Raw genomic sequence first — 71,837 nt, 5'->3', positions numbered from 1 at the left:
TCCGAGCGGCCTAAGGCGGACGACGCACGAGCGAATCGGACGACGCCTGGCCGCAAGAGTTGCGCGCACGCGGGAAATCGCGGCCGCAGGAGTTGCGCATGCGCGGGAATCGCTACCGCGGGAGTTGCGCGCGCGGGAATCGCTACCGCGGAAGTTGCGCGCGGGGGGAAATCGCGGCGCGGGCCTACAGCTCCTGCAAGTCCCTATCTCATCTCTCCCGTGCGCAAAGCCACAAACTCACCTGTTCTTGGCACGCGCGCCCGCTTCGCCTCTTCTTCTCCATCGATTTGTGCCTCCCCTGCTTTGATTCGAGTCTTCCCTGCTTCGATTCGAGCCTCCCCTACTTCGATTCGAGTCTTCCTCCCTCTTCTCCGCTGATTTGTGCCTTGGATTCACGGCTCCTTGCGCTGCTCCGCCAGTTCCAGCCTCCGGCAGCTCGGGGGAAAGGATGATAGGTACGTGTGAGCATCTCTTCCTCTCCCTCTAGCTTCACTTCACCGGTGACGATCCGTACCGCTTCGCTTCAGCTCAAGCCTACCGGCGACGAGCCTCGCTTCGCTTCGTCCGAAGTTAGTCTTTATCTTGTATATAACTAAATTGGGATCATAACTCAACAATTTATTCATCTGTGTTGTCAACTGCCTAGGGATGTTGTATCTAAACGGAGTGGTATTGAGCTTTTTTCTCTTTTAGCTTGAGCATATGTTATGAGGTTATTCCACTTCTGAGAATAGTAGGATGTTTCATCGAGTCATATAGTTACAGCAAACTCTGTCTCTGATAAATCATATTTATGGAGAGTTCAATGTTGGTGTAGAAAGTTATAATACTCTAGGGATTCTAGGTGCCACTATGGTTGTTACTATTACTGAAATTTGAAACTTCATTGGCTTTATGATTTGTTTGTTACTATGCTCTCCCCTTCCATCTTTTAATTATACTCTTAACTCTTGGTCTTTGCATGTAACAGCTAGCAGCAAACAATGGCAAGTCCACCTTCTGTCAACAATGCCAATTATGATCCAAAGAATGATCCAGCAAGGAAGGCCAAGTCGAAGGACCCTGGTTGGAAGTATGGCTATTGGGCGAATCTTCAAACCCAAGATGAGGTGACATGTACCCTGTGTGGCACCATGGTTCATGGAGGGATCAAAAGGCTAAAGCAACATCTAGCTGGTGGCTATGGAGATGCCGTAATGTGTCAAAAAACCACTACTCCAATCAGAAAGCAGATGACAGATTACTTGGAATCCAACAGGAGGAAAAGGCCATTGTACCTAGATGATGATGATGATGATGATGATGAGCAGCAATAGCAAGAGCAGGAAGGAGAAGCAAATGTGGTAGTAGTGGAAGGAACTACACCTGAACCTGAATCCCAAACCTCCAAGGCGCACCCAAGTTCAAGGACTGCAACAAAACAAAGGCGTGCAGCCTATTCATACAAGGTTGCAGCAGCAAGCAAGGCCAAGGCAAAACCAAAGGGGAACAAAACAATTCTTGAGATGCTTCGAAAAACACCTGAAGAACTAGTTGATGAAAGGCGTAAAGGGTGTTTTTAGCCAACAATTCAGTCTAGCACAAAGACCAAAGAGCAGCAACATTATGTGGATATGCAATGGGCCTTGTGGTTTTATGAGTGTGGCATACCATTCAATACAGCAGCAGCAAGACAATTTCAGATTGCAATTGAGGCAACAGCGCAGTATGGTTCAGGGTACAAGCCTCCTTCTCCCTATCAGTTGGGGGATCCATTGCTTAAAGATGCTGTGAAGATGACAAGCACCATGAGGGAGGACCATGAGCGGGCATGGAAGCATTATGGCTGCACGCTTATGTCAGATGGATGGACCGATAAGAGAGGATGACATTTGATTAACTTCCTTGTGAATAGCTCGGAGGGGACTTACTTCTTGGAGTCCGTCGATGCATCAAGTGAGGTCCATGATGCATATATGCTTGCTGATTTGCTGGAGAAGAGAATTGAGGAGATTGGAAAAGACAAGGTTGTCCAAGTTGTCACTGATAATGGGGCTAACTACAAGGCAGCACACGGTGTTATGCATAAACAGGGACTCGTTTTGTTTTGGCGCGATTCGGTCGCTGTCGGAATCGAGAACCCACCACCACGTCATACACGGGGCCCGCCTCCTTGGTCTGTCGTTCTCGTACGGGTGGACCCGGGTGCGCGGGCCACTAAGCCCAGACACAGCGGCCACCATCAGACCGAGGCACTGTTTAGTTTCAAAAAATTTCATCTAAAGTGTCACATCGAATCTTGCGGCACATGTATGGAGTACTAAATATAGACGAAAAAAACTAATTGCACAGTTCTCGGTAAAATCGCGAGACGAATCTTTTAAGACTAATTAGTCCATGAAAAGCCTTAAGTGCTACAGTAACCCACATGTGCTAATGACCGATTAATTAGTATCATTAGATTCGTCTCGCAGTTTTCAGATAGGTTCTGTAATTTGTTTTTTTATTAGTATCCAAAAACCCCTCCCGACATCCTTCCGACACATCGATGTGACACCAAAAATTTTTTATTTCGCGAACTAACACACCCTGAGTCAGTTGATCAATCACTGTACCATGGCCCGCCATGAGTGAAATGAAACAGAAGAAGTGAAGAACCGAACCACTCCGTTCTCCACAAACCCGTGCCGGGTTGGCGCCGTCCGGCGCACGGCGTCTTGCCCCAGAACCGAACCAGTGGACGGTGGACCGTTGCTACATGAAGCAGCAGCTACGCCTGACCATTGAACAAGGAAGGTGAAAGTTAGGGTTCAGGCTTCCCAAGATGGGCGCGAATGGTTAACGTGAGGGCGCACGCCGATCTTTATCATCTTTCCCTGAGGAGGCGAAGGCGAGCCAGCAAAGGACTTGTTCGGCTGGCCGTAAAAACAACTGACACTGATGTTGATGTTGATATTGATTTGTTGTGAGAGAAAAATATTGTTATTTTTCTGAAATGGTATGGCTGATAAGTTCAAGCGAATAGGGCCAAAGATGAAAGAGGATTTGGTGTAAGACTGTCTCCAACAAGGAATCCATATGGACATCAAACCCAAAATAGTTAGCAAGAGACCCAATCAGCCTCCAACAGAGTACTTATATGGAAGTCCTATTTTGAGTTGCCTGAGAGACACAACACAAATATGGATATTCTCTCTCCTGGAAACCCATTTGCATAAAAGATTATCTTTTGGGCCTTGTTGGTGGAGAAGATGCCGAATAGGTATTGAATCTTTTGCCTGTAGCGCTATTTAAAGGATGAATGTGTCTTGTATTTTAAGTGTTGTTATTGAAGATAGCCTAAGAATGCTCATCACAGCTGTAGCTTGGTGCGGGGATGTAGTAAAAGAAAGAATCCAACGACCACAGGTCATACAGTGGAACTTCTTTTCTTTCAGTCTTGGTCAACTGATCGAGAGTAGCTCACTGTTCACTGTATTCAAATTCATTGACTAGAAACCATTATTTGAGTGTGGGGCTAATTGCGCGATCTTCCATCAAAGTGAAGGGAAATGGTCACTCCCATCCTACGTCAGATTCGTTAAACAACTCATTTCTATATATTTTTCTGTACGTCTGACTCCCATTTCTCATGGTCATAGCTGAGTCATTGGAGAGGCCCGCCACAAACAATCAACCGTGGACGTACGATCCAATACGTGTCCGATCACAGCCAGGTAGGGCGTGACAGCGCATGGCAGCAGCTCCTACTCCTAGGGTGCATGATCTTTTGATCACCGTCCATAGGTTCAGTAATAACCCCACACTTGGAGTATGCTGTATTGCTGTGTCCACCACTCTGCTGGCAACATCTGTGCGGTGGACCATGATTCCATGAATTTGGAGCGGAGCACGAGCATCCCAAAAAGTTTTTGACATGCCGTTGTCGTGCATCCATGCCTCCTCTATTGCTCTACGATTCTTTTGTCCGTTCGCATAGTCAATGAATCAGTCATCTCTGGACTCACTCACATACCGCGCGCGTATATGGAAAGAACGTAAACTATGGTTTGGAGCCATCTTTGAGCTCCAATTATCAATCGCAATGGCAATGCTTATCTGTTAAGCCACCATCTAAACAAATGCCCCAGCTCGGATCACAAGGACGACACTGCTCGATCCCCCGGCCGAAACCTGCCTGCCTGAGGAGTGGAAATGTGGAATCCTAAGCCTTGCACTAGCACTCTAGCAACAGACGGCACTAGCTCGGCACACGCAAGGTGCTTCCAGGTCTTGGTCTTCGCACGCACCAACTGCAAAGCATGCACAGTTGCCTAGTGAAAGTTGGCGGCCAGTAGTAAGCCGGTTAAACAAGTTTTATAGGCGGCATCTATGATTGTCGCCTGATCGCCTCACGACGAAGCCATAGGTGGCGTATGCTTATGTGCAACCAGCCTAGTAGTCCCGTGATCCCGTCCTTTTTTTTTGTGTGTGTGTTCACAGGGCTGGTGTGCACGCACCACAGCCCCAAGATTCCCGTAGGAAGATTAAAAAAAAAAACGTACTGATGATATGTATTGGGAGCGCAGTATAGCTCTGGGCCTTATCGTTTTTGTGCCTAACCATGTGGAGCCCTTGCCTCGTATGTTTGAGAAAAGGCCTCCGCCCTAATTATTGGCTCTAAGATCGTTTTCATTCGTTCAAACTGAGTTTAGGTTCATGTCAAAGCATCTCGAGCAAAGAAGCTACACGGATGGCCATCGCTACTCTTGGCTTTATTAGATCGGTAGGAAACACAAGCAATCGGTATCTTGTAGCAATAACTACATGAAGAGCAAAATTTGTCTGGTCGGATGGGCACTGAGTGTAGATCTACACGTTTGATATTATTGTCTCCTTTTGAGGCAGGCGCAACAGGAACCCTATTTGGTCGGAACAACCACTACTAGAGAACAGACTTTAGAACGATGTCCCAATTTGACATTAGCCTCGGCATTTTTTGCCCCCGGGACTAAAGGACCCTTTAGTCCCGGTTGGTAATACCAACCGGGACTAAAGGTCCCTGCCCAACGGTCGTCCGCGGGGCAGGGGCCTTTAGTCCCGGCTGGTATTACCAACCGGGACTAAAGCTTTTAGTTCCGGTTTGGGTGATGCCCCGGGAATAAAGATTAATCTTTAGTCCTGGTTTGGACCCCTAACCGGGACTAATAATCCCGGCCTATAATTCAGCTCATTTCTTCCTCCCCGAGCCCGAGCCATTCCATTCAAACTCACTGCCTCTGTTTTTCAGCTTGCTGTTGTTCTTGCTCTCTCCCCCTCCATTGGTGTTGCTCTTCGATTTTGGAGGTAATAAACTTAATCCTCTTATGTTTTATCAGTAGCTTATCTCATTTTGCGATGTAGATGCATGTGTAACTTTATATATTGGACTTTATTATGATTTTATATGTAAACTTAGAAAATTGTAGAAAATCCGTCCTAGTTGAACTTGCGGACCGTGTTCAAGTCGGCGAGCATGTTCTCTGCCGAGCGGTAACGGACGTCAAGGAGGAGCTTTGATTCTACGAGGGAGAGCGGCAACGGTCGTGGAAGACCGTGTTCCCTTTCTTGTAGAATCGGAGCTCTTCCTTGGCCTAGTACGGTGCCGTCCGGTGGAGAAATGCTCGCCGAGTTGATCACGTAAGCAAGGTCAACTAGTACGGATGGTTATTTATTGAAACATGTTTTTGAGCTATAATTTGATGGATATTTGATAACTTCAGACCTACAAATGTCATCTACAAATATTACTATCCTCGGCAACCTAAACGTCCGCGAGCTCGCCGATATCGAGCAGGTCACTTAGAATTATTTTTTCCATGAAATGAACTACTTAGAAATCATGCCTTTTTTTAGAATTAAATTTTCCATGAAATAAAAAACTTAGTAAATAGTTAGAAAATTATAGAAAATCCGTACTAGTTGAACTTGTGGACCGTGTTCAGCTCGGCCAACATGTTCTCTGCCGAGCGGTAACGGACGTCAAGGAGGAACTTTGATGCTACGAGGGAGAGCTGCAACGGTCGTGGAAGACCGTGTTCCCTTTCTCGTAGAATCGGAGCTCTTCCTTGGCCAAGTACGGTGCCGTCCGGTGGAGAAATGCTGGCCGAGATGATCACGTAAGCAAGATCAACTAGTACGGGTGGTTATTTATTGAAACATGTAAAATCCGTACTAGTTTTGTTTAAATATATCATTTTAGAAAATATGAAATTTATACTAGTTTGCAAAAATAAGTATAGAAAGCAGATGACAACTGGTACCGGATCATCGGCCTCTTGTTCGGTTGCGAAACGACTGAGGCCAGAACTCCCTCTCATTATCTGCGGCAAGTGTAAGCAGAAGATTGTGATGGAGTACCGAGTCAAGAGACAGGGACCCAACAAGGGCCGTGTTTTCTACAAGTGCCCGGATCGCGATGTGAGTTTCTTACGCATTTTATCTTTATGGCTAATTGACCTGCTTTTCTTGAATATTTTTGACTAAATATTTTTTGGCTTTAATTACAGTGGGAGGGCAATGGATGCGATGGTTGGTACTGGGAGGAAGATTATGCTACATACGTGCAGAATTTGGGTGCGCTTGAGGTAGCGGCTGCTGCTGATGAGGCAGTGAGCCAGCAGGAGAAGCTTATTGATATTCAACAGAAGAATGATTTGTCTGTTTTAGTTGCGTACGATCATGAAATAATTATGTTACTGAAGTGCATTGTAGTTTTAGTTTGTTTAGTGATAGTTGGGATTGCTTACGTTGTAGCCAGACTTAGTTAATTAATTAACCGTGTGTGTGTCATTTATGTTGTGTAATAAAATACTAAATTATGTTCAAGGTTTTCATAATTTGTCGTGTAATACAGATTATGTCACGCCATTGGATGTACAATGCCGATCGCTGCTCCCAAGACTTTATTGAGGGCTTGCACTATTTCTTAGGTGTGGTCGAGGCAAATAAGCGGGATGATTTCATGTGCTGTCCATGTGCCCTATGTAAGAATTTAAAAGAATATTCAAGCTCAATGAGTCTTCATTCACATTTGCTTAAGTCAGGTTTCATGTCAAACTATATATGTTGGGCTAAGCATGGAGAAAGCGGGGTCATGATGGAAGAAGGTGAAGGAGAAGATTTAGACATTGATGACATTATTGCTCAGTATAGTGCCTTTGATGATACTACAATGGGGGAGATGAAGAAGAGGTAGCGGTAGAAGATGATCTCGGTGATGCTCTTAGCGATGCCATTCGTGATGCACAACAAGAATGGGAAAGTAAAAAAGAGAAAGTTAAGTTCGAGCGCATGCTTGAGGATCATAGGAAGTTGCTATACCCGACGGCCGAAGAGGGGCAAAAAAAGCTGGGTACAACACTGGAATTGCTACAATGGAAGGCAAAGAATGGTATATCCGACAAGGCATTTGGGAATTTATTGAACCTCATAAAGAAGATGCTTCCAAAGCCAAATGAATTGCCCACCACTACGTACGAAGCAAAAAAGGTTGTCTGCCCATTGGGATTAAAAATCCAGAAGATACATGCATGTCCTAATGACTGCATCCTCTACCATGGCAATGAATACGAGAATTTGGATGAATGCCCGATATGTAAAGCATCGCGGTATAAGATCAGGCGCGATGATCCTGGTAACGTCGAGGGTGAACAACGTCCTAGAAAGAAAATCCCTGCTAAGGTTATGTGGTATGCTCCTATAATACCACGCTTAAAATGTTTGTTCAGAAATAAAGACCATGCAAAGTTGTTGCGGTGGTATAAAGAAGACCGTAAGGTAGACAATATGCTGAGACACCCAGCTGATGGGTCCCAGTAGAGAGCGATAGACAGGGAATTTCCAGAGTTTGCAAATGAGGCTAGAAACTTAAGGTTCGCCTTAAGTACAGATGGTATGAATCCTTTTGGAGAGCAGAGCACTAGTCATAGTACTTGGCCAGTTACTCTATGTATCTACAACCTTCCTCCATGGTTATGTATGAAGCGGAAGTTCATTATGATGCCGATCCTCATCCAAGGTCCGAGGCAACCTGGCAACGATATTGATGTCTATCTGAAGCCATTAGTTGAAGAACTTCTAGTTTTATGGAACAAACCAGGTGTACGTGTCTGGGATGAGTACAAACAAGAACACTTTGACCTACGAGCAATGTTGTTCGTAACAATCAATGATTGGCCTACTTTAAGTAATCTTTCAGGTCAGACAAACAAAGGATATAATGCATGCACACATTGTTTTGATGACCTTGACAGTATATATTTGAAAAGATGTCGAAAGGTCGTGTACCTTGGCCATTATCGATTTCTTCCGTTGAATCACCAAGTAAGAAAGAAAGGGAAGCATTTTAAAGGTAAGCCAGACCATCGGAAGAAGCCTTATAACCGAATCGGGGAAGATGTACTCGCAATGGTCAAGGATGTGAAAGTAGTATTTGGAAAAGGACAAGGCAGTGAATCTGTTCCCAAAGATGCTAAGGAACACGCACCCATGTGGAAGAAGAATTCCATCTTTTGGGAGCTACCCTATTGGCAAGTCCTAGAGGTCCGCCACGCAATCGACGTGATGCACCTAACAAAGAATCTTTGTGTGAACCTGTTAGGATTGATGGGTGTGTATGGGAAGCCAAATGATTCACTTAAAGCACGCCAGGACTTGCAGGGCATAAAAGAACGAGACAATCTTCATCCAGAGAAGACAGATGATGGACGTCAGTACTTAAGTCCTGCTAGCTACACGCTTAGCAAAGAAGAGAGGGACAACATGTTCGAATGTCTAAGCAGCATCAAGGTCCCATCGGGATTCTCCTCCAATATAAAGGGTATAATAAATGTGCCAGATAAGAAATTCCTAAACTTAAAGTCCCATGACTGCCACGTGCTTATGACGCAATTGCTTCTAGTTGCTTTAAGAGGAATTCTATCTCCACATGTACGTCTAGCCACCGTGAAGCTATGTGCATTCCTCAATGCAATTTCTCAGAAGGCAATCAATCCAGTGGAACTAGCTACTCTACAGAATGATGTGGTTCAATGTCTTGTCAGCTTTGAGTTGGTGTTCCCTCCATCCTTCTTTAATATCATGACACACATCCTAGTTCATTTGGTGAAGGAGATTAGTATTCTTAGACCTGTGTTCTTACATAACATGTTCTCCTTCGAGAGGTTTATGGGAGTCTTGAAGAAATATGTGAAAGTCCGTTCTAAGCCTAAAGGAAGCATCGCCTAGGGCTATGGAACAGAGGAGGTCATTGAGTTCTGTGTTGACTTTATTCCTGACCTTGCCCCAATTGGTGTTCCCGAATCACGACACGAGGGGCGACTCAGTGGTAAAGGAACTTTAGGGAAGAAAACATATATCGGCATGGAAGACGATTATTTCAATAAAGCACACTACACAGTTCTTCAGAACTCGTCATTGGTGCATCCGTACATTGAGATACATAAGGAGTTCTTACGATCCAAATTTTCAGGGAAGACTGAAGCTTGGATTAGGCGTCAGCACATGGAAAGTTTCAGTGGTTGGTTGCGAAAAGAATGTCAAGGCGATGACAATATTGATGAGCAACTGTATTTGTTGGCTAGGCAGCCATCGTGGCATATCCTCATGTACCAAGGGTACAAGATAAATGGGAATACATTTTACACAGTTGCCCAAGATAAAAGGAGCACCAATCAAAATAGTGGTGTTCGCATAGATGGAACAGATCCAAATGGAAATATACAAACATATTATGGCCGCATAGAAGAGATATGGGAACTAGACTACGCACCTAATTTTAAAGTCCCTTTGTTTTGGTGCCAATGGGTGAAGCTGACCGAAGGAGGGGTAACAGTCGACAAAGAGTATGGAATGACAACAGTGGACCTCAACATTATTGGGTACAAAGAGGAACCATTCGTCCTTGCTGCCGATGTGAGTCAGGTGTTCTATGTGAAAGACATGTCTACAAAATCAAAGAAAGAAAAAAACGAAGACATCAACTCAATGATCAATGAGCCAAAGCGCCACATAATTCTTTTTGGGAAAATAAATATAGTGGGAATTGAAGACAAGTCAGACATGTTAGAAGATTACGAAAGAAATGTCCGAATTCCACCCTTCATAGTGAAGAAAGATCCAAGCATTATGTTAAATGATGAAGACACTCCATGGTTACGACAAGATCATAACCAAGGGTCATACGTCAAGAAGAAATTTACTGTTGTGCCCGCATGGTACAACGATGCATGTTTAATATATTATGTTTTAGAGACGGATATTATGTAATATGTTATGACTTTGACTCTAGTATTATGAACTCTAAATGACTTCAAATTGAAAAGTTTTGAATACCAAGTTTGTTAAACTCAAAAAGATCTACAATTGTTGTTTTGGTCAACTTTCCATTTGAGAAAGTTTGGACGGTTCAAATTTGTGATTTTTAAATTTTGACGCCTACAAACTAGTTTTCGGGACCCTAGATTGTCTCAAATTGAAAAGTTTTAAATACTGAGTTTGTTAAGCTCATCAATATATACAATCCTTATATAGGCCATTTTTTCATTTGAGAAAGCTTGAACAAAATGTAGTTCAAATTTCACAAGTGTGTGACATAGTTTTAGAAAGTATATATGAGATTCAAGAAGTTGTGACTAGTGACAATTGTAGATCTTTCTGAGATGATCAAACTTGGTATTCAGAGTTTTTTCATCTAAGGTCATTTAGTGTCTCATTTGAGCAAGTTTGACCAAGTCAAATTTGGTCAAATAAAAAAACAACACTTTGACTCTAGTATTATGAACTCTAAATGACTTTAAATTGAAAAGTTTTGAATACCAAGTTTGTTAAACTCAAAAAGATCTACAATTGTTGTTTTGGTCAACTTTCCATTTGAGAAAGTTTGGATGGTTCAAATTTGTGATTTTTAAATTTTGACGCCTACAAACTAGTTTTCGGGACCCTAGATTGTCTCAAATTGAAAAGTTTTGAATACCGAATTTGTTAAGCTCATCAATATATACAATTCTTATATAGGCCATTTTTTCATTTGAGAAAGCTTGAACAAAATGTAGTTCAAATTTCACAAGTGTGTGACATAGTTTTAGAAAGTATATATGAGATTCAAGAAGTTGTGACTAGTGTTTGATAAAAATTTCTCAAATGGGAAAATGAGCTATGTAACAATTGTAGATCTTTCTGAGATGATCAAACTTGGTATTCAGAGTTTTTTCATCTGAGGTCATTTAGTGTCTCATTTGAGCAAGTTTGACCAAGTCAAATTTGGTCAAATAAAAAAACAACACTTTGACTCTAGTATTATGAACTCTAAATGACTTCAAATTGAAAAGTTTTGAATACCAAGTTTGTTAAACTCAAAAAGATCTACAATTGTTGTTTTGGTCAACTTTCCATTTGAGAAAGTTTGGATGGTTTAAATTTGTGATTTTTAAATTTTGACGCCTACAAACTAGTTTTCGGGACCCTAGATTGTCTCAAATTGAAAAGTTTTGAATACCGAGTTTGTTAAGCTCATCAATATATACAATCCTTATATAGGCCATTTTTTCATTTGAGAAAGCTTGAACAAAATGTAGTTCAAATTTCACAAGTGTGTGACATAGTTTTAGAAAGTATATATGAGATTCAAGAAGTTGTGACTAGTGTTTGATAAAAATTTCTCAAATGGGAAAATGAGCTATGTAACAATTATAGATCTTTCTGAGATGATCAAACTTGGTATTCAGAGTTTTTTCATCTGAGGTCATTTAGTGTCTCATTTGAGCAAGTTTGACCAAGTCAAATTTGGTCAAATAAAAAAACAACACTTTGACTCTAGTATTATGAACTCTAAATGACTTAAAATTGAAAAGTTTTGAATACCAAGTTTGTTAAACTCAAAAAGATCTACAATTGTTGTTTTGGTCAACTTTCCATTTGAGAAAGTTTGGACGGTTCAAATTTGTGATTTTTAAATTTCGACGCCTACAAACTAGTTTTCGGGACCCTAGATTGTCTCAAATTGAAAAGTTTTGAATACCGAGTTTGTTAAGCTCATCAATATATACAATCCTTATATAGGCCATTTTTTCATTTGAGAAAGCTGTAGAACAAAAAATACTATATTTTCTCTATTTTTATAGGTTCAACAAAAAATTCCTGTCAATTTTGGTCAAAAACCGAGAAAAAATTGAAACATTGACGTTACAATAATGTGATAATAAATTTCCTATCGAATAATATTAGTTTTATTAATTTTAAGTTAGAAATATATTTTTGCATTAACAAAATACTTAGTATTAGTAACATTTATATTCTATATTCATAAAAGAAATTAAAAACTTTAGGTTACAAAATTTTCCTATTTACAATAAATAATTAGTTAATCAATAGTATTTTTTAAAATAAATATTGCAAAGTATTGAAGTTGCTATGGAATTAATTGATTAACCTAGTATTAAACAAAAACAAAATCCCAGGCCTTTCCAATTACGCTGGCGGGTTGGCAAATTTTTCACGGCTTGAGTCCCGGCCCAGACCAAGAACCGGGACTAAAGGGTGGGCGGCAATTTAGGTGCCCGCCAAAAAATACCTTTAGTCCCGGCTGGCAACACGAGCCGGGACTAAAGGACATTTAGTCCCGGCTGGTAAGACCAACCGGGACTAAAGGGTTGGACCTTTAGTCCCGGTTGGTATTACCAGCCGGGACTAAATGCCCTGCAGTCCCGGCTGGTGTTACCAGCCGGGACTAAAGGGTCGCAGGCTATATATATCGAACGTCTGTTCTGTTCATCTTCGATCTCGCCTCCGTCGCTCAGCCGCCCACCTGGCCGCGCCATCCGCCGTCGTCGAGCTCGTCTCTGCCGCGCCGCCGTCGTCGTCTACCCCCGCCCGGCCGCGCCATTCTCCAGGCCTGCATCGTCGCATCCCGTCTCCGCCGCCGCACCCGACCCCACCATCCGTCGCCGACGCTTCCCGCGCGCCCACGCCGTACGGCCTCCGTCGATCGAACTCAATATGATCTGCTGCTCTCGATCGGCTTTTTTTAGATTTTTTTTTAAAAAGTCTCGGCTGTATGTTAGATTAAAATAAGTACATATAATTTATTGTTAGTTTTTTAGTTATTTTTAGATAGTTTTTGATATATTAGATTTAAATGTATTAAAATTTAATTAGTATTTTATTTAGATAGTTTTTATTATAGTTTTTGATATATGTTAGATTAAAACGTATTATCTTACTAGTTTATCTAATTTCATGTTAGATTTATTTAATTGGATTTAGTAATTATATATTCTATCTCTCTATATATATTATATCTAGAGATAGATTCTATATGTATACATATGTACTTAATTATGCAGATAAGAAAAGGAAAAGAGCATCAGGGAAGGATGTTCCATAGCTCGGACAACAGAAGCAACCAATGCAAAATCTTGTTGTTGCTAATCAATATGGTTCCAACATAGAAGTCTATCGACCAGACAACTCTGGAGAAGTGTCGGTTCAAGCCCTTAATGCTTTTTTTCAAGATACTGGTTTAACCTTGGATCAATTGACGGGCAAAGCTCCAATCCAGAACCTGGAAGTTGATACCTGGAAGACTTATAAATATGGCAAAAGTCTGTACAACCCTGCGGCTCTGAATGAATTGGGTACGCAAATATACTTGCTCAACAAGTGGTACATGCAGGCATGTGGCAGGGGTGAGCAGTGGATCTTTGTTAGATTTAGAGACCATCATTACTTCCGTGGCGATGACATCTTACATATTAGTTTCAAAGAATTGCATCAACTATACCACATGGACGCTCTGGACAAATCAATCATTAGCTCCTTTTGTTTGTAAGTGATTCTTACTTTTATTTAATAAACTCACTTCCATGCGTACGTGTATATAATTATCCTCATATGTAACTTATATTTATATACAGATTTCAGATGTCAGTGCTCCAAAGAATACAAGACACCAGTGTTGGCTTCATTGATCCTTATATCGTATTCAAAACCGGTATTATTGTCAAGGAGCGATGGGTATCTGAAGCACAGGAGAATATCATGATGTTCTTCGTGAAGCAGCACGACAAGACAACAATACTTTTCCCGTACAACTTTGAGTAAGTGTTAACAATAATATAGTCTACACATTTTATGTAATATCAATACAACTTATATGCATGTACGTGTGTGTATAAACCAATGCAGTTTTCACTGGATACTCATTGTCATTGAGTTAAACTCAAGTCGGTTACTAATCTTTGACTCGTTGAGAAAAGAACGGGCACTATACCAAGATATGATAGACATTATCCAGGGGTAATTTCGATCTCTCGCGCACAACTATTATTGAATAGACTTTGCCATAATTTATTAACGATCGTACATTATTGGTCGCACAGGGTTTGGAAAGAGTTTATTCGGCAACATCGTAAGGATTGCAAGGCACCACTTAATGTAGTTGAAATACCAGTAAGTTGTACTATATACACTTCCCCACGTGTTTAATTACTATATCGTACTTCAATTTACGTGTGAGATGATGAGAATAATCTTCTTCTCGTACTGTGGTATTTGCGGCAGGAACCAGGTAATAACTTATGTGGATACTACGTTTGTGAATTTATCACTGCGCACATAAGAAGAACTCCTAAAGATGTCCTCAGAGTACGTATATATCAATTTTTATTTATTTTTAAATGAATATATATATGTGTGTATTAATACTTTTCCTTTTATTTCAAATGCAAGACTGAATGGTTGAAATGAAGGGTCATACAAAAAGACCATCTGAAAGCAGTTCAAGAGTCAATAGCAGGATATCTTCTAGAAAAAGTGCTAAATCCCAACGGCGAGTTCTACTTTGATCTTAAGGAATAAATGATGTAAATTAAATGTTTATTGATATCGTTATTTTCGAGAACAAGATTATGAAAGTGTTGTATATATACATATATATATATATATATATATATCTATAATATATATAGTTTCGTACTTTATTCAAATATAATAATGCTCAAGATGAGAATTAGATGTAATTATACGCATGCGTGTATTTATATTAGCAGCGTAGAATACGTACATAAAAACATATTATATATTAAACAAATACGTGTAACTGAACTGAAAACAAATTAAACAAAAAAAATAAAAAGAAAAGGAACCTTTAGTCCCGGTTGGGGTTACCAACCGGGACTAAAGGGTGAACCGTTAGTCCCGGTGAAAGTGCATCTAGCCCTTTAGTGGGTTTTGGATGATTGAATGACAACATGATTAAAGAACTAACCTGTTTGCTAAGTGTGGACAGGTAATTGGTTATCTCACAGGTACTTAATGAAAGTCAAAATGATGTGTTATTGTGTAAACAATCTAGTTCAAGCACAAGACAACAATGCAAATAGAATTCATGCAAAGGCTTATTTATTGTGGGATTTCCATGTTCTATGTGAAAGCAAGCTTGTAAGAATTAATTAATGAGACATAAGGGATTGCATATGGATTGGTCTCATATTTGAAGCTTGCTAAATTGAAATGAAAAAGATAATAATACATATGAATAAATGATTCAACACAAGATGTGACTTAATGGCTTGAGATGGTGAAGATAGCAAGGAAAGGCTTCGAGGTACTAAGCAAGGGTGAAGGGCAAGTGACGGCTTGGCGGCCGAAGAACCTAGCTAGGGTGAAGAAGAAAGTACTTGCATTTAGTTGAGGTACTAATCAAGCTAAGATGGTCATATTGATGTGAAGGATCAAATCTATATTGGACAAGTTGATTAAAGTGACTTGATGCATTTGGAGTTATTCATATTTGATGAATGGAATCAAGTCACATGCTCAAGATGGCTATGCTCAAGTGAAAAGATCAATATTGACATGTTGGCACCCTCACTTGATGAAGATTGAAAGACACGGTATCAATTTAAAGAAGATCAACTCAAAAGGTTTAATTTCGTTTTTCTTTTGATCTTGAGTTAATAGGTATGCCGTACTATTAAGAGGGATGCAAGTTTAGGTGGTCTGAGGAAGATAGAGTGCTCAAGCATAATAATTAAATCAAAAGAGAGACACTCTAGCACTTCACGAGCACAAAGAATAATTTTCTGTGACTGTCAGTGTCGGAAGTCCCGACGTAAGCCGGAACTCCCAACAGTCGGAAGTCATGACTCTTGCCGGAAGTGCTGACTCCCAGTCACTGCCTGTGCGATGATTGTGGACGTCGGAAGTCCCGACCCAAGCCGGGAGTCCCGGCATCGATGGTTCTACTAACCTGCTGACTGTGCCCGTCGGAAGTCCCGACGTTCGTCGGAAGTTCCGACCGTCGGAAGTCCCGACGTTCGTCGGAAGTTCCGACGTTGGCTGTCTCGAGTGGACTTTGACCTCGCATGAACAGTGTTTTCTTCATACATCGGAAGTCCCGAGATCTGCGTCGGAACTCCCGACGTAGATCTGAACGGTTAGATTTTACCTTGGAGTATATATACCCGTCTCCTCCATTCTAACCGTTGCCCACTCATTTCATTGCAACAAACACTCGGCCAAAACAGCCCCCAAGCATTCTAGGCTCGCCACTCTTCTCTCCTTTGCCTCCAACTTCAATTCCCAAAGGATTTGAGTGATTGGAGAGTGGATTGAGTGAGAAAAACACTTTGAGCAAGCTTGAGCACTTGATTTCTTCGTCAAGCCGGTTTGATTTGCATTTGTTACTCTTGGGAATTTTCCCCTAGCCGGCGAGGCGTCGCCCAAGAGCTTCCATCTTGTGGAAGAGCCTTGGGAAGTTTGTATTACCCTTGTTTTCTAGTGAAGAAACTCAAGTGACCTTTGTGGTATCCTTGAGTGAGGCAAGGAGATGGAAGAGACTCCGACCAAAGTGGTCACCTCAACAACGAGGACGTAGGAGCTCCTTTGTGGGGCTGCCGAACCTCGGGATAAATTCTTGTCTCCTGCGTGCTTGTTGTTGTTGTGATTTGCTCGAATTTACATGTATTTGGTTATCTTCCTCTCTCTAGCTATTTCTTAGGGTTTGGGCCTCGATCTACGGAGTGGTGGCTTATCAACATCAAGAGAGTGACCCAACACCTTACCTTACCACTAGGAAGTGGGTTTGTAAGTTATCGGCATCACAAAGTTCATTTTAGCACTTGTAGTTCATTTCCCGTAGGGGTCGGAAGTGCTGACAGTTTGCGTTGGAAGTTCTGACCCAAACTGTCAGGACTTCTGACACGTCGGAAGTTCTGACCCAAACGTCGGGACTTCTGACACGTCGGAAGTTCTGACCCAAACTATCGGGACTTCCGACATTAACTGACTAGTGCATTTTGATTCAACTCTTTGGTTGCCGTTGTTTGGCTCCCTAGGTTTATCTAGTATCTTTTATATACTTTGTGGCTAACTTGTGAGGGGTTGTATAACTTTGATTTGGAGTTTCCATTGTGGAAACTCCTATTACTAATCGTTTCCGCTTTTAAAGGTTTTGATTTTTCAGAAACGCCTATTCACCCCCCTCTAGGCGACATCCTAGATCCTTTCAATTGGTATCGGAGCGAGGTTCTCACCTAAAGCTTCACCGCCGTGAGAAAAGGATGTCGACACCTATCGAGTTGGAGCCGATGCTTCTCCAAAATGATGGTTCAAACTTTCTACCTTGGTCAATTCATGTACTCAATGCTTTTAGAGATATTAGTCCTCTTATTGAGCATATTGTGTTTGCAAGCATACCTCTTTCTATAGTTGATTGGAGCAACTATAAGAATTTATCAAAAGAGGAAGAAATATGTGTGCAACTCAATGCTCAAGCTATTAATATCATTTTGAGTACATTGAGTGCAGAGGTTCAAGATGAGGCAATATTCAATGGACAACCACCTCCTGAGAGTGCTCATCTCATTTGGACCAAACTTGTTGAGGTATATGGAAAATCCAAATGCGATGATGCACTTGAGGTCGAGTCAATGGAAAATATGTCCATTATGTCTTCATGCGGCGAAGAAGCCTCACAAGACCTCAAGAGCATCGAGCCGGAGCAAGAGGTGCAAGCCGAGGCGACTGCGCTGTCTGCAAGCACATACCGGATGTGTTCGGTATCCCTACCAAACGTGTCCGGTATGGCTGAGGCAGCCAGACAGCAGGCAGTCTGTGATGATGAGGCTTAAGCCCGGTGGCGACCAAGTGATGAGTCAACCTCAGTATCTCATGATACTCATCACTTGTGTCTCATGGCCAAGAAAAGCAAGAAGAAGGCTAGCAAGAAAGATCAAGCCAAGGAGATAGCACGAGTAGATGATCAAGAAGAGAGTGATATTGAAATTGAAGATAGCTACACTCTTGATCATCTAAGCAACAAAGATAAGCTCATTCTCATGAAGCTAGTTGAGAAGAATGATGAGCTAGAGGAAGAAAATGAGAAACAAGAGCAATCACTTCAAAATCAAGAAAAGTTTTTCATCTCCAAATTGCAAGAGCTAAAGGCCATAAATGAGAGGTATGAAAAATTATCAATTGAGCATGCTTTAGTTACTAACTCCTCTTCTAGTGTTTCACAACTAGAGAAGGAAAACTTTGAGCTCAAGGCAAAATTAGATGAACTCTCAAGCAAATATAATGTGCTACAAGCAAACTATGTTCATCTCAAGTGCTCTCATGAAGAATTAGTAGAATCAAGCATCATGCTTGAGGTGGCTCATGAGGTTGTGATTACAACGGTAAAATCATCTCAACCTCCTACTCACACACTCACTTGTACACAATCTCAATTGAATATTTCTTGTGCTAATGAGTGTGCTTTTCAAGCAAGCCAATCTTTGATTGAGCAAAAATTTATAGAAAACATAGAGCTCAAAGAAAAGGTGAAAAGATTAAAGAAAGATGTGATTCGATTGAAGGGTAAGGAGAAAGCACAACCTTCTCAAGATAACCGTGACAACATGGTGAAGAAGCTTGAGAAGGGTTCAAACCTTGCTTCCTTCAAAACCCAACAAAGGAATCACATTTCAAGCAAGGCCAACACAACCAAGAGCAAGAAACATGGAAAAAGTATGTGCTATGGTTGTGGATTGTATGGACATGAGTGGGCTACGTGTCCACATAAGAATTGGGCCAACAAGGTTGAAGCCGCCACTCAAAAGGCTTCAATCAAGGAGGCCAAGCAAGTGAAGAGTGATGGACAAAGCGCTTATCTCATGAGCAAGAAATTGAGGCATCCTACCAAGAAATGCCCAATATATCAAGAGTCAAGAAAGGTAGCCCAAGTTGCAACAAGAAGATGCTATGGATGCAATGAGATGGGCCACAAGGTTGATAGATGTCCATACAAGCAAAACAAGCATAAAGCAAACAAAGGTCGCATATGCTATGCTTGTAAAAGAAAGGGGCATCTAAGCTATAATTGCCCAAATGGTAACATCCCTAAGCCGAACACATTTGTTTATGATAATATGCTTAGGAAGACCACAAATAGAATTAGCACTAGCAAGGTGATGTGTTCACCACAAACTAGTACTAAGGCCATTTGGGTGCCTAAGCACTTGTTGACTAACCCAAAAGGACCCAACAAGAGTTGGATACCAAAATGTTCTTAGGTTGATAATGTAGGTACTTGGTGGTGAGATAAAAGCTTCGGGGTGGTTGAGCAAGCAAATTGAAAATATTCACTTAGTCTATCAATCAATTCTTTTTATAATCTCATATATGGTTGACCCGAAGATAAATCAATGACCATATCGTTTACTTTATCTCTACCATTGGTAACAAGTACCTAAAGATCTTATAGGATAGCCACTTTGTGTTTAGTGCTCAATGGCTCACAAATAAGCATATTTGTGAAATAATTGGAAGTGACTAATTAGTTTTATTTAACCATTATCATATTTGCCATGTGATGCTTTTAATGGCTCTCTAGTAGAGCAATGCATTTATTCAGATGCAGGCATACAAGAAGTACTAGAGCTAAAACGAAAAATCACAAGCAGCGCTTCAATTGTTTCTGTCCTGCGCCTACCAGACATGTCTGGTATGGCCAGGGTAGAAAGGAAAAGTGTTTATGTTCTTCACATGCCGGACGTGTCCAGTATGTCTACCGGACGTGTCTGGTATGGTAGGAACCAGAGCACTAATTGGGATGCAATTGAGGTTTGATCCATATGATTTCATATATCCTTAATTTGCTCAGAAGCTTGTGATCTATCAAACCTAAGTGGGTTGTGAGTATGTCTCAACGAAATTTAAATATGGCAAATTACTTTGTGTTGGTCAAAATAGAAAATTGACTCCCAAATTCTTAAAAGAATAAAGTGCTTGTTGAAAGTCATTCAAATTACTTGTGGTACTTATTTAGGGGGAGCTCAGTTTCTATTTTGCACCATTGTGGACTAACAAATTTATCTAGTATTATTTGTAGTCCTTTGGATGAAAATTGATTTCATATATGGTATGATTATTTGACAAGTGAGATCAACATGATGTTGTCATGCCATGTATTATCTCAGTGGTGATATTGTGGGCTCAAGGCAAAGGTATGTATTTACATACATGCATTGTAAGTGCATCTAAGGCCCTTTATATGCTAGTGTGTGCATTAGTGTGATATAGGATAGATGTTTTTCAAAATCCCTAACTAGCATGTGTAGGTGGTGTGGTTTTTGAAAATCATGTGGTTTTTGGGTCTTTGTGACCTAGTCATGTCATATTGTGATTATTGCTACCCTTGGTTGATTATCTGCCTAATCACATGTGACATGGTTCTCTCAAATCCATAAAAATCCCTATGTCCGTCTAAAAATCATAAATTTGCCAAACATTTGAAAAAGAGAAAATCAATTCTTGGCTAATTTATGTCCCCTAAGTGAGAATCCTAAGCCTATTTCAATTGATGCAAATATTATGCCTAGGAAGGTTTGTTATGGTACCTTATTGGTTAGTATTGCAAAAAAAAATCCGCTATTCATACTAAGGCTATGCCTAAGTATGTTGCGTCTAACATGAGAGGACCCAAACTAGTTTGGGTACCATCGAAAAGTGGATGATTGTTTGTAGGTACCATGGCATTGGAGACTTGATTCAATGGAATTATTATTATTCATCTTATGTTGAGTCAAGTATTAAAGCTTAGTGCAATTCTATCCTAATGCCAAGTCAAAATTGAGTGAAGTCCATATGCTATCAACATACAAGTGTCATATTCAAGTTGTGGGAATTTATTGATATATTTGAAGGCCTGCAAATAAGTGGAGTTGAAGCTTGCAAAGATGATCATAAGCTATCAAGGTATATCTCTTGTTGATCAAAGTTTATTTGGGTGCATATGAGTTAATTGAATTGGATATATATGCATATGTTGCTTGCTATGAGATGCTTGAATAGATTAAATGCTTAAGTAATCAAGTTTGAAGTTGGTTTGATTAGATATGTTCATAAGATTTCTTCTAGTAAGTGGTTTGAATGGACATATGTCTTGTGAGAGTATTCAAATAAGTTGATTTCAAGTTTGGTTCAATTTGGAGAAAAATAGCTCAATTATTGAAATCTATCCAATATTGAAAATCTGAGGTAGCAGTGATCATAGACATGTTTGAGTAACCAAATCTATTTGTATTGGCTTGAAATTTGGTCTACATGCTCTACACTTATGGTATTAGTTGCTGTGCAAATTTTATGAGATTTGGACAAGTGATACTTCGGATTTGGAGTAGATCTTGTCAGCTATAGTGCAGCAGTTTTCAGCATGTAGCAGTGTGGAAAGATATGAAATCTGGTAGCAATATAGAAGTCAAAAGAAGCTAAAATTTTTATAGCTACTAGAAGGCTTAGTGTGTCACATCTTCACCAAATTTTGTGGTTTTTGGATATGTACTTTGGGAGATATGATTTATTCTTTGAAGAGTACAGAATCTGCCAGGAAAGTGACAATTATTGGATTGATCAAAAGTCACTTAGATTCAAAGGTCCTCAAATTAGAATCATATCTATAAGTGATTGAGGTACCTATGTTTTGGTTTTGGTTTGAGATAGAAGCATGACAAATGATGAGTACAAGACAATTTGTTTGAAGAGTGTATCTGGTACACATTTGGTACTCAAGCTAGAGATCAAGACCAAGATCAAGATGAAGATGAAGTTTAAGTTCTAGTGATAATTGGAGATCTTTTGATAGAAACAAAAGGACTTAAACAAGTAGAAAGAAAAGTACTTAAAGAAGGATTCAAAGTTATTCATCAAATTAAGTCCAACAATATGGATCAATCAAACAAAATCTTTCAAGTGGATCAAGTGGTTTCCTTTCAAGTTATTTCAACTGAGTATCAAGGATGGTTCTTTGGACAGAGGTCACTTCGCTCTAGGCTTGGATGGCTAAAATTGAAGTGGTAATCTAAAGGGACATTTGAGGTACTTGGTTGAAGAAAATCAAGAGATTGGTCTAGAAAGGAAGCAACACCCAAAAGAGAACAAGTCATAAAATTTCAAGTGGTATCATGAAATTTCAAGTGGTATTACAAGTGGTGCATCTTTTAGTTCTCTCAAGCAAGCAATGATCAAAGAAGAAGCAAGCCAACCACAACAAGAAGAGTGCACTTGATCATTAGTGATTCTCAATTCATATGGGTGAAGAATAGGAATTCAAAGAATTGGTATCTATTGGTCTTCACCAAGTTTATAATTGAACATCATGGTGCTATTGGAGAAATAAATTGAAATCTATATGACTATCTTCCTCTCCAATATAGCAAAGGTATCATTGTATTATGCATGATCATTTTTCATCCCTTACTAGTATGCGGTTAGTGCATATAGTACATGCTTATAGGATCATGCATTACAAATGATTTTTTTTTAGATTTATAGACTACCACTATTGCTTGAATGATTATATGATCTAGTGGTTAGTGTATGAGTTTGTTCATGAGCTAGTAAACCCATATACTTGATCTATTTTGAATTGCAAACAAGTGACAAGTACAGCCTCTTTAAGATGACAAAGGGGGAGAGTTTAATACAAAGGGAGAGATTAGTACAAAGTTTGAACCTTAAGCACCCTTTGTGCTTTGTGTGATAGCTTGTAGCCCCTTTGTCCTTAGTATGTTGTTGTTGGACCTTTATGGTGATAGATGACAAAGGGGGAGAGAGACCGATTAAAGCTTCAGGATAGTCTCATTTGCTTATCTTTGTACCTGAAGATATGTACTGCAAGCTGTCATTTCTTGTTTTTGAGCTTCTTTGATGTATCTTGGATTTGAGATAGATTGTATCATGTGAGAGATGAGACTCACTTATGCTTTATCTATGTATCTCTTGAGATATGATCTTTTTTATATATCGGTGGTTTCTGGACTTGAGAAAATGTGTAATGAGTGCTATGTGTGAATTACATGTGTTATATTTATTTTCATAAGGACTATGCATGCTAGAATGAAAATATTTGATATGATGCCTTTATATTTATTCTTGTGTGATATATCTTGTCATATGCATCACGGTTTAACTTTGTCACACACATGCACCCCACGGATGCAATGATTTAGGGGGAGTCTCCTATATGTTTTAGTATGTGCAATTAACATTTGAGGTCATTTTGTGAATTCTAATCATAAGCACATATTAAGGGGGAGCCTCTCATAAATCATTGAACCCAAAAGTTTAAATGTTTATATCATTTTGTAAGCTTTAATCAAGTTGTCATCAATCACCAAAAAGGGGGAGATTGAAAGTGCATCTAGCCCTTTAGTGGGTTTTGGATGATTGAATGACAACATGATTAAAGAACTAACCTGTTTGCTAAGTGTGGACAGGTAATTGGTTATCTCACAGGTACTTAATGAAAGTCAAAATGATGTGTTATTGTGTAAACAATCTAGTTCAAGCACAAGACAACAATGCAAATAGAATTCATGCAAAGGCTTATTTATTGTGGGATTTCCATGTTCTATGTGAAAGCAAGCTTGTAAGAATTAATTAATGAGACATAAGGGATTGCATATGGATTGGTCTCATATTTGAAGCTTGCTAAATTGAAATGAAAAAGATAATAATACATATGAATAAATGATTCAACACAAGATGTGACTTAATGGCTTGAGATGGTGAAGATAGCAAGGAAAGGCTTCAAGGTACTAAGCAAGGGTGAAGGGCAAGTGACGGCTTGGCGGCCGAAGAACCTAGCTAGGGTGAAGAAGAAAGTACTTGCATTTAGTTGAGGTACTAATCAAGCTAAGATGGTCATATTGATGTGAAGGATCAAATCTATATTGGACAAGTTGATTAAAGTGACTTGATGCATTTGGAGTTATTCATATTTGATGAATGGAATCAAGTCACATGCTCAAGATGGCTATGCTCAAGTGAAAAGATCAATATTGACATGTTGGCACCCTCACTTGATGAAGATTGAAAGACACGGCATCAATTTAAAGAAGATCAACTCAAAAGGTTTAATTTTGTTTTTCTTTTGATCTTGAGTTAATAGGTATGCCGTACTATTAAGAGGGATGCAAGTTTAGGTGGTCTGAGGAAGATAGAGTGCTCAAGCATAATAATTAAATCAAAAGAGAGACACTCTAGCACTTCACGAGCACAAAGAATAATTTTCTGTGACTGTCAGTGTCAGAAGTCCCGACGTAAGCCGGAACTCCCAACAGTCGGAAGTCATGACTCTTGCCGGAAGTGCTGACTCCCAGTCACTGCCTGTGCGATGACTGTGGACGTCGGAAGTCCCGACCCAAGCCGGCAGTCCCGGCATCGATGGTTCTACTAACCTGCTGACTGTGCACGTCGGAAGTCCCGACGTTCGTCGGAAGTTCCGACCGTCGGAAGTCCCGACGTTCGTCGGAAGTTCCGACGTTGGCTGTCTCGAGTGGACTTTGACCTCGCATGAACAGTGTTTTCTTCATACGTCGGAAGTCCCGAGATCTGCGTCGGAACTCCCGACGTAGATCTGAATGGTTAGATTTTGCCTTGGAGTATATATACCCGTCTCCTCCATTCTAACCGTTGCCCACTCATTTCATTGCAACAAACACTCGGCCAAAACAGCCCCCAAGCATTCTAGGCTCGCCACTCTTCTCTCCTTTGCCTCCAACTTCAATTCCCAAAGGATTTGAGTGATTGGAGAGTGGATTGAGTGAGAAAAACACTTTGAGCAAGCTTGAGCACTTGATTTCTTCGTCAAGCCGGTTTGATTTGCATTTGTTACTCTTGGGGATTTTCCCCTAGCCGGCGAGGCGTCGCCCAAGAGCTTCCATCTTGTGGAAGAGCCTTGGGAAGTTTGTATTACCCTTGTTTTCTAGTGAAGAAACTCAAGTGACCTTTGTGGTATCCTTGAGTGAGGCAAGGAGATGGAAGAGACTCCGACCAAAGTGGTCACCTCAACAACGAGGACGTAGGAGCTCCTTTGTGGGGCTGCCGAACCTCGGGATAAATTCTTGTCTCCCGCGTGCTTGTTGTTGTTGTGATTTGCTCGAATTTACATGTATTTGGTTATCTTCCTCTCTCTAGCTATTTCTTAGGGTTTGGGCCTCGATCTACGGAGTGGTGGCTTATCAACATCAAGAGAGTGACCCAACACCTTACCTTACCACTAGGAAGTGGGTTTGTAAGTTATCGGCATCACAAAGTTCATTTTAGCACTTGTAGTTCATTTCCCGTAGGGGTCGGAAGTGCTGACAGTTTGCGTTGGAAGTTCTGACCCAAACTGTCAGGACTTCTGACACGTCGGAAGTTCTGACCCAAACGTCGGGACTTCTGACACGTCGGAAGTTCTGACCCAAACTGTCGGGACTTCCGACATTAACTGACTAGTGCATTTTGATTCAACTCTTTGATTGCCGTTGTTTGGCTCCCTAGGTTTATCTAGTATCTTTTATATACTTTGTGGTTAACTTGTGAGGGGTTGTATAACTTTGATTTGGAGTTTCCATTGTGGAAACTCCTATTACTAATCGTTTCCGCTTTTAAAGGTGTTGATTTTTCAGAAACGCCTATTCACCCCCCTCTAGGCGACATCCTAGATCCTTTCACCCGGTTGGTGTTACCAACCGGGACTAAAGGATGCGCCAGGTTCACTCGGCTGGAGGGCCTTTAGTCCCAGTTGGTATTACCAACCGGGACTAAAGGTCCCTCTTTAGTCCCGGCTCGATGACCTGGGACTGAAGGTTCCACCTTTAGTCCCGGGATCGTTGTCCCGGCGCGGTAACCAGGACTAAAGGCTGTTACCGCCCGGGACAACAAGTCCATTCTGTAGTAGTGAACGCTCGTTCCGCCTTCATGCTTTGATTTTGTTTTGAAAAAAAATATATCCACACTAATTCTTGGAATCTCGATCGTTATACGTGTTCATCGGCTTCTTGTCCTAACTTGTCGATCAACACGTCTCCAACGCGAAGACACCATTGGCAAGCGCAAGGCGGCACCGCCACTGTCGCCCTACAACCTAAATCTTAGGACTTTAGGAGGTATGATTCCACTGGCTACGCACGCCAAGGTTCTCTAGTCTCGTCTCTCCTTAAGTAGGCAACAGTGAGACTAAAACCTTCAATTACATCACAAGCCTAAGATTGAATGACTGGATAATAGGTGGGATGAAGTCTTTTTAGTTGATTCCATGAATAATATCCTTTTTTTTATTTTCAATTTAGTGTACTAGTGAATACTTTTTTTAGTTGATTCCATGAATAATATTCTCTTTTATATTCAATTACTAATGGCTATGATACATTTTACTGTACTAGTGTACTTAAAAATGATTGATTAAGGAAAGAGGAAACCGGTGAGTGAGTGTGCTAATTGCGTAATCAGCTCATCAAGTGACTAAACAAAGGACCGAAGTGGAGAGTAATTCGTCACATCCGCGTCAGATTCGAGATTCATAGTGCAAATCTTGCCACAAAGGGTGGCGGCCATTCTTTGTGCCACAACTGCAGCGTGGCGTGCACTTGCGGGCAACGTGCTCCACCCAAATGTATCTGGAAAAATCTAATAAAAATTGAATGGGTAGATGTTACAAAGTTCTATGTTCATATAAAATTAGCTAGAGATATAATAAAAATCTACGCAAGGAGATAAAAAAATAAATCAGCACGTAAATAGTTACGAGTTGTCCATTCTTTTTTATCTCTTGCACAGATTTTTGTTGCATCTCAAATATAATTGGCATATAAGTTTTCATCATCAATCGATTCGTATTTTTGTTGATTTTTTGGGGTATATTTAGATGTTTTCTCTTTCACATGGGAGCACTGAAGCATGGGAAAGGGTAGGAGCACCAGATACATTCTCTATGAACCACATTTCAGCCAACATCTGTGTGGTGAGGACAGTGAGTATTCAAAGGAATATTTCCATTTGGGTTTTGGACAGCAGAGCAGCCAAACGGTGTTCGCCATGCATCCATGCTATGTTGTCGTAATTCAAGTAATTAGCATCAGTCACCGATCTCTGCGAATACGCTCATCTACCATATTACTGGTACACTTTTTTTTGAAAGGTCGGCGGGGGAGCCCCTACCTTTTTTTTTTTTGGTATTTTATATCTAATGGTAAAAGAATACAATATTTACAGATTACAAGGCTCTCGAAGCCAAAGAGAAAAATCAAAACAAACATTAGGCGAAATTCTCACGCCACCTAATTAGGGGTTCCCTAACTTTCTGCCGTACAAACCAAACCAAGCTCCTCTTTAAAGGCAGATTTCCAAGAGTTGAGATTGCAATTTTTGGCATAAAAAATTACTTCATTTCTTGTTGTCCAGATGACCCAACAAGGCAACAAGCTGTGATGACTAATTTGATGGTACACTAAGCACTTCCACTAAAAGAAATGTGCACTGCACACTTTGCACACTGCAATTATGGTATGAACGTTCTCTGAGGGCTTCTCCAACGCTGCTTTTTTACTTATAGCACCAAGTGTTATGTAGGATCAGATAAAAAAAATAGATCCTCTATACTTGTCATAATGACTTGCAGAAGCTATATGTGTTTGGGGAGGGAGTGGTCCATGCTAAAAAAGAAGAATGAGAGTAGTAAAGGTGAGGTATGATCAAAGAAAAATGTTTCTTTATAAATCACAAATAGTAATAATTTACATTATGTGAATAATAGTATCCATATTTCCTGGTCGAATCACTTTATTTGCCTCCGTTGTTGGTGCCGTGAGCTGCTCCCCCTAAGCATATTCCACTCGTCGATCTCGAGAAAGCTGCTCCCCCGGGCGAAACCTGCCTGCATGCCTGACCGATGGTGCTAGTGCAACCCCTCCTAGTCCAAGACGTGCAACATTGTGAAGGCGAAACCTGGCATCCTCTGGTTCACCAAGTTTTCTAAGCCCTTCCATTGATTCCCTCCAAAGTTTTTTATTTATATACAGGAGAGGAGGAGTACAAAACCACCAGTCCCCTAGTGGTAGACGCACTGCTTCGGGTGTGCCGTGGTGCCACCTGCCTAAAATATGGTGCCCGTGATGATATTTCGACGGCAAGTGCTCTCTATCATTTGCGTGCTTAACATGTGGTGGGGTTCCGGCCTCTAAGTTGGGTCTAAGACACCAGGTTTAGTTTAAGCCAACATGACCTGCTTTTCCACAGAATAAACGCCCCGCATTTTGCTACACCACAGCGGAGCAAGTGGTGCATTTCCTTCGGTTCCTATGAGAGAACAGCACACGGTTTTTGCATGTAACTGGGGCGTTTCTGTGCGATTCCTGTGTGCTTGGGAATCCAGACCAGAAAGAACCCCATCCACGTCAAACAGGGACCCGCCTCCTGTCGTCCTCGTCGTTCGTCGCGGTGCAGCCGAGTCACCCGCGTGCGTGCGTGCGTGGCGCGGACACGGCTGCCGTCAAGCAGAACCGGGCCGGAAACCACCGCACCATTGGTCCACGGCCCCTTGCCGTAATAAAGAATGGAAGCCACTCCGTTCTCCTTCCCGGTTTGTCGGCTCCGTCCGTCAGTGCCGGCGCGCGGTATTGCCCGCCCGCACAGCGAGACGTCTCGCGCGCGCCAGACAGCTCTCTCTCTCGCCCCCTGCCCGCGCACGGCGGCCTGCTAGTCCCAGTCCGCCATATATACCGGCCCGCAGCTCGCCTCCGAGCTGAGCACAAACCGTCCATCCCGGCCGTCTCTCTAGTCTCCACACTCTAGCAGTTGCAGGCTTGCAGCTATCCGCGCACCCAGAGCCGAAACCAAAGCCATGGCAGCAGCAGCACATCTCGCCTGCGCCTTCTTCTTCGACGCGGAGCCCGCCGTCGGCGAGCCCAGCCTGCACGCGCTCGACGCGTGCGCGCTCTGCGCCAAGCCGCTGGCGCGCGACAGCGACATCTTCATGTACAGAGGGGACACGCCCTTCTGCAGCGAGGAGTGCCGCCACAAGCAGATGCAGCTCGACGCCATCCGCGCCAGGCAGGCCTCCGCCAGGTCCGGCGGCCGGCGGCAGCCGTCGTACTCGTCAGGAGCGGAGGCGCGGCGCGGGCACCGGGACGCCAGGAAGGTGTCCGCGGTGGAGAGCTGATGAACGAACGCCACTACGCCAGGCAGCCGGAAGCTGCTGCGCCTGCACGGATTGAGTGAGACTCGAGAAGGGTTTGGTCGTTTGTCTGTCTCGGGAAGATTGGGAGAAACGTGCCTCCTCCTAGATCAGATCGAGCGACAGCCGGACAAGTGAAGCACGGCCCGGCCCGTTTCTCCGTCGCGCTGGGCTGAGCCGAGGTGTGCGACGAATGATCCCCGCGGACGCCGGAGAGTCGGACAAGATGATCTCCATCAGAGTTCCTCTGGTTGCATGTGGCTTGGCCTGCGTGCCACTGTCAATGTCTTAGTCCTACTAGTGTAACACCATTTTGTAAATCCCAAGCATTTGGAAAGCTTTGCCTCCATATTCAAAGCCATTTTTTTGAAACACCGTGTGCGCTTCGACTATTCTTGAATTGATTTATTGATGTGATGCTAATTGCGTGTGAGTTATTAACTGTACAAGTCGCTTCAACTGTGTAGAAGTAGTACTACTTCAGTCTCCCAGCCAAGTGAGTGGAGGATGTTATCAGACTCAGACCCCAGGTCGGATTTGTTGAGCACCTCAAATTCGTGCTCGTTTGTTTCCACTGTTTTCTCTTCTGCACGCCTCATGACTCACCGCTGAGTCAAACTCAACAGTGTAGAGTGTCAGCGCGTCATTGCTAGGCTGGAGGCCGTGGACCTCAAGCCCAGTACTCCCCACACATGTGCCCGATCAGCGCCAGGTTGGGCATGACTCACCGCATACGCAGCCAACACCTGTGTACAGTAGTGGAGAGCGAATTTCCAAACGATCTTGCCCCACTGGCTGATACTACAAGGATTTTACATTAGAGTAATTTTAAGGCGCAATGCATACCCCAGCTCCGTTGATCTGTTATCTGGCCACACACCAGGGGCAGAACCCAGTGCGCAGGTCCAATTCAGCTGCTAGCTCAGTTGTTACCGTTTGGTTTGAATTTATCAGTCACGAATTTATCAGTCACGACACAGTACGTGTTTTTCTCTTACAATAGATTAGTTTCAGCCGGTTTATTAGCCGTAAAAACCATCAACCAAACAACATCGTTACAATGATATGATGATCTGCAACTTTGGAGGTGTTTAGATTGGGCAGCTAAAGTTTAGCTGGCTAATTTTAGTCATATTTAGTAACTTTTTACCTAAATATTATGACTGAGTGGGACTAAATGGGTATTTAGCTAATTAGTCACCAAGAGGTTGCTAAATAAAACTAAAGTCCAGGCTACCTCACATTTTAGTCACTTTGGATCTAAACACCCTGACTAAAATGGACTAAAGGATTCTTTCAGTCCACCAAACTAAACAGGGGTGGCCAAAGTTTAGCAACTGGTTTAGCTGTTTAAATATTAGCAGCTTCAATCTAAATAAGGCCTTAGAGCAACTCCAACAGAAGAGCAATCTATGTTATGTAATCTATATTTGAGTATTTTGAGAAGAAAAGAGAGTCCAGCGGCTATTGTATCTGGCTTTCCAAAATAGTAAGCCATATATCTCGGAGTTCTTGCATGCTAAATATAGCTTGCATGTGCCGCTAGCCATCTGTCTCACCGTACTAGAAAGACTGTTTGAGTTTTCTGTTTTTTTGTGGGGTTTTTATTTTAGAGATTGGCTAAATCATAGATTTAGTCATCTATTTTTACCAACTCTGTTGGAGTTACTATTACAAGCTCTCTAGGCCTGAAATTAACAAGCCAAATTGTGCAGTTTTTTTTTATCCGAGGCTAAACAAACTCAGCGCAGATCTCGATAAAAGCTGCTCCCCGGAACGAAGCCTGCCGGCCTGAACCGATGGAATCCGGAACCGCACAAATCTGCGATCGCAAGGTGCTTCGCCCGTGGCGTACAGTGCACCCAGACGTGCACGGCCGCCAAGGCGAAACCTGGCGATCTCTCGATTAAACAACAAATTCTCCCTGATCCTCCGATCTCCCTCGAGCGTTTAAAATCACTCACTAGCCTCAGATTGCGTGCAGCAGCCGGCGCGTGACCGGATCATCATCGTCGCAGACCGCAGTGCCCATCGCCTATTGGACACCTGCCAACGGTCCCCGCAAGGGCCGCAACGTCGACGAGCCACAAGGGTGCCGCCTAGCGTGCATGCACCACACTTCCCCAAGATTCCCGTAATAAAGCAGCCCTAGAGAAGATGCTACAGTGGAGGGCACTGGACTAGAGAGCGTGTCGATCATTTGCGAGCCTAACCATGTGGGGGCACGGGCAAAAGGTCCGGTTCCCTTATTACCGGCGCCAGGGCGTTTACATTAGTTTAAGCCAAAGTTTGGAGCTTTTTGCCTAATGGTATAGATTTGTCGCAAACGATTCCGACCTTCTCTTTTCCCTTGATATTACGAAATCCATGGAATTATGCCTCCTGCTCTCTTTTTTCCCTACGGATTCGAGTCCACTAGGGGACACTTTTCCTTTATGTGATAGCATTAGCATAGCATCGCACACGGTTTTCGTGAAGTACCGGGACGTCCAAGTTGCCATTCCGCTGTGTTCCTTTCGGAAACCAGAGCCCGCGGCCACGTCGCTGTCGAGCATGACTTGCCTGTCGCCTCATGTACGTCGCTCTCGCCGCGCCGCGGTGGAGCCGCGTGCGTGGGCCACGCGCCCAGGGCCCCAGGCACCCACGAACGATGCGGCCATCAACTCGTCAGGCCGAAGCCAACCACTCCGGGAATAAAGAAGCCAACCACTCCATTCCGTTCCGTGCGGCCGCCCAGGTTCGGTGGCTCCGCCCGTACGGCGGGCGGGCGGGCGGGCGGTATTGCCCTACCCGTGGGCCGTCGTACCGCCCGCGCCCGACCCCTGTTTTCTCACGCGCGCGCCCGTTGCCCTGCCCGTCCTCGTCCGCCATATAAGCGCCCCTCGGCCTCTCAAGTCTCACCTCACTCACCTCGTCCTCCTCCGAGTCTCTGACCACCCGCAGCAGCAACAGGCCAATAGCCGACAAGCGAAGCTTGCTTGTCCTAGCCTAGCCACATTAACAACAGCCACAGCCACGCCTACTAGACGCGCGCCAGCCATGGCCTCCGCCTTCTTCTTCGACGCCGAGCCGGTGTGCGAGCTTCCCAGCATGACACCCACGCTGGACGCATGCGCGCTCTGCGCCAAGCCGCTGGGGCGCGACTGCGACATCTTCATGTACAGAGGGGACACGCCCTTCTGCAGCGAGGAGTGCCGCGGCGAGCAGATGCAGCTCGACGCCATCCGCGCCAGGCGGGCCGCCGCACGGAGGCAGCAGCAGCAGTACTCCTCCAGAACGGAGTCCAGGCACCGGGAGTCCAGGAAGGTGTCTGTGGCGACATGAACGGCCGGAGCCTGCGTGACTGCATGGTCCTGAAGACCAGAAGACATGCATCCTCTGGTGTCAGCAAGATTTCTGCACCTGATGAAACGTCGATGGGTGCCGGCGGGACATAGGACTTCGATTTCTCCGTCGCTGTCTGCCTGAGCACTGCGCCGATGCTCATCGGCGCGACGGCGCCCGAGGGCGGAGGGACCACTTCGCCTGTTGGAGAAAGTTCAGTCACCGATGTGCTTGCTTGTGGCTTTGGGCTACCGTGATGAGTCGCCCACTATGCACACGCACCCCTGGCTCGTGCAGGGTGTGAAGAGTGTGTTTTAGCGTTGATTGTACACCGGTTTGTTCTTTGTAAAGCCAGTGCATTTGGGAATTTGTTTCCCATGTGGGATTTCAACACGATCTCTGCTCTACCATAAGCCAAGTTTACACATATGGTAGTGGGCATTGTCAATTGGCCCCGTTAGTTTCGCTGAAATTTGGGTTTGGGTTATGTTGATCCTTATGCTGATTTATTACGAGAGAAAAATACTGTTCGTTTGTTAAAAAGTACTACAGTAGTAGCGTTGCGCATACGATTTCCTCGACGTGGATTCCTTCCCCCTTCTCCCTAAAATGAAGATCTACAAATCCCAAAGAACATAAAGAGCGACTCCAATATATTCTTCTGAATTTTTAGGAATTTTTTTACAACGGTTTTATGCAACCAACTGGTACAGTTAAAAGGACAACTTAAAACGGATGATTAATAATTTTTCTACAATCAAGTAATGATAAAATTGTATGTTGTCTGAACAACAAAAAAATAAACATATGAGGCACAGAAGTGAAAAGAAACCTCTCCAACAACCTTTTTAACTAAATCTCCAAATATATTCATTCTCTATTCCTTATTTCGAGCTGGCTAAACACAGAGGAGAAAATTCCCTATTTGAGACTAAAAAAAACTTTTCCTTCCCTATTTCACACTGAAATTTAAAATCTTCCCTATATGTCACCTATTTCATCTTTTGTTCCCTACTTGAAACTTCCATTTTTTTGTCGTAACGATGTTAAGTCTAAGACGAAAAGACTTTCATGCCCCTCCAATGTACTTTTTTCAGGCGTGTTATGTTCAAACATACTGGTAAAAATTGTGCAAATAAATAAATGACACAAAAAAATATAGCTGTTTGAACACAACATGCTTGAAAAAATACACGGGAAGGGTAAGATGGTCTTTTCTCCTTGGACTTAACACCAATAAAGTCAAAAAGTGACGGAAATGTCAAAGAGAACAAAAGATAAAATATGTGACAGATAAAGAAGATTTTTAAGTTTTGGTTTCAAATAGGAAAGGAGAAGTTTATCGGTATCAAATAGTTTTCTTAAGATAGAGAGCAAAGTTGTCTCTCCAAAGTACCCAAAAATATATAAGAAAGCGAGGTGGAGAGATATAGAGTGATTTTTATTAGAGCAGTTCTCTAAATGAGAATTTAGAAAGTGAGTTTGAAAAAGAACGTTACAGATGCTCTAAGGAGGCTACTCCAAAAAAAAAAAAAAAAATGCTCGGCAGGCTTATAGCTACAACGAGAAAATAGGCTGAGATGTGAGGCATGCGTAGAGCAGATATCAATGGTTTTTATAGACATGTCAAGAGATTAGTGTTGAGCTTGGATAGCTCTTTTCATGTGTGTAATCTCCTACGTACACTTTCCTCGTGGTTTATTTTTTTTTATGCTACCATTGCAAAATCATGTTTTAGCAGATTGAGTTTTACATTGTTATCCCTGTGTGTTGTGTTATTTATTCTTCTCCATTTTTCCTGATAGATCTAGACTACGAATTTGAATCTACGTATCAATGTGAAGTAAAGCTGCAGTCAGCTGCCGCTGCTGCACAGAGTGAGGAAAAGCCGCAGCCGCAGCCGCCGCAGCTGCTTTCCTGCAGCCGAACACTGTATTTAGCCTTTGAGAGTGAAATAGATAACATTTTCAACTTTATTACTTATAGAAGTATGCTAACATTTATTTGGCGGCCCCAAGAATAGGAAAATTGTATCATGCTTGGATTGAGGACAAATAGGTAGGAAACATACAAAAAACGAAGTTGAGAAGAGGGAGCATGAACCCGTGGCCTATAGCAGTGAAATCAGTCATCTAGGAGGGACTTCACGAAGAAGACAGAACATAGCACAACTCACAACTGAACCAGGAAGAAAAGCTGGATATTCGCCCTGTTTGTTTGAACTTATCAGCCCGACTTACCAGCCATGGTACAATATTTTTCTCTCACAGCGAAAGACGGCTTATTTTGTCCTCCGCGTAACTCAAATTGGGTAACTCTCATCCAGCAAGTCACGGCGTGTAGGGCTAAGCACGTTTTCACCGAAACCAATCACCAATGATAGGTGTATATTGTTTTGAGAGTTTCTGGTTAATATTTTTTTTTTGACAAATTCTGGTCAATATTTGTTCAAAAATTTTTTGTTCCTGTTAACCAGATAGGCCAACCGAAGTTAACCAGATACACTGTATGGGGGCAGCCAGTGCGGCGCGACGGACGTCCCTGGTGAAGAGCTCGTCAGTCGTAATCACTCGTCTAGGAGAACAAAGCTCCCGGAGTAAAAGAAAAGCCAGGCGGGAGAGCAGATCTCAAGGAAGCCGGCGGCTCCGGCTGCTTCCCGGAAAGAGCTCTCGCCGGCAAAGCGAGACGCCCCATTGGCCCCTCCCGCACGGCGTAGCTCACGGGAGCGGCAAAAAAACGGGGGAAATCACTCGAGAGATGGTCCCCAAAGCAGCTCTGATTCCATCGACTCTCGTGCGAGGCCGCTCCGCTCGTGCTTGTCGCTCAAGCCAAAACGAATCCGCTGTTCCCAAGGCGCAACCTGGCACGCTCTCGCCACTCGCCTAGAAACAACCTGGTGTCCAACTCGCGACCGGACCGGACCGGCGACCCATTCCATCTGACGTGAGCGATTACGCACTCACCGCGGCAAAAGCAAGCCCGGAACCTGCCAAGGCGCCCCGCCACCGCCAGGCCGCCACGGCTGCGCCCGACCCGACGCGAGCGCGAGCGCGAGCGCGACACCGGCGCGCACACCCAGCACGCGCCATGATTCCCGTCGGGGGAAAAGGCATGGCGAATCATCCGTAGGGAGCTCGGCAGAGGGCTCCTTCCGTGGCCGGCCCGTGAAATGACGGCTGTCTCGGCGTGCCTGACCATGTGCCGCTGCCGTCTGATAGGCGGGCAGAAAGCCTAGCGGCGCCTCTGGCCATGATGAGTGGCAGCGCACCAGAGTTGCGTTAGTTTAACCCAAAGCAAAAGCTTAGGACCTGACTGACCCTGCCTAATGGTGGCATGGTGCAGATTCGAGCACATGGCTCCACGCCCAGTTTCAGGCATTGTTTTCTTCAACTCCTCTCTTTTGCCGGCGAAAAGAGCAGCAAGCCGGGTTCCTGTTTGATTCTCACCTAGGTAGAGTGGCAGTTTAAAACTAGGGTTAATTGGTGTGCAAGGAAAGCAAGGAATTGGTAGTACTGACAGTTTGATTATTGGGGTTGGTTAATTAAGCCGCCGGCCGCCAGCCGAGATCCAGCGTGCCTCTCTGGCTGTGCACGTGTATGCGTCACCCCAACCAGCCACGAGTAGTTGGGTCCTAGTATGAGCCTATGAGGTGCTGATGCTGTTTAGCCGTTTATTTAGGAGCTGGAGGGAGGAAATGTGATTATTAGGGAACAAACAGCTGGTTTTGGTTCCTGCCGGTTAATCATGCGGCGAATAGTCAAGCCCATGAGGCAAGTGGGCCCCACCAGAGAGTCTAGGCCCTCTAGGGGTATGGCCCTTCTCGTCAGTTGGAGGAATCATCTTGTCTTCGTGTCTCGTCCGGCCCCGGCCGGCCCACGGAGACGGAGCCGAGGAATTATTCTCTGTGTAGTACTGTCAAAGCTTGCTTGGGAGTCACTCTGACGACTAAAAGAGAATTCATTTCTGCATCTCCATGTTGGGTAGTTGAGGCGCTGAATCCACGGTTTTGTGGTACCGGAATTTTAATTTCGACAGTTCTTGTCACCGGTCAAATGCGAACCCGGGGACAAGAGTTTTCATTTCCTTCCTGTTAGCCGTTAGAAAATCTGGATGGTTCAGTCTCTGAGTATTCCCATTTGTTTTTCTTCAGGTGATCTGTATCGGCCATACCGTGATTCGGTTAGGTGTACTATTTTATCTGGTTGTGATTGAATGAAGACAAAAATCAATCAAATGTATTTTTTTAAAAAAAAGAAAACACCTAAGGCGCTGTTTGGATGTTTGGAAAAAGTATACAGTGGTAAAATGGTTACACCTGTAAATTATTGTGCACAAGAAATCCATGGCATGATTATACACTTGTAAAATGGTGTTTGGGTGCACGGTTTTCATTTCAGGCAACAAGCGCCATGGCTTGTCACGTTTGCCGGCCTGTTAACATGTACAGGCTGCGTACCATTCCAGATATTGGCGTCAGACCAAGCAAACTTTACAAAACCTCAGGTTCAGAAATGGCATTATCAGTCATCATGCACATGTTGCTTCCAGACCAAATAGCATCTCACCAGTTTGCAGCTGCTTCAAGTCTGAACCAAGTTCAGACCTTGCCAACGATAAAAGCCTGTTCGTTTGGCTATGGCTTATCGTAAACGATCGTAAATTTCCAGCCGGAACAGTATTTTTCTCTCACACAAACCAGCCAGCAGTACTTCTTCACGAACCAGCAACGATATGATCCAGCCAACCGAACAGGCTGAAACAACTTGGCAAGAGATGATCAATGCCAGAATCCACTATAACACAAGAACAAAAAGCATGCTCATATTGTTCCTTCAAATAGGATCCAACAAAGTTGACATGCACAAATTGCTCTTCTAAGCTCAAATACAAGGACATAAATAATGTTTAAAAACAGTTGACTGATGGTTGAAGCAACTGCTAGCATCAAACAATATTGTGTGACTTCATACTCCTCCACCGGTAAATGCTTCGATTTTGCATGATCTTTAAATGTGGCGGCCACTAACCTGCAAAATATATAGAGCTATAAAATACACTGTATAATCTAAACAAACAAACTTTGGTGATAGTAAAATGACAATCCAATTTTGACAATAATTGCTAGTGTAACCTTCTTCCACTCTAGCCTGACAATAAAGACTCTCAAAAACTGCATCTTCTGAACCTTATATACACATAAAAACCCTCTGAACTACAATAATTCATCCTCCTATGTTTGTATATTTCAACATGAGGTGCTAATCAGGATAAGAAACTCACTACTGATATGTATGTTCTACCGGTTGTTATTTCTGTTATGCACATAAGAAAACACTCTTATATAGGCAGTACTGTGCTGTAAAACTTGCATTTTGAGCCAGCATGTACATGAGTATTGCTAGCTGTTCTTCTACAGTAACCCCCTTGTAGTCTGGAAAAGTCCTCTTATATTCGGCGTTGATGGCCCCCCCCCCCCCCCCCCCCCCCCCCCCCCGCAGTGTGAGCTTCGGTCGATCGAATGCACAGACTGTCCTTGAATTCGTGGAACAGTGGCACTGGCGCTTGAGGCGGCCGCAGTACTCGTTCACCGACATGTCGCCTTGGAAGAGGCTATGGAACTCCTGCTGCGCATAGACAGCACATTGCAGGCTGTTGTTGAGGAAGAGGCCGGTGATGGCCGTCCACGCAGTGGACGCGGAGGTGCGCGGCTTGTTGGCATCGTTCCAGAGTTCCTTGGAGATGGTGGAGTAGAGCCAGGAGACGATGCAAGAATCAATTTGCAGCCACTCCGGGCCATCGATCATGGCAGCGGCGTCGACTGTGCCGTCGATATGATCGACAAGCCCGACCTTCTTGAACGTGAGTTCAAAGAAGGAACGCCATTGACGAAAGTTTTCATCATCCGCAGACAGTTTGACAGGAACGTGGCTGTGGATGTTGAGGAGAACAAGGGCGGAGGCTGTGGGTGGAGCAGGATCAGCGGCCGAGGCGAACGGATTGGTGGCAGCGGAGGAGATGGAACCAGTTGGGCTCGCCATGGCCGGAAGCAGCAGAAGAGGGGAGGTGGATCAAGAAGAAAGCTGATACCATGTAAGAGATGTAAGAGTGGGAAATTGGGGAGAATGCTCAAGTTCCATTCATCACCGTGTGCTGTTACATATAGAGGTGCTGAAGCACTGGAGGCCGATCCAGAGATCGTGGTCATCCCTCACGCCTACATGCTAGGAATCGTGTACAGAAGAATAGGAATTACAGTTAGGAGCCGGTGGCTCAGGAACTAACTAGCCTATCTATCATGCGCCTGAAGACCAGGTCGCTGACAGTTGTAATGATGCTCAGGGACATCCAGAATGATGAAGGTCAACCAAATTCTAGCGTGGCTGTTCCTCGTCGAGTATGGACGCCGCCTGAGCAAGATCAGCTGAAGATAAATGTCGATGGGGCATATAAGAAGGAAGACAGTTCTGGAGCTTGTGGTTTTATCATAAGAGATCATCATGGGAATGCAGTCTTGGCAGGGGCAGCAAACATTAGTCCGGTGATGGATGCTTTATCAGCTGAAACGGTGGCCTGTCTCTTTGCTTTGGGAGTTGCTGAAAGGCACGGCATATCAAGAATTCAGTTAGAGACTGATTCCAGTCAGCTCCGAGAGGCGATCACCTCTGAGTGTAGGGACTTGGCGCTAAGTGGTGTCCTCTTCAAAGGTATTAGGGAGCTATTGCATGATCAGTTTGTATGTTCGAATATTGTTAATATTCCACCGTCGTGCAACTCGTCTGCACACGAGATAGCGAAGGTTGCGTTGAGTTGGGACCCGGGTCAATCATCCATATGGTTTGACCCCCTCCCTGAATTTGTAATTGATGTGGTAACTCGCGATTTGGCTGAGTTTACGTCCTTTAATACAAGGCCATGAGAGCTGTATTGTGATAAAAAAAAAAAACATAACAAACAACTACATAAGCAATGCCAAAATTTGACCCAGGCCTGTTTGCTTGAGCAGCAGAAAGGTTTTTCAGTGCCCTTCTTGCCTTCTACGACAAATTCTAGTGAACAAATTTTGCAGTGAAACGACATGGCGAAACAAGTTTAGTTTCCTAGTGAACAAATGGAAGCCAAGAAGGTTACAACTACAGGGGACCCCAGCAAGGAACCGAACAAAGGGAAAAGGCCAAGAAGTCAAGAATCGGAAGGAAGACGAAGCACGAACCTATACACGGCACACGTATCTATCTACTCTACTAGTATCTCTGTTATTGTCATGCACGCCCAGGCTTGGTCGGCATCGCGGCGCCGGCGCATGCCGGCCGGAAAGCAGGAACAAGAGAGGCGGCTGAACGGTGCTGCATGTGCTTACCTCAGTGTCTGGCCGCGGACCAAGCCTCTTCGCCGCTTATCCGTACCTTAAATAGATCGTCCTCGCTCGCGCCGTCCGAGACGAACCTAGCCCGTCGTCGATTTCGACGTTTCCTGCCCGGCGCACCCTTGCTGCGGATGAGGTCACAGATCCGGCTGGACCGCCAGCTTCAGGCCTCCGTCGGCTCCAGCGCGAGATGAGTAGCCGTCGAGTGGTTGGAAGAGGGACCGGCGGGGTGAGGTGGGGGCGGCGGTGTGGTTGGGGTTGGACGCCGCGAAGGAGAAACCCTCGCCGCTCGCGGCCTCGTCACCGAGCGACTCGCCGCTCGACTCGAGCTGCGCCCGATAGTTACCGGATTCTTTCTCAGACCTCAGGAGGTGACATTTTTTTTCCACCGGTTTTGGGCCAAACCGAATATAAAATAATTGGCCTCACCAGTCATCCAATGAACTCCAGCCTGTGTCGGAAAAAAAAGAGTAGGATATTGTAGGCGCCGAACACGGTAGAGCCTGCGTAATTTTTTATAATTTAGTCTTTTTTTTAAGAAAAATTACGTTTGATCCTACGAGAGACTTAAACTTATCTTTGGACCCTGAAGATCGGCGTCAGAACTTATGACGCCGAGGTAACGCATTTCGACGCCACAGATCTTGGCTCCGAGGTGCCTGGTCGTGTATAGCAGGACATACTAGGTGGTGGTGGCGTGGCCGGTACCTCGGCGTCGAGCATGGATTCAGAGCGCGATGGAGCGGGCGGTGGAGGTCGCTGAGGTTGACTGCTCACTAGTCACTGCTCACGAGTTCTATTCATGTTGCTCACCGACCAGAGTGTTCGGTGGCATGTATTTACAGGCGCATCGACCCAAGTGTTCGATGTTATGCATTTATTGAACTTTAGAAAGATTTGCTTAGCTCATCTTTTTTTTCCCGGTTATGCGTAGCTCATACGAGTATTTGCTAGCTAGCCAGCACTAGCATCAACAAAAACTAAAAGCACTTTGCGCTACAATCTTTGCTCATGCACGGCACGAAAGTAATACCAGGTACCACATGCGTGATCTAGTATTAGCTGGCACACTATCACTGATGCTCTTTAATATTACCCTAAAAATTTCACCGATGCTCTTTAATATCCCTTAACACATAAGCAATGCAACTTACAGCCCTGCCAGCAGCCACGGTACAATACGCATATACTAATCGAAATGACACATACTATTTCTAGCATTTCATTCCATGCAGATAAAATTATTAGGTATACGTTGTGGTCAGTTTTTGATGTGCTCCAAGAGAACCAACTCGGGCATCTCAATCTAATCACGGTAGAATTAAAAACTGATGAGATAGATCATTAATTTGTCGAGAAAATGCAGTGGCCACCTGTCACCGATCCTCGGGCATGTACATCGACCTGAAAGCTTAGTCAAAATTTCACAATTCAAGTTTCAAGTAGCATAGTATCAGCTGCTAGTTAATTGTTTTTTAAGCTGCTAGTTAATTAGTGTAGTTAAGTAGCACAGTAATTGTTCATGTTGCTTCTCTGATATTTGCTCTGTGCTGCTTCGCAGAAGGTAAGGGCGTGTTTGGTTGCCCGCATAAGGGCAAACTAGGCTCTCCGGATGCAACCTGCTCATGTTTGGTTCCCTGACCACCCTCCCGAGCCAGGCTCCGCTCGTGCAAAAGCCCTCTCCTGGCCTGGCTCGCGAGGAACGCCCAAATCGGCCGTTTTTCTTCAGCCTGGCTCGCTCCGTACTCCCGCGAGCTCGCGCGCCTGGCAATTCCGTGCGCGGGGAGATGGCGCGAAGATCCTAGGGTTACCTCCCCCGTTCCCGCCATTCACCGCCTATATATCTTCCCTCCCGTCGCCTCCCTCTCTTCTTCTTCTTGTCGCTCCCCGTCTGTGTCGCCGGTAAGCTCCACCTCCTCTTCCTCCTCCCCCCGGTGTTCTTGATGGATTCGTGGCCTCCTAATACCTACCCTCTATCTCGATTTGTTGCAAGTGTCGTGGATTTACGTCCTCTCTAAGCAAGTGAGTTTTCCCCTTCTCTTTCTCTATTTTTCTGTGCGATTTGAAACCCTAGGTCACCATTGTTTATTGATCTCACTGCAGGCACACCAGATCTGATTTCTTGGGTGTTATTGCGGTATGGATCATTGTTCTTAGGTCTCATTTTGTTTAAAAATCCTATTTTGTGTATGCTAATCCTCTTTTCTTTGCTTGTGTGCTTACAGATCTGAACTCCCTCACCTGTTGGGTTGGGCTTTTGCTGGTGCTGCTGCTTGTTGACGTGGGTATTTTGTATATCTACTCCCCCTCTCGTCTCCCTCCTAATCTGTACCGTGCGATAGTGAGTCCTACGTTCTTGGATTCGGATGCATGTCCTACTTTGTGAGATTATGAGCAAGTATATGAAGTTGCCATTTTGTCTGAGCTATTATCCAAGTCTGTGATGATTCCTTTTATCCTGAGCTATTGCCTTAGTCTATGATGATGCCTTTTTTCTGAGCTATTGCCCTAGTCTGTGATGATAAAAGTCTTATTTTTAGCATGTTCTAGTATATGATGAATCCTTTTTCTAAGCTTTTGTCTAAGCCCATGATGATGACATTGTCATTCTGAGCATTTGTCCTTAAATTCCATTCATTTTTTCTAGATGGACTTGGAAGAGAAGAGACACATTCTTTTTGCTCATGCTGCTGCTCTTATCACTGCTATGTATGCCCTGCTGTTTGCTAGACTTAGAATGCTTCAGAGTCAGCGACCTCAGATCAGTTATGGTCCAATGAGCATTAGGGATGAGGAGCGCCAAAGGAACTTGAACTTAATTTACAACTACAATGATATAGAGTGTGTGAACATGCTTAGAATGAGAAGGACACCCTTTTTTAGTTTGTGCAACTTGCTTAGGGAGAAGAAGCTACTTGCTGACAACATAAATTCTTGTGTTGAAGAGCAAGTTACAATGTTTCTCCATATTGTTGGTCATAACCAATGATTTAGAGCTGTAAAGCAAAACTGGAGAAGGTCTATAGAGACAGTCCACCACCATTTTAAAGATGTGTTGTATGCTATTGGTGAGCTGAGACAAGAGATGATTAGACCTCCAAGCAATGAGACACCAGTAAAGATTAGCAACAGCCATAGATGGTATCCTTACTTTAAGGTAAAAAAACCTGTCATATAGCTGCTAGGATATTGTTGCATTAGCTCATGTCAATTTACTATGCAATTTTGGATGCCATGTAGGACTGCATTGGGGCCATTGATGGGACTCATGTATTTGCCAAAGTTCCAGCCAAGACGCAAGCTGCATATAGGGGTAGAAAGAATGCCCCCACACAAAATGTGCTAGCAGCAGTTAGCTTTGACTTGAAATTTACCTATGTGCTGGCTGGTTGGGAGGGATCAGCTCATGATGCCACAATTCTTGCTGATGCATTACAAAGAGAGGATGGGTTGAGGGTTCCACCAGGTAATTAAATCAACTGTGATAATAAGAAGCAAATGTAACTGCAAAATGATGAATCTAATTGAACTCCACATTTGTTTTAGGCAAATTCTTCTTAGTAGATGCTGGATATGCTTGTCGGCCTGGATTTCTTCCTCCTTATCGAGGTTGTAGGTACCATCTTAAAGAATATGGGAATAGGAACTACCCAATCAACCTAAAAGAGTTGTATAATTTGAGGCACTCTAGTTTGAGAGTAACTGTAGAAAGGGCATTTGGGGCTCTAAAGAACCGTTTTCGCATCATTGACACCAACAAACCATTCCATCGCTTGAGGACACAAATCAAGCTTGTGCTAGCATGTTGTATAATGCATAACTGGATCCTTAGTTTTGGGGTTGATGAGGTTATTCCAGAAGAGTTCTCTTGGGTACCAAATGACACAAACAGTTAGCCCCATCCTACTCATATGGATGACAATACTGCTTGGGCACTTCAGAGGGATAAATGGGCTAATCACATGTGGGCTAATAGGGGTCTTTCTAGAATGTAGAGTTCTATTATGTATCATTAAGTTGCCTGTAATTCATTTTATTCATGGACAAATGCTGTTTTTTCCTGTGATTCTACACTTGATCTGAGACTTTGGGCAATAGCAATGATGTTTTTTTTTCTATAATACTACACTTGATCTGAGACTTTGGGCAATAGCAATGATATTTTTTTTCTGTGATACTACACTTGATCTGAGACTTTGGGCAATAACAATGATGTTTTTTTTCTGTGATACTACACTTGATCTGAGACTTTGGGCAATAGCAATGATGTTTTTTTCTGTGATACTACACTTGATCTGAGACTTTGGGCAATAGCAATGATATTTTTTATTGACATAATACACCTGTGCTGAGGCTCTGGGCATGTGCAATGATGTTTTTTCTGTGATACTACACTTGACCTGAGGCTTTGGGCATGTGTAATGATGTTTTTTCTTGATATAATACACCTGTGCTGAGGCTTTGGGCATGTGCAATGACGTTTTTTTCTGTGATACTATACTTGATCTGAGGCTTTGGGCATGTGCAATGATGTTTTTTTTCTGTGATACAAAACACCTGTGCTGAGGCTCTGGGCATGTGCAATGATGAATTAGGCTATGGCTGAGGAGATGATGCCTGCTGATGAGCTTGTGTTCCCTGGACTGGATGGTGGTCTTTTAGCTGGTGACAATGTGGTTGCTGGGGATGATGTGACTGGTTTCATACCAGCATCACAGGAACCTGCTCAGCAGAGGACCTCTCTGAGGTGGACTGAGCCCATGTCTGCCTTTGTGCTGAAGCAGATGTGCCATCTCATTACCACTGGAGTGAGGACTAATAAGGGCTTCAAAGAAGTGCACCTGAACAAGGTGGCAAAGGCCCTGCAAGAGTTCTGTGGTCATGAAGTTAGTGGTACCCAGGTGTACAACCACCTGAGGAAGTGGAGGCAGAGGTGGGTGAAACTGTCCAAGCTGAGGGACCTTAGTGGAGCTCAGTGGGATGAGGACAACTGCATGATTGTTCTTGAGGAGGAACACTACAATGGTCATACTAAGGTGAGCAAGAACCTGTGATACTACAACTTGATTTGTTAGATGACTCTTTGAAATATTTTGTCATTAATGCTAACAAGGGACAGTTCATTATGCAGGACCACCCCAATGATGCTCCACTGCTCAATAAGCCCATACAACACTACAAGCAGATGATGGTCATCTTTGCCAATGGTCAGGCAACAGGCAAGTGGGCTATGGGCTCCAATGAGCCACTTGGCACACCATCTAATTGTGCTGAGAGCTCACTGAAGACTGAGATCCTAAACAGTGGCAAGACTGTGACTCCTGAGGATACCAAGAGTGAGGGAGGAGTTGGTAACAAGAGGAAGAGATCCATGCTAGCAGAAAAGGATGTTGTTCTGTTCACTAGCATGGCAGAGGCAGTGAAGGATGTTGCTGATGCTATTAGGTCGACCAAGGTTGAGGATTCCCACCCTGAGCTATATGGTGCTGTTATGTTTGTGCCAGACTTCACTGAAGAAGCACTGATGTGTAGTGGGTTGACCTTCTCTTTTGTGCAGTTGATCTGATCCTGCATAGCTTACTTACTAACACTAACATATAGTTAGTGTCTTAGATAACCCTGCACCTGCAACCTAGATCAACCTAGTGGTGGCAATCTGACCATGAGTCCATTGCCAATGATGTGAACCTTGTGGTTCTGAACTTGATATGGGCACCAGCCTGTGCCTGTGATTTGCACAATTTCATTCTGAGCACTTGCCTTATTGCCTGTGATGTTTGTTTTCTTATATCTGAGCACATGTCCATTGCCTGTGATGCTTGTTTTCTTATACCTGAGCCTACATTCTTTATCTAGCTGGTGCATCTCTTTTTGCCTGTGTTGACATTGATGTGAACTTGATGATCTGAGAACTAATCTGATCTTGTTTGCCAATGATGTAACCATTTCAATATGAGCTTTTGTCTAATGCCAATGATGACGTTTTTTTAAAACTAAGCACATGCCTTGTGCCAATGATGAGGTTTTTTTATATATACTGAGCACATGCCTTATGCTAATGATGTTTTGGTTTATTATACTGAGCACATGCCTTATGTCATTGATGAACTTTAATTTTTTGTTTGTCATTCCATGGTCTAAAAGCTAAAGAAAAAATGAAGCCGATGGCATGTTCGTAGTGGAGCATGCGGTATGCATTGCAAAGAAGGAAGGTCACAACTGAGAGGATAATATAATTTTAGTGGAGGGTGTAATAATATTAGTCTGGGCTTTAGTAATTTTAATTTAGCTTTCCAAAATGATGTAATATTCATTGCAAACAAAGTGTTGTAGCAAACTTTAGACTTGCTGGTGGTAACCTTACCACTAAAACAAAGTGGTAACTCCACCAGCTTCTATGCAGGCAACCAAACATGGTTCCTGCATCCTCTTAATTTGAATCCGACGCAGGTTCAGGGAACCAAACACCGGCTGCATGTGACCAGGCTGCTGGGAGCCAGCCAACCAAACAACCACCCCTTGCATGCGCTCAACCTGGCCAAAGGGGGCCTGGCTGGCTGATGCGAGCTAGGCTGGGCTGGGAAGTGAACCAAACACGCCCTAAAGCGGCCAATTCGTGCTTCTGGTCGGCAGAACTGGCACTGTGGTAGTGGTACTTATGGGGGTCGTTGTTGCTGCAACGTGTCAGCAGTGACCAGTGAGTAGTCAATCTCAGCGACCTCCACCTCTCGCTCCACCGCGCTCTGAATCCATACTCGGCGCCAAGATATGTGGCGCCGAGCTCGGCGCCATGTATTTTGGCGTCGAGGTACCGGCCACGTCAACGTCACCTAGGATGTCCTGCTATGCACGGCCAGACACCTCGGAGCCAAGATCTGTGGCGCCGAGACGTGTTACCTCGGCGCCATGAGTCCTGACGTCGACCCCCAGGGTTTAAAGATGAGTTTAAGTCTTTCAGGGAGCCGAACGTAAATTTTCTTTAAAAAAAGGCCAAATTATAAAAAAATAGGGTAGAGCCTGCCACGTGCATCTGGATATAAATAGTATTGTGGGCATCGATGATCGTCTTGTACCCGACAGTGTGGGCAACAAGACTATGTAGCACACGTATATATTTTCTCTCTTTCTCAAACTTGTAAGACCATCCCCTTCGATAATAAAAGGAGATGAGCTCTCTCCTAAAAAGCTTTCGGGCTCTCTGGCTCTAAAAAAATAGAAGCTAGACGATTCGAGCACTTATGGACCTGAGAACTCAAATAGCTCAATAGCTCTAGAACTCTAAAGCTACACAGAGCATACGCTCCAATACTTCGCGCACGTTAGAGCCCCCGTCACTCTCGGCCCTTTGGTTCAGAGTCCGATCGGGCCTTTAACACCCTCTTCTTATTCCTACTCATCTGTAACCAGTGGCGGATCTAGGATTTTAGATTAGGGTATGCCATAAAAAATATTTCATATACAAATCGGTAAAATCATTTGACAATTCAGTAACAATTATAAAATTTGCAATGTAATTCGCATATATACAGTAAATAACACGATAAGTTTTAAATTTTGAAGATTAAGTTGAAAAGCATCCACATATTACAATATGAATAGTTCAAGCATCTTACTGATAGTTCCAAATATATGCATAAAAGAGAGTAAAAGACTTACAATACTACTTATCTGACTTTTTTAACAGACGCTTATGTACTGATTATATCACGTTCATCCAACCAATTGTTAAAAAGCGATGCAATATCTCCATCTCTCTCTTTTTTTAGAATTACACCGTACGACGCAGACGTACGCAATAATTATTAACAACACAATACCAAACAATTTAAAAAATTGCAAGTGCACGGATTGAATCATCAATCCTCATATGTGATGACACAAACACTCACATGATACTAAATTGTTGATCAATCTTGCTAATCTGTGGACGATGAACACCAGGTATGGATTTTTGAGAAAGAATCAAAGATTATTGATGCAGGTGCAATATGCAAACGACAAATCTATTCATAGTATCTGACCTGGACCCCATGGCCACATGCATCCCCCCTCCAGGCTCAGAGGTGCGCCGTAGCTGCAACCGCTAATCGACCTAGCTGCTACGCTTTGCCGGGCCAAGGCTGAGGCTTGGCGTATGGGTTTTGCCCCTTGCTTTGTTCCATTTATCTATCGAGGCGTGTGCGAGGCAGGCAGGTGAATTTCACTCGTGCGGGCGGCGGCGCCGTAGCGGTTCCATGCCTGCCTACACTTCCTATTACGACGCACGACAGGATCGCAGGGTATGCCGTGACATATACGGCATACCCTGTAGATCCGCCACTATTTGTAATCCCACAGCAAACTTCGAGCATGTGAGCTCAGGAATAAAATCACTGACCGGCTGGGCTCAGGAATAAATCATGTGTCATTGAGTGCTAGGCCACATCTGATCACAACGCACGGCAAAACTATAAATATTTACTTGTTGGTCATTTTTCGCAACGACAATTTGGTTCTCCAAATAAGTTTATTATGAAAATAAATTCAATCATCTATCCTAGATATAGTTTTGGCACTTTTAATTTGATAAACGAACCACACGAGGTCAAAATATTCAGAACTTTAAATCGGCCATGTGGCATGCTGATGCGATGATGTGGCCCTGACATGTAGGTCTAAGGTGTCAGTAAGATACATCTAGTTAGGGCGCGTTTAGTTCCAAAAATTTTTGCCTTTTGGCTACTGTAGCACTTTCGTTTGTATTTGGTAAAAATTATCCAATTATGGACTATTTAGACTTAAAAGATTCGTCTCGCCAATTACAGGCAAACTGTGCAACTAGTTATTCTTTTTACCTATATTTAATGCTCCATGCATGTGCCGCAAGATTTGATGTGATGGGGAATCTTGAAAATTTTTTGTTTTTGGGTGGGATCTAAACAGGGCCTTAATTTGTTGACGAATTACTCAAGCGACCTCTAGGTTTTCCATAGATACATCAAGTAATATATACTATATTGACACAAAAAAATCCATAGATCTCCATAACACTCCCTTCTCTCTGAATAGATCAACTTTTGGAGTTGTCTAAAGTCATTTTTTAGGTCCAACCAATTTTTATAAAAAAGAGTAATACCCTGATAGGGTTCTTATAAATGATGATGTTGTAAGTGGTCTGCGTATAGTATTGTTAACGCATCACGTATGAATACCCTGATAGGGCTCTTATAAATGATGACAGTTATCAGTTACATATAGCAATGCCTGTTCGCTTGTTTGTTTTAGACAGGGCTTATCAGCCAGCCAACAGTGTTTTTCTCTCACAACAAACCAGCACCAACCGAACTTATCAGCCCAGAAACCAACCAGCGAACAAGCCGTATAACCTTTCTCGTTTCTCAACTCGATCTCACTGCTGTCTCACATCCGATCGGCATCGGTCACATGGGAGCTGCTGTATGTGTATCTTGGGAGGGAGCAAGCTTGTAGGATTGGCCGCCGCATCATATCATCGACCCGAGCCTCGATTTCAGATATGATGTTGGTCGAGCAGAAATCAATATGGCCGGTGTGTGTAGGTATACTGGTAGCGTATGAGACGCACATCAGCATCACAAGATAAAAGTCAGCAAGGAGAACGAATGCATCACAGCAAGTTGCTGGATCTATGCCGGAATGTGTCGACGTACGTGTCGAATTCATACCTGGGAGGAGTAGTGCAGTTTACTGTTGACATCTTGCCGGTGCCGGCACCTTCAGCCTTCAGGGCATGCACAGCGAACTGTAACCAAAGCGCTCAAGCGCAGACAGCAGCACTGCGACTCTGAGCATGCTTTCCAGAAAATCCCGCTCATGATCAATAGTTACGGTCAGGACGATCAATAGTTACACACACTTACACAGCTGGCATGTTACTGGTACGTACTCCTACTAGATTTAGTTTGGATTTGGCATCATTAAGAAGCAAGCCGGCAACAATGATCACCAAATTAATAGCAAGGAGTACAGTACGTTTTTCTTTGCTAGGGGCGTTTGTACTAACTGTTGACCCGACAAGAGTACAGAGATAAACGTTGGTTTCCACGACTTTTTTTTTACCGACGTTGAGCAGTTTTGACACGCAATCTCCATCTCAGTGATATATAGGGCCCACGCGTCATCGACTCAATCCCTCTCTCTCCGTCCTCACGGCCATGGCTCGCCTGACAACCGGCCAGCTGTGCTGCTCACGCGTCACGCGCGTCGTGCTACTCGAGCGCCACCGCCCTCCTCGCGCACCGCTGCCGCCACCGCCCTACACATGCCGAGGTGCAGGCGGGTGACGGAGGTGCAACCATAGAGCACTACGGGATACAGTCGTTTCGCCGAGTGCCAGGGGCACTCGGTAATGGCCCAAAAACACCCGACAACTGCTTTGCCGAGTGTAACACTCGACATATAACACACGGTATCTTTTTGTCGGCAAACAGCTATTTGCCGAGTGTTTTTGTCGGGCACTCGGTAAAGCCTTTACCGAGTGCCGGAAAAGCACTCGGCAAAGATTTACACTCGGCAAAATAAAAATGCGAAAAAACCCCCAAAAATAATAGTAAAATTTTTCAAAAAATTTTTTGGGGGAGGCCACCACTAGCCAGCGCCCGCCCGTCTTCATCGAAGTCGGTGCATTTTTTGCGCTAAATTCGTGGCTAACGCAGCCGGTGGGATTCAAACTCACGACCTCTCTCGCGCGTGTCTGCTGCTCTACCACTACACTACACTGTGACTTGTGTCTAGATTCCGTTATCTATCCTCATATATCATACTAAATCGAGAGTAAATTGCTTGTTTGAGGCCTTAAACGAATTCAAATCAAAAAGTGGTCAACTACAAAGTTTCATAACTTTTCGAGATCTACAATTTTCATTTAGGAAGTTTTTCCATCCGAGGTGAAAAATTCGAATTTCAAATTTGAGAGATTCAAATGTAGTTTTGCATGATAAGATGATTTCAAATCAAAAAGTTGTCAACTACATAGTTTCATAACTTTTGGAGATCTACAATTTTCATTTAGGAAGTTTTTTCATCCGAGGTCTTTTAAAAAATTCAAATTTTAAAATTTTCAAATTCTTAAACGTCGTTTTTTCATGACAAGATGATTTCAACTCAAAATGTTGCCAACTACAAAATTTCATAACTTCTCAAGGTCTACAAAGTTTATTTTGGTCATTTATTTATCCGATATAGTGGAAGTAACATTGTTCACAAATCTTATATATCTCTCTTCTACTTTCGTGAAACTAATATGAGAGATATGAGATATGTAGATTTTATGAACAATGTTATTGTCGCTTTAGTCAAATGAAGAAATGACTAAAATAAACTTTGTAGATTTTGAGAAGTTATACAACTTTGTAGTTGAAAAGTTTTTTATTTGAATTCATTTAGGGCCTCAAAAATTGCTTTAAAAAACGGATTTACCGAGGGCAAAAAAAAATGCACACGGCAAAATGCCTCTTTGCCGAGTGCCAAAACAAAGGCACTCGGCAAAACACATCTTTGTCGAGTGCCAGAAAAAAGACACTCGGTAAAGACGTATTTTGCCGTGTGCCAAAAAATAGCACTCGACAAAATACATATTTGCCGAGTGCCAGAAAAAGGCACTCGATAAATACGCATTTTACCGTGTGTCAAAAAATAGCGCTCGGCAAAATATATATTTGCCGAGTGCCAGAAAAAAGACACTCGGCAAAGACGCATTTTGTCGAGTGTTTTTTTACCGAGTGTATTTTATTTGGCACTCGGCAAAGACCGTCTTTGCCGAGTGCCTCATAAAATACACTCGGCAAAACCTCCGGCATTCGACAAAGTGCCGGTTTCCGGTAGTGGAGCGCGCGTGGTCGATCGGCCACGAGCGGTTGAAAAAGACGAGCTCTTCGACACCCTCGGCGGCGATGAGCTCCAGCTAGCGCCTGATGTGGCAGCGGGAGAGGTGGACTCAGCGGAAGGGGCCTGGGTGCGCGTCTAGGACACGGAACGCCACGACGGCGACGGCCCAGGACAGGACGTCCTCGCCTCCGGGCATCGTGTGGTCGGCCGGGACGTAGGCGGGGAAGATGTGGGCGTCGACGACGGTAAGGGGCACGGAGCGCCAGAGGCCGCGGCGGTGCGCGCGGCGTCCTTGGCAGGGAGGCGCGACACGACGTTCTTGAGCAGCGAGTCAGGGAGGAGGCTGATGCGATCGACGCCATCGGCTGGGGCCCGCGCGGCGATGGCGGAGGCGAGGGGCGCGGCGGGAGACACGGGTGGGTCGGGGATGGCGTCGTACGAATACGTGAGCATCATGGCCGTGCCCGCGTCAACGGATCGGGAACGTCGACGCCGTCGTGCTGCATGTTGCTCACGCTGACGTCGACGCTCGTTTGAAACTACTGCTCCTCCATGGTCGCCGCCGCGCTGGAGCAGAGCAGAGTGGAAGAGGAGCGACGTTGGAGCGGAGTGACGTGGCGGCTCGTTTGGATTGGGGAATGACCAGGCTGACTACTCTCTGCAGTGGAGCAATCTACGCCGTCCGATCCATCCAAGGGCCATCTCACAGACTATCTAGCAACTCGGCCGGCCATAACACCGTGCATGATGCAACTTGGTCGGCTCCTGTCTGGCTGTCCGCAGTCCGTCGCCGTCGCCATGCGTTCCTTCCCCTCCGTCGCCGTCTGGCCCGCGAGCACATGCGTCGGCCTCCCTTCTCTTCTTCTTCGCTCGCCGCCCGGGTCTCCTCGTTCCGGATGCCACGCCGCCCAGCTAGGCGCCTCGGAGGGCGTTCTCCGCCTTGCCCGCTAGCCACACAGAGGCCGTTTTCCCGTGCGCCATCTGTGTGGTGCTCGAGCCCTGCTACAGTGCGTGGCCACCGTGGTTGACATCCAGGCGGCCCTTGGCAAGTTCCAGGCCGCGTCATTTTCAGTAGGCGTCGGAGGGAGCAGCGCCCACGAGGGAGCCGCGCAAGGGAGCAGCACCCGCCTCGCCGCTCGCGGAGAGAGGACGCCTCGGGGGAGGGGCCGTGAAGAGGGAGATTGTGGGGTTGAGTCGATGACGCGTGGGCTCCATATGTCACTGAGATGGAGGTTACGTGTCAAAACCGCTCTACGTTGGACAAAACAGCCTCACCAGGTGCTAAAAATGAATGATTTTGACAATTGGGGTACCGGTACTATACGGTTTTGTAGTTGACAGTTAAAATTAGACCAACACAATAGTTTAGGGGCCAAAATTAGATAGTTTTTTATATCATACATATTTGAAGTCATAAGCATCGATACTTTTTACTATATACATATATTTTGTCAAACTTTAATAGTCTGACTAGCTACAAAACTAGAGTTTTCACTCTTTTGGGAGGAATGTTGTATGTGGTAGAATACCATTCAAAGTACGTAACTTTTATTTTGTGTGGGCCCCAACTACGCTAATAGTTTTCTCATTGAATTATACAGTATACATCTCACTATCATCGCAGGTAATAAACACCTACGATGAAGAGGTTATTAGGTCTCGCAAAAAGGGGAAAAATGAAAGGATGTGTTGTTAGGTCACAAAATCCATCACTACAAAATATTAGCCTCATTGTTGATTCCTTGTGGGGACTTACTCTTTGTTGATAACACCCTCATTGATTCCAGTGAGTTCAGGCTTTATATATCAAGTGATTTCAGCCTCATATATTATAGTTACAAAGGGATCAAATAGACTCTAGAGGCATGGTACTATGTGGTGCTTTTGCAAGATGACGATGCTACCGTCTGAGTCATTTTGTGGACGATGAAGTTAGGTGTGCCTAGTGCTCGGCAAGCACAACTCCTAGGATATTCTTGGTGTGGAAGATCTAGCTGCAAGAAATGGGCGAAAAAGAGGAAATGACTAGACAACGCTCAAGGTGAGGTTTATTTAGGTAGTAACACACTGAGGGATGCATAGACGGATTTATTTGGATCCCAACATCCTTGTTTAGGATGTTGTCGGATTCACCTCAATCCATATGTGTTGGGATGGATTGGGGTGAAATTTAGTTAAGTTCCACTCTGATGCATCCCAACACATGTGAATTGATACGAATTCCAACTACATCCAGACAAGGCCTTAGAAGTAAATAATACATGCATTAGCCAGTGGAAACCAGCTTATAACTATTTGTTATTAGAGGGGTGTTGATAAAGCATTACATGGCATATGAGTTGTGGATCTAAATAATGCCTTAATAAACTGTTAAAGCTAATTAAGAAACCCAAATAGACCCTAAGTAGGGTTACTAAAAAAGGGCGTACCCGGTGTAGAGAGCTCTCGCTCTGTGCGGGGTCTAGGGAAGGGTGTTAGTGGCAAGCCTTACCCTCGCCCGTGCAATGAGAGGAGACCGCGACTTGAACCCGGAACCTTCCGGTCACAGGCGGTAAGACTCTACCGCTTGCACCAGGGTTACTAAGGGAGGCAAAATAGAGGGACAGAGGGGGAGGGGTGCATAGGGTTGTATCGGTCTGTCTGAAATATATAGACCTATGTGACTTTAGTCACTCGACATCGATCTAAGATTTCAAATACTTGTCGTTTGGAGCAGGAAAACACATGTTGTAATTGCGCTAGAATCCTAATAAAAGTAGATCACGAGAGATTAACCAAATGACTCTATTCTTCCTCCAAATTAAAGACGGGAACAATTAACAAATCGAATAAGTATTACACGTTCAAGTGCTTGATTTTACATACACAACAAATGACTCTCAACAGATTACATGATTCGTAAATATAAAAAACTAGAATCAACACTCCTCTTGTTCTTCGAGAAGATGTCGCGAGCTCTTATGAAGAAATGATCAAATACAAAAGAAAATGGAAATTCAACAAGAGACAATACATGCGAACAGACAAGTATTTGGCCGCAATGGTTCTACAGGTTTGTAGAACCCCCGAAGGCGTGCGTGCACAAATGAGACAGAAGAGATCAGCAGACACAATGCATGTGTGCCATGCAGGGTGCGTGCTTAATCACGCACAGATGTAGCCCTTGGGCACGCATTTGCCACAGTAGTTGACGAGGGCGCTGAGCTTGATAGGGACATCGATGACGACGCCGAGCACGTTGGCCTTGATGGCCGTGCAGAGGCAGACGGCGGCCTCGAGGTCTACAAGGCCTTTGATGAGGGTGCAGCATGGCTCAGCAGGCACCTTGCCAACCTCGCCTTTGACGAGGCCGAGCACATCGGCGCACACGCCGAACTTGAGCGCGTTCAGCGGGCACTTACCGCTGAATGGAGGGGGTGGGGTAGCAGGAGGCGGCGGCGGTGGCGGCGTTGGGGTCGGGCAGCTTCCGCAGGCGTTGGCCACTGTGAAGAACAGGAGGTTGAGAGCCACGAAGAGAACGGCCTTGGATGCCATGGCTCAAGTTGCAAGCCCCTGCCCTGCAGCGCACTGCTATCTCGTGGATAATAAGAGGAAGTAGAAAGAAGAGACGACTATGCTTGTGCTAGCTATAGGAGTGAGATGGGATGGTTTAGGGAGGAGAGTATGGGTATTTATAGGAGAAACATGAGACCTTATGTAGCTCTCCTTTTCTGTATATATGTAGCTACCACATGGCCCCTTATAATAATGAGGTAAATTTGCACGAGCTCGATCTCTCGTCTACTACTCCCAATCATATATCATGTCCCTTTTTTTCAAAGCTGCTATGTCATGTATAAGGCCTCGTTTGGTCTCCGGTGCCGGAGCCTGAGCCTGAGCCCTTCCGCCGTAGCTAGGTTTTGCTACATAAAACGGCTCCGGCTTCATGTTTAGTGCCGAAGCGTTTCTCCTCGTGGCCTCGTTTGGTGCAGCTCTGTCTATTGCGTGACGGGGGCGGAGCCGGTGTGGGTGCCGCAGCAAATAGGCTCTAAGATATATACAACTCACGTTTGACTCCCTCCATCTTGAAAGAAATAAATTTCTGAGGATATAATTTTTTTCTCAAAAAATAACTTTTCACAAAAACTTAGGACATTGCCTCCTAATACAGAAGCTAATCATCAATGATATAAATGATAACTACCAAATCTAGGAGATATCCTCTGAGAAAGAGGAGACAAGAGTATATGCATTTTTTGCCAACGTTCTTGTCTTTTTTTTTTTGCAAAGTTATTTATCACGGGACAGATGGAGTACATAATATCTTAGTATATAGCTTATTAGAAATCTCGAGTCCATGAATTGTTACATCTCTACCGGCATAGGGCCCAAAGACCATACAAGTTTTCCTAGTCTTAAATATATAGCTCAAGTTGTATCTCATCTCGAGGATACAACTAATTAATTCTTCTCTCACTTCCTTGTTAACTCTATGAAATCTCACCAAAATATCACATGTGCCCCTTGTCATGTATTTAAGACTAATGCACTAGAAATGGCCTAGTATTAGTCCATTCTTTCATCGCATGCCATTTGAAAAGCATTAATATAGGTAAATACACCACCTCGGAACACAAGTTGTATATCTCCACCTGAGATGAGATGTGGTGGTTCTATCAATTCTATTCCACAAACCAAAAAGGAAAAAGAAAAAGATAATAAGAAGTGAGAAGATAATGGACAACACAAAATGCCATTTCTATCCAAACACTCCCTATATTTATCCACCATCGAGCTGCACGTAGATGTATGATTGTTTGGTTCACATAGCCCCTTTTTTCACATGTCTTTTATGTCCCTTGTAGATCTACCAAGAGATAACAAAATACAGCCGTACGTAAAAATTTGGTACTTCTATCCTTTTTAACCGTATCTGTATGTTTTGGTTCGTAATAAGTAGAAGTACGTCCAGTTCCTGGCCCACTAATGCAAGGCGACCACAGAATACTTGGGCCACCTCTCCCCAGGCTACTGGTGTGGTAGCCCAACGGTTGAGCATTCCTAAGTTGCTTGTGCAGTTATGCTTACTGCTCAGTATCGCTCAAAACACTGGCTGGGCTTTCTCATTCCTGTCGACTGTCGTTGTTGTTAAGTTCTAGGCACACACAGTACTCGATCGATATGTGTTGTATAGCTCTGCCTCTGTTTGGGATGTTAAATGAAAGAGCACATAAACATGGCAACGAGGTGAAAATTTGGTCTCACTCTGGTAAAAGGTTATCTCATTCCATGCCGTCCCAACAGATATGTACTTTTACTACTCAAGTGCACCTAATCTGAACGAGACGAGAAACATCCAGCCTGTTTGCTCGTTGATTTCAGCTAGGTTTATTTAATCAGCCAACAGTATTTTTTTCTCACAACAAATCCACACAAACTAGTCCAAACCAGCCCAGAAACCAACCAGCGAACACTCTCACAACAAACCACACGCAGTGTAATCATATGCTCACTGTAAAACTGTTCGTTTGTGCAGGCCTACAGGGCTGGGCACAGCAGCAGCATACATAGGAGTATGCACGGGTATCTACTACCTCCCAAGTACGAAGGAGGTGGACATGCCAGTGAACCACACGCAGTGTAATCATCATTCATCCATGCATGACTATTGAATAACTACCCTAGCTAATTGTTTTTGCATTTCTGAACTTTTTTCCTTTTTTTGGGTGGGGTGGGGGGTGGGGGAAATTCTGATCTTTATTTAATTTCGCTTGCTCTGACTGATCAAGCCGGTAGGCAGAGGAAGCCCACGTGGGAGTGTGAGCCTGGGAGGTGGACGACGGAGGCCCGCTGGGCGCTGGGCGAGCGGTACCGTTGCTTTGAGCCTTGAGCTGGCAGTAGTGTCTCGTGGCAAGGAAAAAAGCTGAGAGGATGGCTTGGAAGCTAGCCCGGACCATGGGGGCCGACGCGCCCGACGCATCGCCATCATCTTGACCCCCTGTCAGGGGGCACAGCAGCGTCGCCTCTAAGGCTGCCAGCCCGTGTTTAGTTTAAGAAAGTTGGAATTTTACATTACGGTAGTATTTTTGTTTTTATTTAGCAATTAGTGTTTAAATATGGACTAATTAGGCTTAAAACGTTCGTCTCGCAATTTCCCATCAAACTGTGCAATTAGTTTTTTTTCGTCTATATTTAATGCTCCATACACGAGCCGCAAACATTCGATGTGATAGCTACTGTAACGATTTTAAGTTAGAACTAAACATGGGCCCAGCCGTGCCGTCCCCGTCCCCGTCCCCGTCCCGTCGCCAGCTGCTCAGTTGAGTAGGAGGAGTACACCACACAGCAGGCGAGGTGGCCAGGCGATGGGGTACGCGCGAGAGAATCGGCCGGGCGGCGCGCTCACGGGCCGCACAGTGCGCAGTGCGAACGAACAAACCAGCGTGCGGTTGTTGATGGTTGCCGTGGGGTTCTCGGCCTCAACGGCTCCACCTCAGAACTCTATTCACGGTGACTGCCGAATGCCGAGGCATCCGCCGACTTCAACGACTGTACTGAAAATCAGACATTACTGCATGCATGCATACCGGCATACCGCATACTCCTACAGTCTACTCACCTGAGGCCCATTGGATTTGACGATCATTCGACAGTTGGCGCGTGCCAGTATCTGTAGTGCAGTGGTCTGGTCGGTCGGTCCTCCCTTTTGTTCTGCACCGTGCCCTGGAAAACTGCTACGGTGTACGTACGCCACACGTACGCACGCACGAGATCCGAAATATCTGTCATGACTGGAGCCCTCGCCGTCGTATGCAGCGTCGTTTGGCTTCCCGGCCGGTCCGTCCTGAGCAGCGATCACGGGTTGCTGGACGTACGCACGCATCCATGGTTTAGCATGGTATAGGTCCATGCATGGCTCCATGCGGTGGTTTTGTTGGTATATACGTTTCGACCCACCGGCCGGCGACTATCCACCGATATACGCCATGTTGTCTTGACTTATAGCCGTATTTTTTCAACCAACGAATAATATTTTTCTCTCACAATAAATCAGCCAACAGTATTTTTAACCATGGCTTTTTAGCTAAATGAACATGACAATAATTTACAAGCATTTTGGTCCAATTACTGGGCATCCAAACATGCCCTAAGGCATAATTATTCTGGAGGCAAGATATATAATGCAAGTAATGGTGTGATTTAGAATATTTCAGTGACCGCTGCTAGTCGTACGAAACCTTTACATGTTCCTTCTTTTTCTCAACTTTTATGATCTCTTTCTCTTTCTCTCTCGCACTCACACACACAGAATATAAAGGTTTTTTTTCTCCAGTAAGAATCTTTCTTTGTCACCCATGACTCAGCCAAGCCTGCATTATTGCGCCCCTTGTAGTTTTCTCCCGTGCAGGAATGCATCTAGTAATTGGCAATGCAAATTTTATGCCATGTTCGTTTGGCTGATAAGCCATGATAAAAAATACGATTAACTGATTTGTTGTGATAGAAAAATAATATTCGTTGGCTGAAAAAAGCACGGCTTATAAGCCAAACGAACAGAACCTTTATTTTCAGTGTAATCCGGGCACTGAGAATTCAGTCATCGGACTGTGCTGGGTCAACTGGTCAAGTAGTGTGACTATTTGTACTGTACTAAACCTCTTGTTTAGTGACGTTACGACGTTTTCTTTGACCAGGGATGGGGGCGGTTAGCTTCAACGATCTCTGGTCTCTTTCACTGAAATGAATTCGCCCATCACGCACGCACCCGTCCCTATTCCCTCTCTTCTACGTATTGCCATCTGCAACATTTTTCAGTCTACACTTTGTGCAGTTCAATCTGACTTGACAGCTTACAAAGTAGTACCAAAACGCATGCTGAGAACGAGGTGGCCGTCTGAATTTTTTTTTCTATGCCGGCGTACGTATACCTGCCTGATGGACAATATTGTCACAAATAACCACGCGCCCAGCCAATTGGTTAACCGGTGCTTACTAGGCCCGGGGCATTTTTTATCATCACCACTTACACCAGCACGGGGTTCCCGTGCCAAAAATTGACGGCCGTCCCGTCCAAAAGAACAGGAAGCTTTTAACTCTCACTGTCGGAAACGCGTGCTTTGTCGAGAACATAAGGCTTTGCCGAATGCCAAATCTCAGGCACTCGACAAAGACACTCTTTGTCGAGGGCCAGACACAAGAGCCCTCGGCAAAGAACGGCCCTCGACAAAGAGGCCTTTGCCGAGGGTACGGCCCTCGGCCAAGACAGGCCCACGGCAAATCAAATCTTTGCCGAGAGCCGCGGCCATCGGCAAAGATGCCCTCGGCTTAGGCCCGTTGGGTCACGGCGGCCATTTCCCGTCAAGCTTTGCCGAGGGCCACCCGTTAGGCCCTCGGCAAAGGTTATTTTTTTTCTGTGAAACCAGCTTTTTTTAAGTCTTTGCCGAGGACCCTAAACCAGACCCTCGGCAAAGATTTTTTTAAAACGAGTTTTTCGGCCAGATTTTTTTTTTATATAAATCGCCTTTGCCGAGGGCCCGAGGCTAGGCCCTCGGCAAAGAAGCCCTTTACCGAGGGCGAGGATAGGCCCTCGGCAAAGATTTTTTATTTTTTTAAAAATTCTTTGCCGAGGGCTACGGGCCAGGCCCTCGGCAATTTTTTTTTGGTTTTTTTAGCCCAGTTTTTTTTGGTGCTACAATACATTGTTTTGAACTCAATTTTAAAATTTAGACCAATTTTGATTTTGTTTTGTATATTTCCTTAATTTATTTCGATTCTTTGATTTTTTTTCGAATATGTCAAATTTGAACTGCAGGTGCATGGAATATTGCAATGTAGTGTTTCGAAAAATGTTATTCATGTTAATTGGTGCATGTTGAGTCCCTATCCACGAACTCGCATCAAATTCCATGAATAACATTTTTCGAGTCATGTTACGCGAACAAGATGCGCGAAATTTGATGCGAGTTCGTGGATAGGGACTCAATATGCACCAATTAACATGAATAACATTTTTTGAAACACTACATTGCAATATTCCATGCACCTGCAGTTCAAATTTGACATATTCGAAAAAAATCAAAGAATCGAAATAAATTAAGGAAATATACAAAACAAAATCAAAATTGGCCTAAATTTTAAAATTGAGTTCAACACAATGTATTGTAGCACCACAAAAAAACTGGGCTAAAAAACCCAAAAAAATTACCGAGGGCTTGGCCCGTGGCCCTCGGCAAAGAATTAAAAAAAAATAAAAAATCTTTGCCGAGGGCCCTGGATCTGGGCCCTCGGCAAAGGACCGAAACCTAAATCCGGCCGCAGCCCAAATTCTCGATCGGAATCCTTGTGAAAAGAAAACCCGCACCGACCATCTCCCTGCCCCACGCGCCGCTCACGGCGCCCCCCGCGCGTCCACCACCACCCGCCGCGCACCCCCCCGCCGCCCGCGCGCCAGCTGCTGCGCGCCCGCCCACTTACCTTCGCACGCGCACCCCGGCCGCCCCGCGGCTCCACCACCGCCGCTGCTAGCCCGCCGCCAGTGCGCCCGCCGCCTGCGCGCCCGGCCGCCACGCAGCGGCCCCACCGCCGCGGCTGTTGCACCCCGGTCGCACCGGCGCCTCCACCACACCGCCCCGCGGCCCCCCGCCGCGTGCCTGGCCACCCCGCGCGGCCCCCCGCCCCGTGCTCGGCCGCCCAGCCGTGCCCCGGCGCCCCACCAGCGCGCCCCGCCGCCCCACCACGCCTAGTGGTGGCCAAGGTCGCGCCCTGCCTCCGTTCCCCGTCTCCGTTGAGCAAGGGGAGGTCGACCGCCCCGGCCGGCCCTCCGGTGGCTCCCCCTCGCCGGCCTTCCCGCCCCGACCCTAGCCCCCAGCTCGCCCCCGTCGCCGGCTGCTGTTGGAGGGGAGGAGGCAGAGGGTGAAGTTGGAGGAAGAAGAGAAGGAGAAGAGGAGAAAGAGGAAGGGGAAGAAAAGGAGAAGAAGAGGAGGAGGAAGGGGAAGAGAAGGAGAAGAAGGGGAAAAGGAGAGAAGAAAGGGAAGAGGGGGAGAGGAGTACTCCAACGCCGCTCGACCTCGCCGGAGAAGAAAGTGACCCCCGCACCGCGACGCCTGACTCCACCGCAACCCTAGGTAAAACTCTCGTTGTCGGCCTTCGTGCCGTATGTGGTTGTGTCGGCCTTCGTGCCGTAAGTTGATATGAGGGCCTTCGTGCCGTTGTGGTTGTCGGCCTTCGTGCCGTTATAAATGTCGGCCATCGTGTTGTTTTTTTGCAGGTTTTGGAAACCTCCCCGTGCAGGGGAGGTGCTGCCGAAATTTTGAACAAAAAATAACCTATTGTCTTTTTATGCAGGAGAAGAGTACGTCAGAGGGGACCCGGAGGACCCCGATCGTCTTCGTCGACGTCGCGAAACTGCCTGCACTGCGTCGCCTCGCCAAGCTTGTAGGAAGTACGTCACCGAGATGCACCACCATGGGCGCGTCAAGGCCCACATAGACTACTACAGGTCGGTACTTAGGCAGTCCCTCCCCAAGCCTCAAGCAAAATGGATTACGCTGACCCGGGGCTAGTACCTTGAGGTAGGCGAATAACATTCATAATGATTCGTTTTGATATTAAGTAGGTTCAATTTCATCTTCTGATATGTCAAATACTCGATGACTTGTAGGTGATTCCCTGGTGGTGCCAATCATATCCCGAGTGCTGGGCCATGATCGTGGACAAGTGGTTATCACAGGACTTTGTTGACACGCACGAGAGGTAGCGGGAACAGCGTCTGATGAGGCAAGGTCCAACTCACCATCAAGACAGTCGTAGCCACCTCGAATACAAACATGCATACGTAAGTGATTTCTTTCATTTATTTTGACGCTCAATTCTGCTTGATTTCTCACCATCTTCCCATCTTTCTCGCAGGAGGCTGCACACCCGGGCGAGGAGGTCTCGGAGTTCTCTATGTGGGCTATGTCCCACATGGGCAGGGCGTCGTCCTCTATCTCCTTCGACTCGGCTGCCCCGCCCCAGGCGTACTCTGACCCGAACGTATACACTAAAGTCCAAGAGTACACATCAACGGTAAGAGAGATCTATGGGGAAGATTACAATATGTGCACTGAGCCCATTGATGCAGAGGCGATCATGAGGCTTGGAGGAGGCAAGAAGCATGGGCGGCTGTGGATTGTAGACGACGCCATCGACTCCACCACTGTTCCCTCCCTCGACGCAATCCGAGCATGGAGCACGAGCTCCAGCCAGCCCATACATCCACGGCCTTCTCCAGCACTGCAGCAGGTCCAAGCACTCTAGGTAATTCCTGCTTTACTCGTCGTACGTAGATATTTACACACCTAAATTAGATTTGCATTACTGATACAATGGAGTGAAATATTGCAGGCCGAGCTGCAAGAAACAAGAAGGCAAAGTCAAGAGCAGAACACGGAGCTGACCGCACAGCTGCAGGCCTAGAAGGTCGCGTTCGAGGCCGCGCAGAAGCAGATGGCGGAGATGATGGTGATCATGCAAAGTCTTGAGCAAGCATCGGGTGTACCTGTGCAGTTTTCAGCTCCTCCACCTCCTACTCCTGTAGCTACTCCTATAAGTATGAAAGTTCACTTTTCGCTTGTGCTTTGCATGTATGTCGGCCTTCGTGCCGTTGTGGATATCGGCATTCGTGCCGTTGTGGATGTCGGCGTTCGTGCCGTTGTGGATGTCGACATTCGTGTCGTCGTTTCTTGTAGGTTTTGGAAACCTTCCCGTGCAGGGAAGGTGCTGCCAAAATTTTCAATTGAGTCTAATCTTTTTGTATTCCTAGATTACTAGATGCAATCTCTAAGTTCCAAAACTGTTTTCCCGGATTATTCACACATGCAATCTCTGCTCCTTTGTGCAGCTTCCGTCCGCGGGTTCCAATCAACCCGCTAGTGCATCACCGGATGATCCTGCTTTTCCTTCACCATCGTCTCATAGGCTAGCTTGATGAGGACTCGTGCTAGGTGATGTTGTGCTTAGATTTCATTAACTTGTCGTAATAAACATGTGAATAATGATGAACATGTGACTTGTCGTTGTAATATATTGTGATTTGTGGTTCACAATTATGTTTGTGATATATTGTGAGAAAATAGGTTTTGTGATATATATGTAATGCTTGTGTCGATAGAATGCAAAAAACAAAAAAAAATTCTGTCTCTTTGCCGAGGGCAATGACCAAGGCCCTCGACAAAGAAGGGTCCTTTGCTGAGGGCCTTAGCAATAGCCCTCGGCAAAGATTTTTTAAAAAAATCCTGAAAATTTCTTTGCCGAGGGCCAGGGAGCAGGCCCTCGGCAAAGGTTTTTTTTAAAAAAAATCAAAAAACTATTTCTTTGCCGAGGGCCTTTGCAATAGCCCTCGGCAAAGGTTTTTTTTAGAAAAATCCTAAAAATTTCTTTGCCGAGGGCCAGGGAGGAGGCCCTCGGCAAAGATTTAAAAAAATTTCTTTGCCGAGGGCTGGCCCTCGGCAACAAAAATTCAAAAAATAAAACTATTTCTTTGCCGAGGGTCGGCCCTCGGCAAAGAAACCGCCAACGGCGCCGGCACGTGACGGCTTCTTTTCTTTGCCAAGTGCCCGATAAAGGGCCCTCGGCAAAGACCCCTTCGCCGTCTAAAGATTCCCCGAGGGGTCTTTGCCGAGGGTAGCCCTCGGCAAAGCCTTTGCCGAGGGTTTCTGGTCCTTTGCCGAGGGCCAGAGGGCCTCGGCAAAGCATGCGAGTCCAGTAGTGTCTGTGCCATTATAAAAACTTCGAACACACCCTGATATCATAACACTAAACTCTTTTATCTCACACGTTATTCCGTCCACCTTCCATCTAGTTTCCACCGTTTGGCAGCCCTGACATATGGGCCCAGCCGGTCCCAATGTCTAAAATACCCTTCTCTCACAACCTTATCCTCTCACTTCTTTCTCTATGTCCGATGAGGCTAAGTTATAAGGAACCCGAGCACCTTCTTCATCCTCAAGAACGTGGCTGGGGAGAGCTCGTCTGTGCACTGTCATAGTTGCCGGGGGCGGAGCTCGCCCGCGCGCCGTTGCGGTGGCTGGGGCGGAGCTCGCCCATGAGGGGGTGGGGCGGGCCAGTCATGGCGGCGCCCACGCTGCTGGTGTCGAGGACGCCATGGGCGTCTGCGGCGTGGGGCAGGGCGCATGCAACGGCAGTCGCGATGCGAGCACCGGGGATGGCCCATGCGGCCGTGGGGCAGGGCAGGGCGCTCGCTACGGCGCCCGTGCTACCACGGGGCAGGGCAAGGCGCTCGTGGCGTCCACACGTTCGTGGCGTGAGGCATGGCGTACATGACGGTGCCCGCGACGCCAGCGCCGGGGATGACCCGCGCGGCCGCGTGGCAGTAGGCCTGGGCGTTCGGTTTTGACGAACTGAACCGATCGGTTCTTCGGTTTTTGAGGAAGTTTGGTTCTCAGGAAACTCGGTACTGATCAGTTCTTAAAAAAAACTCGGTACCGACCAAGTTCGGTTTTGGTTAGTTCGGTTCGGTTCTCGGTTCCAACCGAACTAACCGGGCAATTATTGAACATGTTACAATAGAAAAAATTAGCAGCATTTTTGCTGTTTTCAAGGCATAAATGACATGGCAACATATGCAAATCAATAAGTCACAACCAAATAACCACAACCAACACATTGGCACATTCACAAATCACAAGTTCACAACCCAATTACTGATCTCTTGGTACCGATTTACAAGTTCCTCCCATCGGTTTTAGTTCTTTGGTTATTTCGGTTAACCGAGGGGAGCAACCGATTTAACCGAACAAAGTTTGATTCCTAAGAACTGAGAACCGAACAGGTAACCAAAATTTTGATTCTCGGTTAGTTCGGTTAGGTTCTCGGTAAAATTTGCCCAGGGCTACGTGAAAGTGCATGTAGCCCTTTAGTCGGTTTTGGATGATTGAATGACAACGTGATTAAAGGTCTAACCCGTTTGCTAAGTGTAGACAGGTAATAGGTTATCTCACAGGTACTTAATGAAGTTAAAATGATGTGTTGTTGTATAAACAATCTAGTTCAAGCACAAGACAACAATGCAAATGGAATTCATACGAATGCTTATTTATTGTGGGATTTTCATATAGTATGTGAAAGCAAACCCGGTAAAAATTAGTTGATGAGACATGAGGGATTGTATATGAAATGGTCTCATATTTGAAGCTTGCTAAAATTAAAATGAAAAAGACAACAATACAAATGAATGGATGATTCAACACAACGTGTGACTTGATGGCTTGAGATGATGAAGATAGCAAGGAAAGGCTTCGAGATACTAAGCAAGGGTGAAGGGTAAGCGATGGCTTGGCAGCCGAAGAACCTAGCTAGGGTGAAGAAGAAAGTACTTACATTTAGTTGAGGTACGAATCAAGCTATGATGGTAATATTGATGTGGAGGATCAAATCTATATTGGACAAAGTGGTGAAAGTGACTTGATGCATTTGGAGTTATTCATATTTAATGAATGGAATCAAGTTACGTGCTCAAGATGGCTATGCTCAAGTGAAAAAGATTAAAGTTGACATGTTAGCTCCCTCATTTGATGAAGAATGGAATACGCGGCTTCGGTTGAAAGAGATCAACTCAAAAGGTTTAAATTCGTTATACTTTTAAATTTGAGTTAATAGGAATACAGTACTATTAAGAGGGATGCATCATGTTGATAGATAATGTTTCATAAGTGCTTAAGCCAACCCATGTGAGTTTTGAGTGTTTGAGAGACAAAAGAGCCAACCCAGTCTGGATGGTCAGAAGCCAACTTCTAGTTTTTAAATGCCTTGAGGGTCGAGAGTTTTGATGTGAGTCGAGAGTTTCGGCATGAGTCGGGAGTTCTGACACCTCACTTACTTTAACCCAGTTACCATAGTTTTCAAATGTGCTGAGGGTCGGGAGTTCGACGTGAATCAAGAGTTCTGACGATCGAAAGTTCTGGCATTCATCGGGAGTTCCAACGCCTCACAACGTTACTATAACTCAGTTACCGTTGGCACAGTGTAAGTCATACCAGACGTGTCTAGTGTGACAACGGCTAAAAAAGGCAAGTTTTTCCAAGAGGGCTATAAATACCCCCAAGCCTCCACCTTTGGAGGCTGTTGATTCTGCTGATACACATACACGTTTTTTAGCCTTGTCAACTCTCTCAAACCCTCTCTTAGTGAGTGTGTGATCCAAATCGCAAAATCCCTTTGTGGGTTAAGAGAGAATTTGAAAAAGAGAGAAAGCCACCACTTGAGCACTTGTGCATATTGTCTATTTCGTGATTTGCATTTGTTACTCTTGGACTCTTCGGTCCTAGACGTTTAGGCGTCGCCGGAGAGCACCCAAGAGATTGTGGTGTGCCTCGAAAAGTTTGTAACGGTCGATTCCGCCGCCTCAGAATCAACTAGTGAAAGGAGGAAAAGGAGTTGAAAAAGACTCCAGCTAGAGTGACATTCGTGGTACCCTCTAGGGCTAACCTTCGCTGGGTCACCCGTAGCCCCCTTAACGAAGAGTAGGACTCGAACGAGTCCAAACTTCGGTAAAACAAATATCGTGTCTCAATTCGTATTTCATTTGATATTTGTGTTGCACTAGCTCTTGTGTAGGTTCTTGTGTATATTGTCATCTCTAGTAGGTACCTACAGTTTGGCTTGAAGATAGAAATTAAAAGGAGAAAGTTTGGGGCTGCTCTACAGAAATCGTGTATACCAGACGCATCCGGTATTCATACCGGACCCATCCGGTATTTCCTACCTGTGCTGAAAATATTTATTCTCTATTCTAACTTTGTGTTGCAGGGTTGTAGCTTCTATATATATTCTTTATACCTTGTATATTCTGTGTTTAACTTGTGAGGGGTGGTATTACTCTTTATTTGGAGTTTTCATTTTGGAAACTCCCTTTTTCTAATCGTTTCCGTATTTGAAGGTGTTAATTTTTAGAAACGCTTATTCACCCCATTCTAGGTAGCATCCTAGGTCCTTTCACTATGGGGCAGTGCGGAGCGCTCGTGTCCATGGAGGAACATGACAGGAGCAGCGCGCGGAAGTTGAGCAGGCCATCGGCCACCGCGCACTCGGCTCCTCCCGCTTGCCAGCCGTTCCATGCTCCCGTATGCCTACTCCCACCTCGACCTGCTGCCCGTTCGGCCGTCCCGCACGCGTGGTCTGTCGACCGGCACCACCACTCCGAGGATGGAGCGCGCGCATCAAGAGGACACCGACGGAGGGGCATCACACGCCGACCGGGGCCACACCCGCGCCCTCATCGGCTGGGGAGCTATACACCATCTTCATCAGATCCTTTGCCGGCGATGACCAAGCCAATCGCCGAAAACGGTGCAGCCGCCGAGCAGTTCCAGCGACGGCCTACACCCCATGCTGCCCCTCCCCTGCCCTGGCTCAGCGGGCGCTCATAGCACGATGGGGATGGTGAGGCCGCGGCCGCCAGCGCCATCTCGGACGCCTACGAAAGGCGCTGCCTCCACACTGCCTCTAGTCGCTCTCCTCCCGTGACGTCCACGCCACTGACGCTCGAGGAGATCAAGAACCACGGAATCTTCCACGCCTTCGAGCACCTCGTGCAGACCGACGAGGTCCCGTACCAGGAGGCGTCAGCCGCTGGCTCGCCGACGCAGAGGTCTCCGCACGCACCCGACGAGGCGGCCGCGGCCGTCGCGCGCGCCCTGGAGGCGCTCGGCGTGGCCCCCGTCCACCCCGTGCTGCGTGACTCCGCGCTTGCGGCCGGGGCCACGTTTGCGTCGACGAACACAGGGGTCCGTCCGGAGCATGACAGTTGGTCAACGCCGCCGCAGTCCTAGCCAGCGTTCCCGGCTACGGTCTTCGACTGTGCCCGTGCTGGGGAGGCTAGTGCTGTGGGAGCTAGAGCTGTTCCGCGGCTTGGTGCGGCTGTGATGCGCCCGGGGGCTTGCTGCGGGTTGCCGTGTGTCGGTGCGCGGCAGCCATGGCGGCGACAACCGACATGAATGGTGAATTCGGCCATATCTCGAGCTGCGAGCGCGGGGTGAAGGAGCGGGAGGCGGGCTCGGTGGCAACCTCGGCTTGGCCTGCAAGGGTGTGAAGTGGTGGGACGGTGGCTGCAGCGCTGCTCCGTGTCTGAGTCAATGGCGCTCGGCATTAGCATCGTCTCTGCAGGCCGCTGCCCTCAAAATCACGAGCACCGGCTGGTGCGCGTGGCTCCCAGGATGGGCGCTCGGCCATCCTTTGCTGCCGGCATGGCCTCCACTCGCTAGGAATCGGTTGTGCTATGCCGGTGGTGCGGACAGGAGCTTCTGGAGTCAGGATAAGGACTTCGTTGTTGTTGTTGTTTTCTTTTCTCTTGACAAATTGATTTTTTTTATTTTATTGACCCCACGTTGTCCGTATACTATTGTCTCCGATGCCTCTCTCCTCTGCACTCACGTGCGTTAAGGCAAGGGTATTTTTTTTCCATCCTAGTTAGACAGCGTTAGAGCTCAAAGTGAATGGAATGGTGTGGAAGGACAAGAAAGTTTAACGTCATAGGCATATGAGTGTATTCAAACTGTTTAGTGGCAAATAAATTTGATCCCTCTTTTATAATAGCAGACAGGTAAAAGACTCAGTGGGGCCCTGCACACACGCAGCTCCATGTCGGCATGTCGACATGCTGCATCTGGCGCATCAGTAAAGATCTTACGCATCAGAGGCCGCCCGGCCTTTTCCCCTTTTCCCTGTGGTTCCTTGTGGCGGATCCAGCGATCTGCAGGCCCGCGACAGCAGCCACGTCGAGAAATCTTGCGCAAAGCATCAGCGGAATTGGAGAGTGTCACCAGTGCAGTGCCCCCGTGATGGCGACGGCGACGGCGACGCCCGCACGATACTGCGTGCGCTGGCCGGGCCTGGCCACCGGCTTCATTTGCAGCTGACGGCGACGCGCCCGGCCGGGGCAGCAACAAAATAGGCACCCATCACTCATAGTCATAGCCCGTCGATGAAACCACCGTCCACGGGATGGTATAATCAGATGTTTCTTTCGCTTTTTAAAACAAGGAAAACCTTGGGCCGGAAGCTTTTTAAAACAAGGAAAACCTTGGGCTGAAAAGGATCCTGTACTCTACCTGTCCAAATTTAAGTGGGTGCCGTTTAAATTATGGGGGAGGGAGGCCTTGTTCAGTTTCTCCCGAAAAATTTACACCATATTCCATCGAATATTTAAACACATACATGAAGTATTAAATATAGACTAAAAAATAATTAATTACACATATTATGACTACTTTGCGAGACAATCTTTTAAGTCCTAATTAGTCAATGATTCGACAATAAAGTGCTACAGTAACATATGTGCTAATGATAGATTAATTAGACTTAATAAATTCGTCTCGCGGTTTACTGATAGATTATGTAATTTATTTTTTTATTAATATCCGAACACCCCATGCGACATCTCTATATAACATCCGATGTGACATTCCTAAACTTTATGCCCTGGCAACTAAACCAAGGCATGAGTGAAACGAGCATAGAAAATTGACCAGGCAAAAACTGATAAAACAATAGACAATTATTGACATCGATAACATGAAACCTACCCCCACTTAATTAAGGTGGTTGATGACTTGAATTGCCCTGATCTATCGTTTATTTTTTTAAAAAAAATATTCAAAAATGAAATCAATTAGAAATGGTGCCACCGGTTCATACTGTTGGTAAGAGCTTGATGGCGGAGGATTCTTTTTTATCATGAAAGGTTCCATCCAAATGTATTGGGTGTCAAAGAAAGCGACATTGACAAGGCCATACCGTAGGTATGATGTATGAGCACTCTATTGAGGCCTTTAAAAAAATGTTATTTTGCAGAAAGGGCCATGTAACATATGTATTTATATATGTCCTCGATTATCTTGTATTTTTACGCTAGTCCTTGAATTGCACACTCCAAGCTATACCTTCTGAAGGGCATCATAATGCTTGAGGGAAATGGAATGAAGGAAGAACAAGAATTGCAACCAGCAGCTACCAGTAGTAGTTACATAAAAAAGAAATACAAGGGACCGAGCACTAATTGCTCAGTTCGTAATGGGTGTAGCCAAGTGACACGCTCACCCAAAGCTTCAACAGTTGGTATTGGTTTAGGTGAACATCAGAGCCCCGAGCACTATTCCAGATCGAGGGGGGAAATGGCTACAGCTACGAAAAATGGTTAATAAAGTGTGGTAAGCGTGAAACTTCGAAAAATGTTTGACTTTTGGTATGGCTTCGACGACAGAGGACAGACCATGACATGTGATGGGGAAGTATCAATAAATTTCACTGAGCCGTGTCTAATTCGGCGTCGAGGAGCTGGACAGGGACGAAGCAATGAGATAGGAGTACGTACTCTACATGTATGCATTAATTTTTCGGTCGTCGCCACGTCAGCTCCTGTCCGCGCCACCATGTATGACGCGGTACAGGCTTTTGGCCACACCATGACAATAGGCGCGGCAAAAAGTATTAGTTTTGAAAAAAAAACAGTATTAGATTTAAAATTAATTTTAAAAAGTGTTAAAATTAAAAAAAATCGCGGCAGACACGCCACGCTTCATCACACGACAAGACACGGGGAAAAAGCAAGCAGGGGACTCTCCGCGCAAATTGATTTGCCGGTTATCTTTCGAGTAAATTATGCTCCCTGATTGCAATTTGGATCGCAGGGGCAGGCCAGAGAGAGAGAGAGAGAGAGAGAGAGAGAGGTGTGCGAGGTGCCTTCGCCACAAACCCACAGGCCACAAGCACGCACGCAAGGCACCACCAGTCGGGGGCAGTGGCGCCCCTGATTTGTTTGCAGGTGATGGGCTGCCGCTGATGGGAGAGCGT

General features: G+C 45.0%; 4 protein-coding genes and 1 long non-coding RNA gene across 5 annotated transcripts; 3 read left to right on the top strand and 2 right to left on the bottom strand.

The window, feature by feature from the left end:
* Positions 1-28,873: 28,873 nt before the first annotated feature.
* Positions 28,874-29,856, top strand: LOC136497816 (FCS-Like Zinc finger 3-like). Its single transcript, XM_066493678.1, has one exon. The coding sequence runs from the start codon at positions 29,147-29,149 to the stop codon at positions 29,462-29,464; it is 318 nt and encodes a 105-aa protein (XP_066349775.1). The 5' UTR covers positions 28,874-29,146; the 3' UTR covers positions 29,465-29,856.
* A 2,482-nt stretch (positions 29,857-32,338) lies between these two features.
* LOC136497683 (FCS-Like Zinc finger 1-like) lies at positions 32,339-33,216 on the top strand. The gene has a single exon (XM_066493533.1). It carries the CDS (start codon positions 32,519-32,521, stop codon positions 32,801-32,803), a length of 285 nt encoding a protein of 94 aa, XP_066349630.1. The 5' UTR covers positions 32,339-32,518; the 3' UTR covers positions 32,804-33,216.
* Positions 33,217-37,584: 4,368 nt separating this feature from the next.
* LOC136497442 (uncharacterized) lies at positions 37,585-40,580 on the bottom strand. The gene is made up of 2 exons (XR_010769316.1): positions 40,161-40,580; positions 37,585-37,830 (listed from the first exon to the last, which is right to left on the bottom strand). It is a non-coding gene; the product is annotated as an uncharacterized lncRNA (long non-coding RNA).
* Positions 40,581-44,764: 4,184 nt separating this feature from the next.
* On the top strand, positions 44,765-45,732 carry LOC136496060 (uncharacterized). The gene is made up of 2 exons (XM_066491791.1): positions 44,765-45,202; positions 45,298-45,732. The coding sequence occupies exons 1-2, from the start codon at positions 44,765-44,767 to the stop codon at positions 45,730-45,732; spliced, it is 873 nt and encodes a 290-aa protein (XP_066347888.1).
* Positions 45,733-54,979: 9,247 nt separating this feature from the next.
* LOC136498311 (14 kDa proline-rich protein DC2.15-like) lies at positions 54,980-55,750 on the bottom strand. Its single transcript, XM_066494252.1, has one exon. The coding sequence runs from the start codon at positions 55,542-55,544 to the stop codon at positions 55,155-55,157; it is 390 nt and encodes a 129-aa protein (XP_066350349.1). The 5' UTR covers positions 55,545-55,750; the 3' UTR covers positions 54,980-55,154.
* Positions 55,751-71,837: the final 16,087 nt, after the last annotated feature.

This window comes from Miscanthus floridulus, chromosome 12, assembly GCF_019320115.1.
Source record: "Miscanthus floridulus cultivar M001 chromosome 12, ASM1932011v1, whole genome shotgun sequence".
Taxonomy (NCBI): Eukaryota; Viridiplantae; Streptophyta; class Magnoliopsida; order Poales; family Poaceae; genus Miscanthus; species Miscanthus floridulus.
Note: the sequence above shows the minus strand (reverse complement) of the source record. Positions and strands in the feature narration are given on the sequence as shown.

Coding starts and splice junctions, on each gene's coding strand:
- LOC136497816 (XM_066493678.1), top strand. CDS start 29,147: ATGGCAGCAGCAGCACATCTCGCCTGCGCCTTCTTCTTCGACGCGGAG.
- LOC136497683 (XM_066493533.1), top strand. CDS start 32,519: ATGGCCTCCGCCTTCTTCTTCGACGCCGAGCCGGTGTGCGAGCTTCCC.
- LOC136496060 (XM_066491791.1), top strand. CDS start 44,765: ATGGCTGAGGAGATGATGCCTGCTGATGAGCTTGTGTTCCCTGGACTG. Junction 45,203..45,297: donor ACTACAATGGTCATACTAAG/GTGAGCAAGAAC, acceptor TTCATTATGCAG/GACCACCCCAATGATGCTCC.
- LOC136498311 (XM_066494252.1), bottom strand. CDS start 55,544: ATGGCATCCAAGGCCGTTCTCTTCGTGGCTCTCAACCTCCTGTTCTTC.